At 31.6% G+C, this 72089-nt stretch overlaps 1 protein-coding gene across 1 annotated transcript; it reads left to right on the forward strand.

Annotated features, from left to right (window-relative positions):
- The first annotated feature begins 31995 nt into the window (after window positions 1-31995).
- On the forward strand, window positions 31996-39163 carry LOC128996233 (procathepsin L-like). Its single transcript, XM_054421391.1, has 6 exons — window positions 31996-32090; window positions 32794-32948; window positions 33517-33702; window positions 33791-33982; window positions 34604-34769; window positions 38121-39163. Exons 1-6 carry the CDS (start codon window positions 31997-31999, stop codon window positions 38327-38329), a joined length of 1002 nt encoding a protein of 333 aa, XP_054277366.1. The 5' UTR covers window position 31996; the 3' UTR covers window positions 38330-39163.
- The last annotated feature ends 32926 nt before the right edge of the window (window positions 39164-72089 follow it).

The following is a 72089-nucleotide window of genomic DNA, read 5'->3' on the forward strand; positions in this document are numbered from 1 at the left end:
TACGATGATGGAGGGTGAGGACAATTGGACTTGTGTGTCACTTTACATCCAGGGTGTTCTCCGTGCCAAGAAGCTTGACCTCGACCGGGATGCGGTGTAGTTCAACAAAATAAATAATGCCAGAAACGGTGCGAGCCCTGTGGGCTTAGGTCACATGTTGGCCTGACTTGAAGTAATGTGACAAACAATTCCAGATCTGTGTCCAACAGAGTAGAGGGGGTTTTTTAGTGAGTAGTCTGTGATGACTTAGGAGTCTCACACTACAGGCTGGCTACCTGTGTGCGTAAAAGCCTTTTCCCTCATCACCCTAAAAAAAAAAAAAAAAAAAAAATACTTTAAGTGTAGAGTGTTTTGAAACTCTCTCCCGAAAATCTGTGATCATGTTCCTTAGGTTTAAACAAACAAAAAATAGCATGTAAACATATTCCCTATCTAGCTTCGTTTTTCTGTCTGAGGCACCCCTACAGGTACGGGTAGTGGTCTGCTGAGGCAGTCCCCAACCCGTAACTGCTTCTCTCTGCCAGTCAGGAAGCTGTGGAACCAACTGAGCGCCACACCTCTAATACGAATAATGCCTCAAGCTTAAATAGAGGCAATACATACAGGGTGTTTTTTTTTAAACTTGCATCTTTATTTATGTAAAAACCGCAATAGATAGAAATATGCAGTTGACGGGAATCGTCTATTGACGTAGAGGCACAATTTTTTGGAATTCAACGTTACATTCACATTCCCCCCCTTTCCCCCCCTGCCACCAACTTAATTTTTTTCATTTGATATGTCACAAGGGGTACCTTGCTATTAAAAAAAAATGAGTTCCGGGGAACGGGGGAGGGGGGAAACCTTGCTATTTAAAAAAAATAAGTTGGGGGCAGGGGGGGGGAAAGGGGGGAATGTGAATGTAACGTTGAATTCAAAACAATTGGCCCCCTACGTCAATAGATGATTCCCGCAAACTGCATATTTCTATCTATTTCGGTTTTTACATAAATAAAGATGCAGTAAAAAAAAAAAAAAAAAAAACATTCTGTATATGGTTAACCAGGTCAAAGGCCTTCATAAAGTCAACAAAAAGTCCTGACTTTTCATATCACCGTTAAAACTTGAATATATTTAATAAAAAAAATCAACATAGCAACTTCTGTATATTTTCCTCGCTAAAATCCAAACGGCCACTGAGAAAAAAAGTTATTTGATTAAAATACTTTACTAATCTATTAAAATGCTCTAGTCTATTAATCTGCTTATCTAATATTTTAGAATAAATTGAAATCAGACTAATCGGTCTTATGTTTTTCAATTTTATTAAGTTTGGCTTTTTGGAAATTGGTATTATGACATTTAACTTTAAATTAGTAGGGAAAATACCTTATCTAAAGCCAATAAACAAGCTTTACTGGACAATTTTTAATTTAAGGATCAAATTGTTTAAAATTACCGAAAAATCTAATAGTAATCATTATTTACACTTCAATTTAAAGACTTTGTATACAGGGCTAGTAACAAGTGTGGAGACTCCCTGTTATTTATTTAACGGCCCATACTAGAAATACTAAACTCGGCACACCTTTATGGCATGTTATGAAGTACTTTTTGGACATAACCGCCACTTGGTGTACATCCCCAAAATGGGGGATTTTGGGGAAAACTCAAAAATTTCAAATTGAAAGACCAATCAAATGGGAACCCTCATTTTAAAGGCCCTGGTAAAAGAAAACCAACAATGCAAATTATAGGTCTCTATCTCAATCCAGTAAAAAATGGCAGCCAATTGAAATTCTCAGAAGTTAAATTTAACTTACAGCTTTCCAAGTCTGGAGACCCCCTGTAAATTTTGTAACGGCTCACACTAGGAAAACTAAGCCCTACACACCTTTTTGGCATATTATGAAGTACTTTTTAAGCCTAATAGCCACTTGGTTCCCAAACCCGAAATGGGGGATTTTGGGGAAAACTAAAAAATTTTAAACGATAAGCCCCATCATGTGACCCCTCATTTTGAAGTACATAACAAAAGAAAACTAAAAACGCAAACTAGAGGTCTCTCTATCTTAACACATTAAGATATGGCAGCCAATTAAATATAAAAGTATATGACCATAAAGTTATTTATGATTTCTAAAAATTTCAATCAGCATCCATTAGGTTTGCGTTGTTAGTTTTCTTTTACCAGGACCTTCAAAATGAGGTGTCACTCGATGGGGCTTATTATTTAAAACTTTTGAGTTTCCCCCAAAATCCCCCATTTTGGGTTTGGGAACCAAGTGGCTATTAGGCTTAAAAGGTACTTCATAGCATGCCAAAAAGGTGTGTAGAGTTTAGTTTTCCTAGTGTGAGCCGTTAAAAAAACTAGCACAGGGGGTCTCCAGACTTTGGAAGCTGTAAGTTACATTTAACTTCTGAGAATTTCAATTGGCTGCCATTTTTTACTGAATTGAGATAGAGACCTCTAATTTGCGTTTTTTGTTTTCTTTTACCAGGACATTCAAAACGAAGGGCCACTTGATAGGTCTTTGTATTTGAAATTTTTGAGTTTTCTCAAAAATCCCCCATTTTGGGGATGTACACCAAGTGGCGGTTATGCCCAAAAAGTACTTAATAACATGCCATAAAGGTGTGCCGAGTTTAGTTTTTCTAGTATGAGCCGTTAAAAAAATAACAGGGGTCTCCACACTTTTTACTTACCCTGTATAATGCAGGTTTAATGAGTTTCGCTTGTATTTCACTATGCAAGTAATTATTAATGATTAGATTTAAATTTCAATGTTATCAAAACAATGTAGATTCACCTTGTATCATATTGATATAACTTGTTGAATTTGTTTGTCTTCTTGTCTGTGATGATGAAGCTCGACCATTTAATCACTTCTGATCTTGAGACGTCAGCTTCTTTACCAAGGTACAGATTGCTACAAGAAGCACCAAGCTTTGGCTAACTTTAGGTTTGACAGTGTTTGATAAGCTGTATCTTTGGCCCCAAAGAAGCTTTGACCAAAGCTTATCTGAAGTACTTTGTCTCTTTAAGTTTTAGGTTCCCACCAAGTTTCTCTTTGGTTTTTATAATATAACCAGGACAAAAAAGGAAAACATACACGAAAGATAGATGAACACGATTTAAAGCTATTGGTGTAACAAATTAGTGTTCTGTCTTAATGTAAACTTTAAAGTTTTTTGCATTCTCAGTCACTACATTACTTACATGTTTGATTCACACAACTTTTAAGCGGAAGAAAGAAACAATCAAAATGAAAAAATTTGTTAGTTATATTTAAAGAATCTACATAAATTCAAATATTCTAGTTGTAGGTTGAAAAAATCCTATAAATAATGCCTTATAATATTTTAAAACAAATCTGCAAAATACTTTAAGTTACCCTTCGTTGTGCACATAATTTCCCATGATAATAGAAGAATAAAGTTTCAGAAAAATGTAAAACTCAGCAGTCATAAACTAAAATGTTTCAAGACATGATAAAACTCTTAGAGGTAAAAGTAAGAATATTTATGCCTCTACGGGGAAATAGTAAGAAGTGAATTAGAAGTTTCGATGGGAATTTTTCCTTATTATGTTTCAGTTAAGGGGTTTCCTCTATTGTACAGCACATTTAAAACATAAATGTAAAAATTATTAGTAAAATTTTAATATATTTCTTGATGGATGCATAAACTAAACATAACACCAAACCGCTGTAAAAGTAAGGCAGGTAAATAGAACAAAATACCATCAATGATTCTACTATAAAGGTTTTTGATTGTTAAAAGTAAATAATGCATGGTTTTTGTGAAAGATTTTGACGCACAAGTACGAAAAACTTGTAAAGTGTATTTAAACTGTCCAAGTTAAAAAAAATGAACTAAATATAATGAAGTATAAAAAAATATATTATTTAAAGTTACTTCGGTCAAAGTTTAGGTGTTTTTCTCTTTAATTTCTTAGCTAGTGTCCCTTTTAGCAGTATCGCTAACTACTGTAGTACTGAGAGTGTTTGTAGGAAAGCACATTTCGCTAAAAGTACGTATTTTCACCCTGATAACTATTATATAATAACCCTTTTGCAAAGACAAAAAAGTTTAATATAGAGCTGCAAATAAAGTTTAAAATTTCTACAAAGAGTGTGTATTTAATAAAGGGTGATTGTAAATTATCGTTACACTTTTGAAACTATATAAATGAAAAACGATACAACCTATTGTCACAGGGTGAGAATCAATTAAAAGAGGAAAATCTTAAGTTTTGTTTGACACCAATTTGGTAAACATAGTTGCAAAATTGGCCTCTACCTACATTTTTAGATTTTAACAACGATTTTAAATAAATTACACTTTTACATCTCTAAATCACAAACATTCATTTTCTATGTTGAATTGTAAAAAGTTTTAAGGAATACTGTAGGGATCATTTATTTCTGTAATTTATCGCTCAGTTATTGTTGTAAGCTACGAGGAACCTTTAAAAAAACAAAAAGTGTTCTTTGTTTTAGAGTTTCAGACGACTTCAATCATCGAATGGATGTGTGCTGTGCAGCCAGAGGGGAGCACATAGACCATGTATTGTATTTTTAGCCACTGTCTTGTTTTGTTTTTACTAACACGGCGATCGCATATTAGCTCACGCGGCCGGGTGAGTACTGATCCACACTGCAGTGCATTAATCTGTTGCTCAGTCAGTGTGAGCCTAGCGTCGGCCGAAGGTGGACCTATACCACGTTTGCGTGTAGTGTGTGACTTGCTTTGTTCACCGTTGAGTTGGTTCCCGCGTCTCGCTCACGCCGTGGCGGCTGGGTCGGTACTGACCTACGTTACTGTGAACGCCCCTCGCTGTGCTACTTGTGTGTGCTTTATGACGTCATATTTAATTTCAATTAACCTTTAAACTATTTTATTTGAATAATATTAACATTTCAAATCTTTTATATCTTATATCTTTGTAAAATATTTCAATTTTTTTTACTCCTTTTCTTGATGGGTCAGCACTGACCCATGTATATGACGTCACATTATGAAGTCATAATCAATTGCAATCAATTGATATACTATTTTAAGTTGATTGTTTTATAACAATGACTACATATATCTTTAGAACATTATTTGTAGTGACATATATAATGTATTCAGTGACATTTCAATTTTTTTTCTGACTCTGGCTCCTGATAGGTCAGTACTGACCAATTAGTATGACGTAACTTTTTGACATCATAATCACTTCCGATTGTATTATATAATATTTTATTTCCATAAGGACACAAAAAGGAATGTTATACAACAATAAAGTTTTTTTAGCAATATGATTCGATTTTATAATTTCCTTCAGCAGTGAACGTGTTAAATCACCTTCTGTTGTATATATATTTTTCAAATATTAAAATGGTATAAAATTACCCGAATCCGTCTGGAACCCTTATTTTTTTGTGAGCAGCTACCGGTTTTGAGGTTGTAACCTCATCCTCAGGCTCTTGTTGTCACTCTTGCGAGATCGTCAAGTTTTAAGAACACACAAAGAAACTAACATTTAAATAAATAAAAGAAGAAACATACTGACAGAAGATTAACATCAATTCAGGAACTAGTTCCACACACGATGCGACAAGGGCAGACGTTTTGTCATGGAAAATGGTAAAAAAATACCTGATTCCGTCTCGGATACAATTTTGTTTGTGAGCAGCTACCGGTTTCGAGGTTATAATCTCATCATCAGGCTCACGACACGGCAAGGGCAGACTAGCAGGGAAGAGGCTAATTTTGCAACTATGTTTACCAAATTAGTGTCCGACTAAACTTAAATCTCCACACCCCGTGAGAAACTTAAAAAATCTCACCCCGTGATGACAGGTTGTATAGTTTTTAATTTATAGAGTTTCAAAAGTGTAACAATAAATTTAGAATCACGTTGTATTTTTATATTGAGTTTTCTATTGTATGAATTTGTATGTGTGACTCAATAAAGCCCGTAGTTTTAATATATCGTTTAAAGTTTTAGTTACACGCAAACTAACTCAATTGAGGTTAGCTTTAATAATTAAATATTAACCTTTAATAAGACTTTAATAGTTGCCGATGTATTTTTTAGGTACTTGTATATATTTATACGTTTTTATCATCTGTGGTTTAGACTTATTTGCAGTGTTTTCCCGTATAAATTGCTTGTAAGGGAACAATGCAATTGCTGGCCCTGCTTCTTTAATAGCATAATTGTTGATTGATAGACCAGTGACAAATTAGTGCCATCTGGGTAAAATCTTAATCTTGTTACTTATCTCTCCATAGTGTAAGGAGTAAATATTGCTATCGTAAAAGTTTTAGAGTTTGAGTTTTGGATAGAAATACTGTATACACTTAAGAAAACAAATAAAAAAACTAATTTAAAACACATTTTTGATGGGAGGGAGAAATGTAGCCACAAATGTAAAAAACCTAACTCAGCCTACAATGGCTGTTACATCAACTTTACAAAACTGTACATTCTAAACATATCAATTATAAGTTATGAAATGAATTGTCTTATATAAATCATATAAATAAATTGGTATTTTATAGGATTTATCTTAAGGTTTGTAATAAAAATGTAAAACAAATAACAGATCGAAAAATCTGCTAAAGAATAACTAAAGTCATGAAGCCAAAATGAGGGGAATAAGCCAAGAATATTATAGAAGACATTTGAATACAAGAGACCTTAATTATTTCTTACTGTTCCTCGTGCATTTTCTGATTTTCTTTGTAGATTTTCTCAAATGATAATCATATTGTGTTTTATAATTATTACATTATGAACTGTCACTTTTGTTAAAATTACTTTTAAATTATATTACATAATTTAAAAATAAGTTGGTGGATAACAATCCAAGATCTAAAATTAATTAGAATGTTTATTTTTTACTTTTTGGATGCAAGTAAAAACATTTGTCAAAACTTTTTAGACGTTTTTTTTTATTTAAAAACGTTTTAGAAATTTACCAGGAAAAAGTTAATAAGCCTTGCGGGTTCGCGTTTACATTGTAGGGCATTGTTGAATTTATACTCCATAGTTAGTTTTACTTGTTTCATCTACCAAAGCTGCTTCTAATCTCCTAGGGTTTTAGCATGTGGTTTTAGTAAGCCTGTGATAAAATGATATTTGATCTTTTTTAAATTTATTAAGATTTTTATTACGTTGAAACACCAAAGTATATTATAAAAGCTAAGATGAGTTGTGCGTGATTATGAATTAAAAATATGTTAGTTTTTTAATTTTTTGTAAGACCATTTTCCAATTTAGGTAGCTTAATTTAACCTAAATATGAGTAAAGGGTGAGTGTAGAATGGAGTAAAATGCCTTGTGTAGCTTTGTTACTGACTAAGACCAATTGTTTTATTAGTCATTGTCATTTGTTAAAAGCTCAAAGACACAGAAGAAACAGCTAGTTTCAGTTTTGAACCATTAAACCTACACACTGTTCTGAGGTTTGAAACCGGTTACCTTATTACCAGGCGAGCACTATAGCCACTATTCCACCCAGCTGTTTGAATATAGATACCTGAATACCTTACTCAGAAATGTTAAGTGCAATATGGCTCTATGACCAAAATGTTCGTATTAATTATATTTATTCAACTGCATTTTTTAAGACTACGGCAACTTGACGAAGGGTTTTAATGGTCAAAGTTAGCTTTTTCAGAACGTGTCCCTGAAAGAAAAAAGGCTATTGGCATATTAAAAAAAAAATAACTATTAATTTACCTTATGATTGGACCAGTTAATAACATTTCAGTTACAGGTGTCACGACTACACGTCACTCTGACATTGATTAAAACTCAATTTATTTTGTAAAATTAATATTATCTTACAAACATTTTCAATTGGAATTACTGGTAATAGTAGGTGGTTTAAAAACCTCAATGTTTTAACAAATATAGTTCTGTTGGAATAAATTAAATTACAGATAAAACAAAAATGTCACTAGCTACATTTTTACAGTGTTCTTGTAGGCAAATTTGTGGAGTAAATTGAGCTGGCCTTGGAACAAACAAGCTGAATGTAAATATAAGATAATGATAACGACAAATTGCTTTAGGCGCCGGTAAATATCCAAATTGTACTGTACTGGGTTTTAGGGATAATTTTATCATACGAATGTATTTTTTTGCTTGTTGTTCTACAGTTACAGGACCAACCAGGCCCAGTTTGCAATATTATCAAGGCTGGATATAGGGCTGAATCATACATTACTTTGTATAGTTGACTTTATGGACTTTACATCATAGAATTGGCTGATATAAATTATTACTTTTTCATCCTAATCTTGTTGTAGGGAACGGAATAAGCTTTCCCATCTACAATTATTTTTAACGTTATTTTATACGTTATTTTTATTTTTACATTATTCAGTTTCCCCTTGTAATATGAAACTTAAGAACGCCCCAGAGAAAGGTGCGATTTTACAGAGAAGATAGAGTTTGTAGTGTTTGTTAAAAGATTTAATTAAACGCTCCTGGGTTTGAAATTACGTTGCATTTAGAAGGAAGACTTAATTTATGCCCAGAGTTGATGTTTGGATACAATAGGTAGTTAGGGGAGAGAAGATCTTGACTTTTTCATTATCTGAAAACTTTGTTAAAAATAACAATTTGTATGCCTTCATTCTCGTTTAAGCTATATCAATGCTGCTGCTGAAATTCTACAACATCTTAAAAAACAATTACACTTCCTATGCTTTTCACAACAGCTAATACTAATTGGTTTAATTAACTTTGATAAGTTTAAATAAAACGGTGATCATAATAAGCCAAGATAAGAAACTTTTAAACGTTTAAAAGTGGAAATTCGTTTATAGATCGAGGTATTCAACACTAAGTATTTATCAGCCCCACTAAGGTTATAACCAATAGATTTTGTTATAAGTGATGACTTTTGTATGATAGTCAATATGAAATAAAATATTCTATTGTTTAAAACAAGTTAGTAGATTACATCAGGACACTATTGGAAGCTCAATTTAACTTTGTGGATTTTACTCTAAAACAATTTATGAGCTTGAAATGCGAATTGTATATCAATTACTATGGCAATTAGTTGAAGCTGTTATGAAGAGAATACTATGGTTAATTAAGACAGTTAATAGCATAATGATGTATGCATTTTAAAATTGAGATAAAATAAAATAAAAAATATATAAACATTTTAGTTCACACTAATTAATTAGTAGATCACCGGTTATGTTATGAGAAAGGTAACTTTTTTATGGTTCGAAGCCTAACCCAACTGTCCTTGGTCATTCAGCTCTTGAATGATGATGATAAAACAGCTGGTGTTATTCAGTATTAAAGCCACACATATAATTTCACTCCATTCTACACTCGCTTTGCATTCATATTGAGTTTAAAATACTCACATAAGAGGTTGTCGCTGACGCAAAGTATCGATCATTATTGATCATTGAATTGAAAAGAATTTGAACAGTATTTTTGTTGTAATATAGAAATGAAAAAGTGGACAAGATAAAGATTTGATAGAAAGAAAAGAACAACCCGTTGATAAGAGCAAACATAGCTTAAAGCGAGTGAACCCCATAGCTACCACGAACATCAGAACTTCATGATAACTTTTATATTTCCTTTTACAAATCTCTGACGTACTTTAAATTTAGTTTTCAAAGAACTCTCTCCAAAGGACAAGTTAAATTCATCAGTATTTTTAGTTCGTATTAATTTTATAGACTGTTTTATTTTTGTTAATTGAAAAAGTGAATACCAAGTTAAAGTTGTGGTTTAAGGGTTGGACGAAACATACACTTGGCGTTATCAAACGTACAAACTAACCTACAGGATATAAACCTGCAGGATGGCTGAAAAGTAGCTAGCTCCACCCTTAACTTATTAACTATTTGAGATATTTGAAATAAGTTTGCGGCAACCACCTTACATATTAAAGGTACAAAACAGGTGTTTAATTTGATAAATTTCACCCTAGAGGTAGTGGTGGTAGGGTAGGGCTCAAATTCTTTTAACAGGAAGTATAGCAAAATTTGGTTTAATTTTACAGGTATTGATGAAACCAAAGGATTGTCATAAAGAATATAAATACCCTCACCACAGCAAACCTGCCGACTAAGCTAATTTCAATTCGTCAGAATTGATTCTCAATTAAATCTATTTCAATAACATTAGGCTTAACGAGTACCTAGGTTTGCTGCCTCAAGCAAACTAATAAAGTGTGCATTTTAGTTATAATAATAGCTTAGTATAAAATAAATAAATTTGCCGAGTTTGATTAAAATCTATATATATAAAAGGCAAAGCCCTCACTGACTGACTGACTGACTGACTGACTCACTCACTCATCACTAATTCTCCCACTTCCCACTTACCTAGGAGGCTGAAATTTGGTACACTGATTCTTTAGGCATTAAATAGGAAAACTAAGTGGTTTTTATTCTGATCGGACTCTCGGGCTCCACCCCAGTGGCTCTGGAGTTTCCCATGTTAACCTAATGAGTACTCATATTTAAATGGAATTAATGAATCATAACAGCTGTTTCAATTAAACAAGTTGGTTCTGTTCTATGATGTTCAATAGCATTAAAGTTACAAGGATTACCAACAGAGTGCAGCGCTATTATTATTTTTTTAATATTTGACAACAGCTAATTTGAAACCAAAAGGTGAGTGAGCGTAGCGAACGAACTTCAACCCGGAGGCGAGGTAGCGTAGCGAACGAGCTAACCTGAAGGCAAGTGAGCGCAGCGAACGATTACCAACAGGGTGCAGCACACTATTATTTTTTTAAATTTATGACTACAGACATCTAATTTGCAACCAAAAGGTGAGTGAGCGTAGCGAACGAACTTCAATCCGGAGGCGAAGTAGCGTAGCGAACGAGCTAACCTGAAGGCAAGTGAGCGCAGCGAACGAGCTCCAACCGTAAAGGTGAGTAAGCGTAGCGAACGAACTTCAACCAGGACGTGATTGAGCCATGCGAACGAGCTCACATATGAAGTTAAACGGGGCAAAGCCCGCGGGTACAGCTAGTATATCCATAAACAAGCAAACTACAACATTTTACAATATTCTCTATTAGAATAATATAGAAATTTTTAATTTACATTATTTTTTAATTTTCTCCGTTACCAATAACCGTACAAAACACTTTGAAGTACTAAATTGTTTGCTTTTTTAAACACCTTTAAAAAATTTCTTGAGAAAAATTGGGAAATAGTGTGTTTTGAGGGTCAAAAATGAGAAAAACCAATTTTTACCCCGTAAAACCCCGTTCCCATGGTCCGATCATGCTGGTTCACGAACATTATTAAGTGTATCCCGCCTTACCCCTCTGAAAAAAATTACATCAAATCGGACAAAGATTACTTGAGTTATCACGTTCGCGGACACATATATATTCATATATACATATCATCGATAACATTATTGCCCTCTGGGATATCAACATTAAAAAGTAAATCGGTCCCGTGTCTAGGTCTTACCATGCAACCTACGGTAATAGCTACTTCCCTATAGGGAAACTCGCTAAAATCTAACTACTGATGACAAAATAGCAGCTAGAAATGACTTTTATTAACCTGCCTTAAACATCATTCTATTTTGGTAGTAAAAAACTACTATTTGCCTATTTCTTTTGTAGGATTGCAAATGTTTTCCTCGTTCATGTCATAAGATCTGCTTGGTTAGTAAATAGTGCATGGAAAATCCCCACCTCCCTATAATTGCTGTTATCAGTAATCTCTGTACATTTTAAGGCGAGTTATATTAGTGTGCATTTTGTTATTAGTGGTCCAATTTTCATTTTCGTTGGTTCAATTAATGGCTTAGTTTAAATTTCATCTATTTTTTTGGAAACATCCTCTTATTATCCGTTATAGTATATGTCAATTGATTAAATTTAACAGTTATGTAAATTTTAATAAGATGAGATTTGTGAACAAAATGATTTAATGACAAATTTTTTTTTTAATTATATTTATATTTTAAAAGTTTTCAATAAGTAAAAATTTGTTTATAATATATATTTTAATATACCTCGTATACATGTAAGATCTGTATGCAACGTAAATAAGTTTATATGCATAAATTATACCCACTACAAAAATGTTTTTGCTTAAACGTTTCTTTGTTTTTATTACAACACTGAATCGTCCCCTAAACATAGACGTGTTTTTTAACTTGGTTCTTAAGACTTTTACAGTCTCCGGAAAATATTCCTTTGACAAGAGCACGATTTACTCAACATTAGCATTCATAAAATTACATTGATTGGAAAAAGTTGTAAGTTTAATCCTGAAATACTATCGTGCCATATCTGTGAAGGGCAGAACTCCAAAAGAGTGTTCGAAAAAACAAAATACAACAACTCTATACTAAGTTCATAAATTTGGACGCCAAATGACCGGAATATATTATTATTTTCTATAAACAATAGCACTAAGATGTGAGCAGTGCTATGTACAAAATTTTCTCTTTCTCAGTAAAACACGTTTTATTAAATTCCTCTTTCCAATCGAACATCCTGTAGACCCAAACGGTCGTCAGGTCATTACCTTTTACCTTTGTTATTGACCAATTTCTTTTTCAAAGCGTCTGATTTTCCTCTGTAATATCAACACCTCTTTGCATTTTCTTCTAGTTAAGTATTCTAATGAGGCTTAAAATTTGAATACGTAGTATGAAGACCTTTTGAAGTTACCTACCCAAATTTCATATTTTAGAATAAATTAAAAACAGACTAATCGGTCTTATGTTTTTCAATTTTATTAAGTTTGGCTTTTTGTAAATTGGTATTATGACATTTAACTTTAAATTAGTAGGAAAATGATTTATTTACGGGCCAAACTAGAAAAACTAAACTCGGCACACCTTTATGGCATGTTATGAAGTACTTTTTGGACATAACCGCCACTTGGTGTACATCCCCAAAATGGGGGATTTTGGGGAAAACTCAAAAATTTCAAATTGAAAGACACATCAATTGGGACCCCTCATTTTGAACATTTTAAAGGTCCTGGTAAAAGAAAACCAACAATGCAAATTAGAGGTCTCTATCTTAATTCAGTAAAAAGTGGCAGCCAATTGAAATTCTCAGAAGTTAATTTTTAACTTACAGCTTTCCAAGTCTGGAGACTCCCTGTAAATTTTTTTACAGCTCACACTAGGAAAACTAAACTCTACACACCTTTTTGGCATGTTATGGAGTACTTTTTAAGCCTAATAGCCACTTGGTTCCCAAACCCAAAATCGGGGATTTTGGAGAAAACTAAAAAATTGTAAACGATAAGCCCCATCATGTGACCCCTCATTTTGAATGTCATAATAAAAGAAAACTAAAAACGTAAACTAGAGGTCTCTCTATCTTAACACATTAAGATATGGCAGCCAATTAAATATAAAATTATATAAATATAAAGTTATTTATGATTTCTAAATATTTCAATCAGCTTCCATTTTGTACTGGATTGAGATAGAAACCTCTAGTTTGCGTTGTTAGTATTCTTTTACCAGGACCTTCAAAATGAGGTGTCACTCGATGAAAACTCATTTAAAATTATTATTATATTTAAAACTTTTGAGTTTCCCCCAAAATCCCCCATTTTGGGTTTGGGAACCAAGTGGCTATTAGGCTTAAAAGGTACTTCATAGCATGCCAAAAAGGTGTGTAGAGTTTAGTTTTCCTAGTGTGAGCCGTTGAAAAAACTACAGGGGGTCTCCAGACTTGGGAAGCTGTAAGTTACATTTAACTTCTGAGAATTTCAATTGGCTGCCATTTTTTACTGGCTTGAGATAAAGACCTCTAGTTTGCGTTTTTGGTTTTCTTTTACCAGGACATTCAAAACAAAGGGCCACTTGATAGGTCTTTGTATTTGAAATTTTTGAGTTTTCTCAAAAATCCCCCATTTTGGGGATGTACACCAAGTGGCGGTTATGCCCAAAAAGTACTTAATAACATGCCATAAAGGTGTGCCGGGTTTAGTTTTTCTAGTATGAACCGTTAAAAAAATAACAGGGGTCTCCACACTTTTTACTTACCCTTTATAATGCAGGTTTAATGAGTTTCGCTTGTATTTCACTATGGAAGTCTCAGTAATTATTAATGATTGGATTTTTATTTCAATGATATCAAAACAATGTAGGTTTACCTTGTATCATATTGATATAACTTGTTGAAATTGTTTTTCTTCTTGTCTGTGATGATGAAGCTCGACCATTTAATCACTTCTGATCTTGAGACGTCAGCTTCTTTACCAAGGTACAGATTGCTACAAGAAGCACCAAGCTTTGACTAACTTTAGGTTTGACAGTGTTTGATAAGCTAAGGATCTTTGGCCCCAAAGAAGCTTGACCAAAGCTTATTTGAAGTACTTTGTCTCTTTAAGTTTAGATTCCCACCAAGTTTCTCTTCGGTTTTTATAAAATAACCAGGACAAAAAGGAAAGCATTTACGAAAGATAGATGACGATTTAAATTTATTGGTGTAACAAATTAGTGTTCTTTCTTAGTGTAAACTTTAAAGTTTTTTGCATTCTCAGTCATTACATTAGTTACATTTTTGATTCACACAACTTTTAAGCGGAAGAAAGAAACAATCAAAATGGTAAAATTTGTTAGTTATACTGTATTTAAAGAATATACATAAATTCAAATATTCTAGTTGTAGGTTGAAACAATCCTATAAATAATGCCTTATAATATTTTAAAACAAATCTGCAAATTATTTAAAGTTACCCTTCGTTGTGCACATCATTTCCCATGATAATACAAGAATAAAGTTTCGGCAAAATGTAAAACTCAGCAGTCATAAACTAAAATGTTTCAAGACATGATCAAACTCTTAGAGGTAAAAGTAAGAATATTTATGCCTCTACGGGGAAATAGTAAGAAGTGAATTAGAAGTTTCGATGGGAATTTTTCCATTTTATGTTTCAGTTAAGGGGTTTCCTCTATTGTACAGCACATTCAAAACAAGTAAAATTTAAAAATATTTCTTGATGGATACATTAATTAAACATAACACCAAACCGCTGTAAAAGTAAGGCAGGTAAATTAAACAAAATACCATCAATGATTCTACTATAAAGGTGTTTGAATGTAAAAGTAAAAAATGCATGGTTTTTGTGAAAGACGCAAAAGTACGAAAAACTTGCAAAATGTATATAAACTGTCCAAGTTAAAAAATGAACTAAATGTAATGAAGTATATAAACAATTTATTATTTAAAGTTACTTCGGTCAAAGTTAAGGTGTTTTACTCTTTAACTGTCTTTCTTTTTACTCTCTCTTAGCTAATGTCCTTTTTAGCCGTATCGCTAACTACTGTACAACTACTGTAGTATTGAGAGTGTTTGAAAGGAAAGCACATTTCGCTAAAATTACGTATTTTTACCCTGATAACTCTTATATATATATACCCTTTTGCAAAGACAAAAAAGTTTAATATAGAGCTTCAAGTAAATTTTCTAATTTCGACAAAGAGTGTGTATTTAATAAAGGGTGATTGTAAATTATCGTTACACTTTTGAAACTTATCAATGTAAAACTATACAACCTATTGTCACAGGGTGAGAATCAATTAAAAGGGGAGAATCTTAAGTTTTGTTTGACACCACTTTGGTATAAAAATAGTTACAAAATTGGCCTCTACCTACATTTTTAGATTTTAACAACGATTTTAAATAAATTACACTTTTACATCTCTAAATCTTAAACATGCATTTTCTATGTTGAATTGTAAACAGTTTTTAAGAATACCATAGGGATAATTTGTTTCTGTAATTTATCGCTCAGTTATTGTTGAAAGCTACAAGAAACCTTTGAAAAACAAAAAAGTGTACCTTGTTTTAGAGTTACAGACGACTTCAATCATCGAATGGATGTGTGCTGTGCAGCCAGAGGGGAGCACATAGACCATGTATAGTATTTTTGGTACTTTCCTGTTAAAGGGAATATTCATTATTATCGATAATTTTTAATCGATATATCGATATTTTTCTTTCCCTTTACGATCCGTTACAAATTGACAACTATCTTGTTTAGGCTAAAATCAAGTCTATTATGGATTAAAACTGTTCTAAGCTAACCTAACATAACCAACCAAACTTGCTGTACCATTTTAAAAATTCCGTTTGATTACAGAAAAGGCATGTGGGGAATATTAAACGGAATTTTTTAATGTTACAGCAAGTTTGGTTAGTTTTGTTAGGTTGGTTTGGAACAGTTTCATTTCAATATTTTTTAATACTGAACGATATTTATTTATCGTAGTTGTCAGCTGATAGGTTTCAATTCGTTAATATCGATATATCGATTGAAAATAATCTATAATAATGAATGGTCCCTATGACAGGAAAGTACCGTATTTTTTGCCACTATTTTGATAAGTTTTTATCAAATCACCTTTTGTTGTGTGTATATTTTTCGAATATTAAAATGGTATAAAATTACCCGACTCCGTCTGGAACCCTTAATTTTTTTGTGAGAAGCTACCGGTTTTGAGGTTGTAACCTCATCCTCAGGCTCTTGTTGTCACTCTTGCGAGATCGTCAAGTTTTCAGAACACACAACGAAACTAACATTTAAATAAATAAAAGAAGAAACATACTGACAGAAGATTAACATAAATTCAGGAACTAGTTCCACACACGACGCGACAAGGGCAGACGTTTTATCATGGAAAATAGTAAAAAATTACCTGATTCCGTCTCTGATACAAATTTTTTTGTGAACAGCTACCGGTTTCGAGGTTATAATCTCATCATCAGGCTCATGACGCGGCAAGGGCAGACTAGCAGGGTAGAGGATAATTTTGCAACTTTGTTTACCAAATTAGTGTCAGACTAAACTTAAATCTCCTCACCCCGTGGAAAACTTAAAAAATCTCACCCCGTGATGACAGGTTGTATAGTTTATAATTTATAGAGTTTCAAAAGTGTAACAATAAATTTAGAATCACCTTGTATTTTTATATTGAGTTTTCTATTGTATGGATTTGTATGTGTGACTCAATAAAACCCGTAGTTTTAATATATGGTTTAACGTTTTAGTTACACGCAAACTAACTCTAATGAGGTTAGCTTTAATAATTAAATATTAACCTTTAATAAGACTTTAATAGTTGCCAATGTATTTTTTAGGTACTTGTATATATTTAAACGTTTTTATCATCTGTGGTTTAGACTTATTTGCAGTGTTTTCCCGTATAAATTGCTTGTAAGGGAACAATGCAATTGCTAGCTCTGCTTCTTTGATAGAATAATTGTTTGATAGACCAGTGACAAATTAGTGCCATCTGGGTAAAATCTTAATCTTGTTACTTTTCTCTCCATAGTGTGAGGAGTAAATATTGCTTAAAAATTTTAGAGTTTGAGTTTTGGATAGAAATACTGTATACACTTAATAAAACAAATAAAAAACTACTTTAAAACATATTTTTGATGGGAGGGGAAAATGTAGCCACAAATGTAAAAAAGATAGCTCAGCCTACAATGGCTGTTACATGAACTATACAAAACTGTACACTCTAAACATATCAATTATCAGTTATGAAATGAATTGTCTTATATAAATCATGTAAATAAATTTTTATTTTATAGGATTTATCTTAAGGTTTGTAATAAAAATGTAAAACAAATAACAGATCGAAACATCTGCTAAAGAATAACCAAAGTCATGAAGCCAAAATGAGGTGAATAAGCCAAGAATATTATAGAAGACATTTGAATACAAGAGACCTTAATTATTTCTTACTGTTCCTGCAGAATATCTCGTGCATTTTCAGATTTTCTTTGTAGATTTTCTCTAATGATAATCATACAGGTTATTTTGTTTTATAATTATTACATTATGAGCTTTCACTTTTGTTAAAATTACTTTAAATTATATTACATAATTCAATTAATTTCAAAACAAGTTAGTGGATAACAATCCTAGATCTGAAATTAATTATAATGTTTTTTTTTTTTTACTTTTTGGATGCAAGTAAAAACATTTGTCAAAACTTTTTAGATTTTTTTAGTTAAAAACGTTTTAGAAATTTACCAGGAAAAAGTTAATTAGCCTTGCGGGTTCGCGTTTACATTGTAGGGCATGGTTGAATTTATACTCCATAGTTAGTTTTACTTGATTAATCTACCAAAGCTGCTTCTAATCTCCTAGGGTTTTAGCATGTGGTTTTAGTAAGCCTGTGATATAATGATATTTGATCTTTTTAAATTTATTTAGATTTTTATTACGTTGAAACACTAATAGGCTAGGCATCTTAGGAAAATTAACGGAAAGTTTAGGTACAGTCCTAATCACACCTTTTCTTTATATTTTTTGGGTCGCTGAACACGAATATGAGGTTTGCTGACAGATATTATGCCCGGAACATTGTTTTTTTGACGAAAAAAGTCAAAATTCAGGTATTTTTTTTAGGTTTTTGGGCTAAATCTTGGTGTAAATGGGTTTTCTGAAAATACCCGGGTTTGTAAAATTAAAGAGCATAAAATTTACTAAAAGTTTCATGCATAACACTTGTTTCTACGACAAACCGTTACGTCACTAGAGCACACTAAAAATAGGTAAAAATACCAAAAATGTAAATAAACGCTAAATTGTGCCGTTTTACATTTAGTCAGAGAAATATAGGATATGACCTTAAAAAAATTGCAAGAAAACGTTTTATGGTTTTTGTTTTGTAGTGTTGGGTCTGCAGAGTGACATACTAAAAGTTGCCAAAAATCGGTCCACAGGAAACCACCTAAAATCACGATAAAAAATGGCGGCTTTTCCCAACATTGGTCAAGTTTGAAAAAAAGATACCTAATGCATTCTTTGTTTAAAATTCTTTGAGATATTGAATTGGGACGGCCACCGATGTTTATTGGGTGGTTAGTACTTCATTTCAATAGCAAACTCATTTTTGGCCGCCATCTTGGATCCACCATATTGGATATAAATAAAAATATGTAAAAGTAATGATAACGTTGTGACACATCATTACCAACTAGATTTTCACGCTGATGTCAATGCCGAAATCCGTTTTTGAATATCTTTTTACGTTTTGAAGATATATTCAAACTAAAAATCTTCCCCATACATTTCTTATGGACGTTTCGTACTTCCGTAGATTTTTTGAGATAATTTTTCTTACATCTCCAGTTCTGATCAACGCTTGCAGTTCAGTCTAGCCTTTAAACATTCTGTGATGTAAGGGCTTTCATTTGACCTATTGATCATTCAAATTGAACGAGTTAGAGACGAGCTACAATCCTCAAAACAATATTAAATTTAACTTTTTTTATTAAAAGATTTATATCTTGAGTTGATTTTGAATTACTTAGTAAATGTTTGGCTTTAATTTTATTAATCACTATATAAAACCTAACAAATCTAAAATGAGTCGTGGACTTTCATTTAACATTAAATTATTTTTATTTATAAATGTGTCAATAGTTTAAGACATATATACCCAATTATAAATAACAATCACTAAGTAATCTTTAGCTAAAATAAAACTCAATACTTTGACGAATTATTTAAGATCATAAAGAGTTTTGGAAGTTATTTATAATTGGGGATATATGTATTTAACTATAGACAAATTTTAAAGTTGTCAGATTTTATTAAATGATTAATCAAATTAAAGCCAATCATTAAATGAGTAATTTGAGACCACAAATAACTTGGTGACGTATTAACAATCCGAGATATAAATCTTTGAATAAAAAAAGATTTATAAAAAGTTAAATTTAATATTGTTTTGAGGATCGTAGCTCGTCTCTAACTCGTTCAATTTGAATGATCAATAGGTCAAATGAAAGCCCTTACATCACAGAATATTTAAAGGCTAGACTGAACTGCAAGCGTTGATCAGAACTGGAGATGTAAGAAAAATTATCTCAAAAAATCTACGGAAGTACGAAACGTCCATAAGAAATGTATGGGGAAGATTTTTAGTTTGAATATATCTTCAAAACGTAAAAAGATATTTAAAAACGGATTTCGGCATTGACATCAGCGTGAAAAGCTAGTTTGTAATGATGTGTCACAACGTTATCATTACTTTTACATATTTTTATTTATATCCAATATGGTGGATCCAAGATGGCGGCCAAAAATGAGTTTGCTATTGAAATGAAGTACTAACCACCCAATAAACATCGGTGGCCGTCCCAATTCAATATCTCAAAGAATTTTAAACAAAGAATGCATTAGGTATCTTTTTTTCAAACTTGACCAATGTTGGGAAAAGCCGCCATTTTTTATCGTGATTTTAGGTGGTTTCCTGTGGACCGATTTTTGGCAACTTTGACAGTATTGATTCTCAATTAAATCTATTTCAATAACATTAGGCTTAACGAGTTGCTAGGTTTGCTGCCCAAAGCAAACTAATAAAGTGTGGATTTTAGTAAAATATTAATAGCTTAGTATAAAATAAATGAATTTGCCAAGTTTGATTAAAATATATCTATAAAGAAGCAAACTACAACATTTTACAATATTCTCTATTAAAATAACATAGAAATTTTTAATTGACAATTTTTTTTAATTTTCTCTGTTACCAATAACCGTACAAAACACATTGAAGTACTAAATTGTTTGCTTTTTTAAACTCTTTAAACATGTCTTGAGAAAAGTTGGGAAATCATGTGTTTCGAGGGTCAAAAATGAGAAAAACCCATTTTTTACCCCGTAAAACCCCGTTCCCATGGTCCGGTCATGGTGGTCATTAAGTTTATCCCGCCTTACACCTTCACTTGAGTTATCACGTTCGCGGACACATATATATTCATATATATATATAGATATATATACATATCATCGTATAGCATTATTGCCCTCTGGGGATATCAAAATTAAAAAGGAAATCGGTCCCGTGTCTAGGTCTTACCATGCTACCTACGGTAATAGCTACTTCCCTATAGGGAAACTCGCTAAAATCTAACCAATAATGGCAAAGTAGCAACTAGAAATTTCTTTTAATAACCTGCCTTAAACAGCATTCTATTAAACTCGTAAAAAACTATTATTTGCCTATTTTTATTGTATGATTGCAAACTTTTTCCTCGTTCATGTCATAAGATCTGCTTGGTTACTAAATAGTGCATGGAAAATCCCCACCTCCCTATAATTGCTGTTATCAGTAATATCTGTACATTTGAAGGCGATTTATATTAGTGTGTCATTTCTCATTAGTGGTCCGATTTTTTTTCGTTGGTTCAATTAATTGCTTAGTTTAAGTCTCATCTATTTTTTGGAGACATGGTCTTATCATACGTTATAGTTTATGTCAGTTGATTAAATTTAATAGATATGCAAATTGTACTAAGATAAGTTTCTGAGAACAAAATAATTCATTGACGAATTTTCTTTCTAGTTATATTTAGTTTTTAAAAGTTGTTATTAAGTATAAATTTGTTTATAATATATATTTTAATATACCTCGTATACATGTAAGATCTGTATGCAACGTAAATAAGTTTATATGCGTAAATTATACCCATTACTAAAATGTTTTTGCTTAAACGTTTCTTTGTTTTGATTACAACACTGAATCGTCCCCTAAACATAGACGTGTTTTTTAACTTGGTTCTTAAGACTTTTACAGTCTCCGGAAAATCTTCCTTTGACAGGAGCACAATTTACTCAACATTAGCATTGATTAAATGACAGTGATTGGAAAAAGTTATACGTTTAGTCCTGGAATACTATTGTGACATATCTGTAAAGGGCAAAACTTAAAAAGACTGTTCGAAAAAAACAAAATACAACAACCCTATACTAAGTTCATTAATTTAGACGCCTATGACCGGAATATATTATTATTTTTATATAAACAATAGCACTAAGATGTGAGCAGTGCTATGTACTAAATTTTCTTTTTCTCAGTAAAACACGTTTTATTAAACTCCTCTTTCCTATCGAACATCCTGTAGTGTAGACCCAAACGGTCGTCAGGTCATTACCTTTTACCTTTGTTATTGACCAATTTCTTTTTCAAAGCGTCTGATTTTTCTCTGTAATATCAAAACCTCTTTGTATTTTCTTCTAGTTAAGTATTCTAATGAGGCTTAAAATTTGAATACGAAGTATGAAGGCCTTTTGAAGTTACCTACCAGAATTTCACTTCTATAAAAACTGTATAAATATCACCGCTGCATCAATACTGAAATATCGCATTTCAATCTGCCTTATTGTCTGATAAAATAATTAAAAATGTCATCAAAATAAATCATCAAAATATGTCATCCCGATATCATCATAATATGCTTTCATGGCGTCATCACCATATACCATCACAACATGCCGTCACAATATCACATCAAAATATGTCATCACAATATGCCAACACAATACGTCATCACAATACGTCATCACAATCTGCCAAAACAAAATGTCAACACAATAGGTTATCACAATATGTCAGCACAATTTGTCAACACAATATGTCATCACAATATGTCATCACTATATGTGATCACAATATGTCCTTGCAATATGTTAATACAATATGCCAGCACAATATGTCATAAAATATGTCATCACATTATTTTAACACAATGTATCATCTCAATATGTCCTTACAATGTGTGAACACAATATGTCACCTCAAAATCTCACCATAATGTCATCATGATGTCATCAAAATATGTCTCACAATATATCATCACAATACGTAATCACAGTAAGTCATCTCATTGTTATCACACTATGTCATCCCATTATGTAATCATGATTAAATCACCATTATGTTGTTTTGACGTCATTGCTATAATGTCTAAATATTCTTGAACTTCGAACTTTGTACAAACATTTCTTTACTCTGTCACTGGTAACCGATGTACGTCAATAATCAGATGTAATTTATTTTGGAAATAATGGATTTTCTGAACTATGAAAATATACCCAAAATTTCACGATACGCAACCAATTATCTATTGGTAATTTCTATTCTTATATGCAACATATTGCAGTAGATCTAGTCTTGGATAAGATTACTAACCGTCTCTATAAGTTTGTCTTTAGATGATACAATTGTGCGGCTTGGGCTTCTTGATACTTTACTACAGAGCTAACACCTCATCTTCCATTTTATTTCAAAAACCTCATTTTACATCATTGTGATTCCCTCCAATACGCAACTGTTTACTGATTGTTAGCAAAATAGTAATATGTTTAATTGTTTAAACAATTAATTTTACATAGATTTGCACAAAATAACTCGTGTATGTTTTATTAGTTTGTAAAGGAGTAAACTAATTTAGGTTTTCTTGTTTCGAGGAGTTTGCCAAAATAAGGAGGTGAATAATTTGGAAATGAAACAATGATAAATTGTGCGTTGTTGTTTGCTGTTTCAAAATCTGATTTGCTAATAAATATGATATTTACCTGCAAAAAACGGATTTGAGTGAAGTTCCAGATGGTAGATTTAAAATATTTTTACTGAACAATCAACGCAGTTTATTCAACTTCATCCAACAGAATATAACAGACAGCTACTAAAATTTATCAGGTATCTGCTCGTAGTCAGTTGTGTAGGTTATGTATTATGTGCTATGTATGAATTAGATAGTATTATGTGCTACCTAAGAGTGAAGGGGTAGAAATGAAAAAAAAACATTAAATTACAGTTTAAGCTCGTTTATTTATTTAAAAATGTATTCCTGGAAATGGTATTCTTTTAAGATTTGCAAATATTTTGCATTTCGAAACAGTGTTTCCTCTATGTGAAATCTAACCCCATATCAAGTAAAAGATTAGTACAAAACCACACCTAAAGCATGACAATTACCATATCTGTTGCTAAGTATATCCGTCAGCCAAGGAAACAGAACGTTTTCATCAACCTAATATTTCCTTTACATTCAAGGTTGTAATGAACTCTAAATTTAATATAATTTGACAGTAAAACTGTCAAACTGTCAGTACTGATATTCCTGTATACAAACTGTCAGTAAAACTGAGTTCAAAGATTTAGCAGTTAAAAGCGGATCTTATCAATATAATTTTCATATTGCATTGAAAAAATAATATATAGGAGTAAACTAATTTAGGTTTCTTGTTTCGAGGGGTGTCCAAAAAGATTCGCTAATTACCAAATAAGGAGATGAATATTTTGGAAAGAGAACAATGGTTAATTGTGCGTTGTTGTTTGCTGCTTTCAAATCTGATTTGCTAATTAATATGATATTTACCTGCAAAAAACCGATTTGAACGAAATTCCAGATGGTATTCAAATTTCAAATATTTTCACTGAACAATCAACGCAGTTCATTCAACTTCATCCAACAGAATATAACAGACAGCTACTATAATTTATCAAATATCTGCTCAATGTCAGTTGTGTAGGTTATGTGCAATAGATGTATTAAGTTATGTATTTTGTGCTACCTAAGGGTGAAGGGATAGAAAAAAAATTAAATTACAGTTTTAGCTCCTTTAAGGTCAATATATTCTCTTCGTTTTTCAATCAGACCACAGGGGGAGCTGCAACAGACGTTTTATAAAACCACTACAACCGAAATGTTAAAAAAAATCGGTGCCCAAACATTGTATGCCTTATCAGTTACACATACAGCTGTATATATTTTGTAGGGGGGGGGGCTTAACATAGGATTGGTTACTCTTTTACTTTTATGATGATCGCATATGACCAAATTGAAACCGTATTTATACTTATTTGCCATTTAAAGTGACGGTTTTGGCCGCAACAAGCGTTTAACAAAAGTCCTTTTTTGCGGTCACTTTTCTTAGGGGTTCAAATTTTAAAATGTCACTTATGTAAGTGCCCCTCAAAGTTAAGAGCATTAAGAGTACAAAAATATATGTCCAAAAAGTAATTTTATAATTTAGAAACACTTCGAAAATCCGATAAATTTTAAATATTGAAACAGTAGGGTGTTTTTATGGGTGAAGGGGTGCGATTTTAAGAAAACGCCAATGAGTGTTTTGTAAAAAAATTAATTCCTGACTATGACAATTCTTTTAAATTTTTACTATCTCTTACCGTTTCTGAGTTATAGCAGTAAAAAAACGTGGTTTTCCCATAAAAGGTGGGCTTTTGGAAATTTTGTAAGGGGGCTTCCAGTTGGAAAGTGAAACATTTACACGTTTTCTGAGTGGTTTAGGACCGAGACCTATATGCGTACCAAATTTCAAATGCCTAGCTCTTCTAGAAGTATGTTAGAATTTGTATACCTGATCAGTCAGTCAGTCAGTGAGTCAGTGAGTTACACATGCGGCTGTATTATTTAGATAAGGATTTCTTTTAAAAGTCAAAAGAATGATCCTCATAATATTCTTATAGAAAAAATAATGCCCAAAGTGACTTCATATTCTTTTCTTCCCTCTAACCAATAAGACCATTCCACCAAAGGGGGTTAAAAATATTTAATCTGACAATGGAAAATAATTTGTTTATTGAACATTTTACCAAACTAATGGAAACATAAAATATTAATCACTATCACACTTTTTATACAACTAAGGCTGCAATTGTGGAAAGGTTCCAGAGAATTTTAAAGAATTGGTTGTATAGAGCTTGACATTTTCGAATGTAGAAGTAAAATTTACATATTAGGCCACTGAATATAGCTAAGTAGTTGATTGCATTTCAAAACTTAATCAGAAATATTAGTGATCCTTCTGTTATATAGTGTTTGATCAAACATTCTTTTATATAAGCTGGTGTTAAATATGAAATGAAGGGCTAAATGTCTATATTAGAACAGCAAACTGTTTTACTGTTGGAAAATGAAGTTGTAAAGTGCTTCTTTCAGCTTTGTAAGTTTGTTTGTAAAGCTTAAAAAAATACATTTATCTTTGAATACAAAATGAAGCCTGATTTTGTACACGACAAGACATGATGAATTAGTAAAAAAGAGAGTTCCCTCTTCAATACGACTAGGTTTTGAGACAAAACACCAGGCAGATTTTGTTGAGGTTCTCTAAAAGCCAAGATGTTAAGAGTTTGATATAACCTCTGAATGAAAGCGGATTTTACAAGTTAAATAAGTAAATTTCAAGACGTCAATATTTTAAATATATATTTCTATGTTGCTGGCGGGGTGCTACATAGCGTGTAAAAGTGTTGCTTTACGCCCTAATTGAATTAAACCCTGACCTATCCACATGGATTCTATTGAAATTTGTTTATATTCAAATCAAATCATCTTTATTCATTATTAGTATTTACATGAATGCATTGAACAGAGTCAAATATTATAACTAATGTCCTGAATTAAAATATCATAGCTACAAATACAACTGTTTTTTGTTGTTGTATAACACAAACAAATGTTTTATTTTACATTCCTTGAATTAAAAAAAAAAAAATTAATTGAAAAGTTAGGATGAGTCAATTGGTATTCTTCTGGCGGGGTTTGAAATTGTCATTTTTTCTTCTCAAAGAATATTCTTAGGCAGATTGTATACCCCTACCATGTAGCCAATTAGGTAGTATACTTCAATTTAGGATGAATCTAATTCAAGCTGGTAGTAGAAGTGAGATAAATTAAAAGACAAGGTAGGCCAAATACATATATATTTTACGGTTCTCAAATTACACCAAATACACTTTCCAAATAAAATCCATTATGGTCTTATTACTCCCAAATCTTGTACTAAATAATAAAATAGTGGAAAGATCTTACTTTAATCAGAGACTCTGGTTTAATGGTCAGAACTGGCACTAGCAGATACCATGCAAAGCAACTAGAAGTGGTGCAAAAGCTACTGGACCAATCATAAGAAGGTGAACAAGAAGTCAATCTCAATATCAATGTGGTTGATTTCTGTCTGAAAACATCACACAAACCCAATAAAAACTATTCTCTACAAATTCTAATAATTAAAAGTGAATTTAAGATCCTTGCAACTCCTTGTGAAAATGCGCTTCTCCTAGAACAAAACTCGACAGGTCTGTATAAACTTTACTTGTTATCTTTTCTTGTAAAATGCATTAAAAATTGATTTGAAAACTTTTCTTTACTTTACATCTTTTCCCAAAAATGATTTTTACAAATGCAGTATACAATAAATCTCCTAAAATCTTATTACTGAACAATATTAAAACTACTTACAATTTCTACAGCAACCACATATTTGTAGACCATATTTCCAGTGAACTTAACTGACAAAACTTGAAATGGGTTATCAATTGCCACTACCAACCCTACAAACTAAATCTTTTAAACTCCTGGACACTCTTTCTTAATCTTAGTCTAGCCAATGGTTAAATAATATGATTTAGTTTTTTTGTTAATTTCAATTTAAACTAACTACCAACGGTACAATTGTAAAGAAATTTAGTATAGTACCAATAATAGTTGTTTTCTTAAAAAAGAATATGTAATTTATGTGGATCTACATATCTGTTATTTATGAAGTTGTATGTATTTGAATTTTTTCTTTATTTTTGCGGGTTTGATTTTTTTAATGTAAAATGGATTCAAATGTAACATACAGGACATAATCAGACATGATGCCTAATTGAAAAAAAACATGATTTTGTAGATTGTCTATTTTTTTTATTACAAATAAATCGTAATGCTTTCTTATGCTGTTTCAGAATTTTTTAGGTTTTTATTGTTAGTTCTGCCATATATAGCAATACCGTACGCCATATTATGCGAGTTGATCAGAGAAAAATAGATTGATTTTAGAATGTCAATATTCCATACATGAGACATTTGTCTTAAAGAGTATATACCAATTGTCATTTTATTTACTATATGATGAACATGCTTATCCCACCTAAAATTCTCGTCCAGTATGAATCCAAGGGATTTTGTATGGTTTTTTAATTTTTTTTTCATCCATCCAGCTGATCGTTTGTTTGAAATTTTAATTCAGCCTGTTTTGTATTTAATGATAGAACATTTGTTTGGTTTTAAATTAATTAAAAAAACATTTTTACTGTTTTTAAACTCACTGACTGATACAAGATTTAAAAATGTTTTGATTAAATTACCATGTATAATAATAATTATTATAATATATTGTATAGAGTAATAAAACTCACACAGGCTTGAGCAGAACTAATCCCTGGTAGTTTAGAGAAAGGTTTTAATACAATTCAAACTCTTTATTACAATTCATTTCGTTAGTTATTTGAATCTTAAACAGTATAATTTGTTATACAACCTTATAATAGACATAACACGTTATTGTGGAGAAGGTAATTGAGGTTGGTAGATCGTTGTCCGTCTCAAGATGACAGATTTGACGTCAAGTTAGATCTTGCCTTAACTGTAATGGACATTCTACCTACACAACTGACATTGAGCAGATGCCTGATAAATTTTAGTAGCTGTCTGTTATATTCTGTTGGATGAAGTTGAATAAACTGAGTTGATGGTTTAGTGAAAATATTTCAAATTTACCATCTGGAATTTCGTTCAAATCCGTTGTTTGCAGGTAAATATCATATTAATTGGCAAATAAAATTTGAAAGCAGCAATCAACAACGCACTATTAATCATGGTTTAATTTCGAAGTATTAACCTCCTTATTTTGGTAATAAGCGAATCTTTTTGCACGACCTCTTGAAACAAGAAAACCTAAATTAGTTATCTCCGATATTAAATAATAAGTCTGCATATTTTGTAATTTACTATTGTTCTTCGCGTATTTTTTTTCAATCCATCATCAAAATTATTTTGATAAGATCCGCTTTCTGCTAAATCTTTAAACTAGTAGTTTTACTGTCAAATTAGATTAAATTTAGAGTTCATTTTAACCTTGAATATAAAGAGAAGATTAGGTTGATAATAATGATGCGTTTCCTTAGCTGACGGATATATTTAGCTACAGATATGGTGATTTACATGCTTCCTTTCAGGAGCTTTTGAGTAAATCAAAACATCCTCAACACAGTTAATCAACAATCTTCAGTAATGTATTTTGAAAATTAGTGTCATATTACAAAACCTGTACCTATAAAAGAACAGTAAATAGGTGAAGTGCTTGTTTCCGGTTGTTAATACATAGATAGTAAAACAAGCTGTAGAAAGTTGAAGATTTATAGTTTAGATGTTCAAAAATCTTTCCCTTCTACTTAATATGTATGAAGAACAAAGTTGTAAGTTCTTTTCTTGTATTTAAAACAGTACTCTAACTTTGGCGCAATCTCTTTCATGCATTAACTGCAACTGGTCAGTAAGTTTCAAACGAAAATGTTATATTTAGATTAATGATTTTTTTAGATGAAACCGAAACACCTCTCGTTATCTAGCCACAATGAGAAAATTAATTTCAATTAATGGAAGTGTCCAAACAATCAGTTTTTATCAAGCAAATTGATTTTTAAATTGACACTTTTATCAGTCAACTGTTCCACTCAACACTACTATAAATAGGTAGAAATCAAAAAGATTAGCTATGTTGTTTTTGTTGGACAACTAAGGTAAGTTGTTACATAGTCTTATCGTTATCTGTTTGTTACAAAGTAGGCTTTTGGTGGAATTTCCTATACTTAAAATAGTAGTATGATTGTTAGGATATTAAAATAATTGCCCTTGTAATGAAACCTTTTTAACACAATGCACTGAGCAAATGTTTTCGTAAATTTTAAATTTTGAAAATCGAAAAAAGATTCCCAAATTCGTAAAAGCCGCTACGTATTGACTTAACTAATCTGGAATAAGAGTGGACCTATGGTCTACATCAGGTCAGAATAAATAAATAAATTGATGAGTAGTCATTAGTGTTACATTATTTATCGTTTTTCGTGGAATCGTATTTATGTTTGCATAGTTTTTTTTTTATACATCTAACTTTTGCATGGAAAAATCAAACAATGCAACAGTCATGTATACCAGTCAATTGTGATTGAAGATTATTTCAAAGAGGAAATTTTAGAATATTATCCAATTTAAGGTAACGCTAAAATCGTGCAGCTAAAATAATTATAATTTTGCTTAAATGATTTGTTTTATTTAGATATAATTATTCTATAATTTTTGTCATCATACAAGGTTATTTTGGTTATTTTTTATCATTGAAGAACAATATAGATATAAGATATAAATCATGTTTAGTGGATTTTCCACGTAGGGAATCAACTATCACCGTAGGTCTCATGGTAAGACCTGACTTAAGGACTGAATTTTTTTTAGGATCTTAAAGTCTAAAACACCAGTCTTTTAAATGCTATATAGATTTTTATGAAATTTGGTATATAAATGTAGGGTAAACCAATATTTATTCGAACGAGTTTGGAAACCAGGATGATCAGACTATGGGGACAGGGTCTTATGGGGAGTTTTATAAATATTAGTTTTATCATTTTTTTCCCTTAAAAAATTGCTTTAGCCATTTTGTAGAACTTAAAAAACAAATAATTTAGCATATTGAAGTGTTGTTATGCATCTAATTGTGAAGCAGAAAATTCCAAAAATTTTTAAAACTAAAATCCTCATGTTATTTTTAGGGACAGTAAGTAAAATTGTTGTTTGTTTGTTTCAAGCATATTGAGATCAAATTTGGAAAATTTATTTATTTCATTTTTAAATTTTAACATTTCACTAAGGAAGATTTTACTACCTTCCCTGTAGCAGCAAACCAATGCACCCGTTATACTAATAATATTTAAATAAATTAATATGACATTTAAAGATGGTGTTTTAGGAAAAATCTAGTAAGGCAAATGGAAATTCGCTTACCCCGCAAGTTTGCCACGGCGGAGGTATTTTTGGTAATGCAACAAATATGTCATTACGCATTGATTTTTGAATACTAAAAAAGACACACACATCTATATGGACAGGCCGTTGCAAATTTTTGTTAATAAAAGAACATAGTTTTATGAAACTGTGAGCCAGTTACAGATTGTGCTAGTTGCCAAAACTCGTTTTCCTACCTTAATATTTACTAATGGTATAGATGACAAGACAAAAATGTGCTATAACCTTTATTAAGTCATCCTTTAAGCTTGACTTAGTTAACAAGTTTGCATATTCAGCAGAGATAAATAATTCGCATCAGTGCAATCTGTCAGTGACTTACATAAACTATGTCCATTTTAGCGAATGTCCCTATAGGGAAGTAGCTTACCGTAGGTGGCATGGTAAGACCTAGGCCCGGGACCGATTTAATTTTTCATTTTGATATCTCCAGAGCTAAAAACACCATTCGTTCAAATTTATATATATATATATATATATAGTGTATATTTATATATATGTCCGTGAACGTGATAACTTAAATAATTTTAGTCCGATTTTGAAAAAAATTGGTTTAAAGGTGTAAGGCGGGATAAAATTTAATGAGTTCGCGAACCAGCATAATCGGATATGGGAACGGGGTTTTACGGGGGGTTTTATGGGGTAAAAATTGGGTTTTTTTTCATTTTTGGCCCTCAAACACAACATTTTCCGATTTCTCTCTAGCCCTTTTTAAAGAGTAAAAAAAAAAAAAATATGATTTAGTATATCAAAGTGTTTTTGTACATTATTGGTAACAGAGAAAATAAAAAAAGGAAATTTAAAATTCGCATGTTATTCTTATGGAGAAGATTGTAAAATGTAGTTTGTTTGTTATGGATATATTTTGATCAAACTTGGCAAATTTTTTATTTTAAACCAAGCTCTTAAATTTTACAAAAAAACACACTTTATTATTTTCCTTGTAGCAGCAAGCCTATGTACTCACTAAAACTTATGATATTTAAATACCCTAGATTTAATTGAAAATCAATTCAGACAAATGGAAATTCGCTTAGTCGGCAGGTTTGCTGCGGCGTGGGTATTTATTAAAAAAATTCTAACAACTTTAACAAAGGGATGATTGTAATGTCTAGTCCTATTATTGGTCAAAGTATGAGGTAATTGGGAACGTAAACGATAGAAATGTAAACTTCATCTGATAGATGTGTAAATTATGAATCAGTTTAAAAATACTTTTTTTACAATGCTGCTGGTATCATTCAGGTTTATCCAGGCTAAACAAATTATTTCCCAAAATTAGATAATGACTCATGAGTGCTTTCATACAGTATAACATTTGTTGATTATTCCAATGTTACTTTCCAGCCAAGATGAAGCTGTTACTGTTGTTCGCCCTTGTAGCTTTGGGCTACTCCCATCACATCCCCTTCCCCGAAGAGGACGAAGCCCAATGGGAGCTCTTCAAGTTAAGACATCTTCATATTTCTTGACCAAAAGAAGTTGTTCGGCTTTAAAACATTTTTACGGCCTTCAGAACAAAATCTAATATAGTATTTACCCGTTAAGGTGATTTTCTGATGGTAATACATGGTCCCAAAATGACTAACCTTAACATCAATTATCTTAACATAAAATAGATTTTATTGTTTTATTAGTGATCATATGTCAGAACCAAAATATTTGCGAAATTTTTTTAGGTAAATTATGAATGGAATCTTATTCAAAGTTAATCTATACGTACCGCTTTAAGCTATTTCAACTATCACCTAATAAATATATCCAGTTTAATAAGATGATTAACAAGCTTGATCGAAAGTTAAATAACACCTTTAATATATATATATATATATCTTTAACAAACCAACAAAACCTCGTTTGGTAAAAATCACCTGGTTTATGTTACAACTAAGTACTAAATGTAGTATTACAATGATACACCCTTCTAAATTAATTTTTCTCTGAACAGTTGCACCCAGTTTTACGTTTAATACGTCAATTGGCATTATAACTTAAATATACCTATTTTGAAACCTAATTCATAATATGATTCCAATAATGAAAACTTTAATATCTTTTACTTTCAATGACATTTTATGGCAACATTTACCTTTCAATAAATCAATGTAAGAATATTTATAAATCGGTAACATTGATAATGTTCCATTTCAGATCGAACATGAGCGAATGTACGGAGATGACAAGGAGGAGTACACTAGAAAGGAAATCTTCATGAGCAACCTCAACTTCATCCGTGAACACAACAAGAAATACGAAAAAGGAGAAGTTACCTTCACCGTAGGAGTCAACCAGTTCGCTGACATGGTGAGATGTAAAAATATCTTAAGGTTAAATTATCAACGCCCATTATTTGTTATACCATAATACAAACAATTTAAAGTACTATTTAACTCTACTGTTGTATCTATAAACATGTAATATTTGTAAATGGTGTATCTTGCATTGAATAAAAAAATAGGGAACTTCACGTACTTTTCTCAAACATTGATTTAAGATTTTTTTAGATTTTACCATGTTTAAACATGAAATGGGTTGTAACATTTCTAATTCAACAATGATTTTTGAATGGAACCAAATACACACACACCCCAATCACTGTAAATTCACTTTTTTTGGAGGGTTGAGGGGGACGTAAGATAGATATTTCTACCCAAAACCTCAAACTCGAAAATCTTAACGTAAACAATACTTTCTCCAGGCCTACTATGTTAGAGTGTTGGAGAGTGGAAAGAAAAAAAAATATTCGGGGCTGTAAAACCTCTAAGGGATTCTCATTCAAAGATTTTCCATAGAAAATCACATCAGCTAGGCCATAATTGACTTCACTATTCAAAATCCAATGGCGTTTTATACATGACTAAATTGCTTTTAGACCAATGAGGAGTTCCGCCAGAGGATGAATGGATTCAGACTGCCCAAGGACTACCAGAGTAGTGGAGCTAAGTTCGAGATCGACGAGTACCTGGAAACTCCCAAGACTGTTGACTGGAGGAAGAAGGGAGCCGTAACCCCAATCAAGGACCAAGGACAGTGTGGATCTTGCTGGGCCTTCAGTGCGGTAAGTGGTCTAACCTGGGGGGCTCTAGAATTATATTCATGTAATAAAGATGATTCATGAAAGAAGTAATACATTCTACCTATTTCAGACTGGTAGTTTGGAAGGACTCAGCTACCTGAAGACCAAGAAGCTGGTGTCTTTGAGTGAGCAGAACCTGGTTGACTGCAGCAGCAAACAAGGTAACGCAGGATGTGAAGGAGGTTGGATGGATAATGCGTTCAAGTACGTCAAGGAAAACAATGGAATTGATACCGAGGCCTCCTATCCCTACGAGAATGAGGTAAAATGATGTAAGAGTCAGATGTTTGGTGGGTGCAGTAATAGTTAATGGTCGACAAGATAGTATTTATGTCCTGTTTTCACTCCAAGGACGCAAGTGTTTAGCTAGAGACCGTTTTATAATTACATTTAGGCTAGTCATAGTTCTTGGCACTATACCATTGCGAAATGTCATTGTTAGTTCGAAGGACTTAAACCTGAAACTCCGGAAACAGACGTCTATAGCTCTACCACTGGACCAGCTCACCCTTTGTCTCTAGTTTCTGGGTGAATTTTTCTTGCCTTAAGACTCGTTTTAAATAATAATACATGATTTTTTAGAATATAAATTTTTCAAACCATACCGAGACTAGTTCGATTTATTTAGATTAGGCTTATATTGTATCCCTTTGGACCAAAGTTTTTTTTTTCTGCACAAGATCTAGATAAACATTAAATGATGCTGAAAAACAACTCTTGTCTCATGCGTTAAACAATATTTTAAGCAATTTTACACCATTTTTATCCTTACTATTTCAACAATTTCCTACATTGGTCAACCTTATTGTTGGCTCCTGATTCGAAACAACATACTTGCAGGACTTTGGTCATTAGTAATAGTATTCTAACTTTTAATTTACAGGACGACATATGCAGATACAAGGCCAAGAACAAGGGAGCCACTTGCTCTGGCTACGTGGATGTGACTACAGGAAGTGAGATTGCTTTGCAGCAGGCCGTGGCCAGGATTGGACCAGTCTCTGTGGCCATCGACGCCGCACACAGCTCCTTCCAGCTGTACAAGAGCGGTAATGTCAATCATAACTACACACATCAATTATTCCTTTTAATTCGTACAACGTGTGTTATTGGGCGGAACAAAGCGCAGCTCTTAAACTACACTCCTGTTTTCTTTTACAAATACTTTCCTGAACGGCTGGAGCGATCTGCACGAAATTTAGCACAATCATAGTAAACCAGCCATGGGAATGTATAAATCTGAAAAAAGTACAAATCGGACTACAGGGCTTTTCCCTGCGTGAATTTAAGCTGTTTGAAATTTAACATGGGCCTTACGGGTTGCCATGAAATTAATTGCGAGATAACAATAAAAACGTAAACAAAAGTCACAACATATGTTAGTCAACGAATCATCTAAATAGCACATTACAAATACCTTAAAAAGAAAAAGACAATAACAATCGGATTAATATTATTATGAGCATAGTTTACTACAAAATGAATAACCAAATATTATGGACGCCGGGATAAGGCTGATGCATTATTGACTTTATATAATCCAAATAGCCCTTCCATTTACGTGAACCAAATATAGGCCAAATATCGAGTTTAGATACTACAAATAGACTTTCTATTTATGCGAACTAAACTTACCATTCAATACTGCAGACTTTGGTATTGCAATTAGGAATTCAATTAATGTTAATCAAAGATACCGAGTTTGGATACTGATACTGAGTTATAAGATACTGAGTTTGGATACTGCAAGTAGACATTCCAGTGACGTGAACCAGACGTACCATTGACTTTGGATACTGCAAATAGACACTCCATTTATGTGAATCAACTAAATGATTGAATTGGATCCTGCAAGTATATATCTCGTTTACGAGAAACATATGAACATTGACTTTAGAAAAGTATTGGATTAATATACTAGCTCCTGCAAGTAGACAATTAACTTTCGTGAACAAAATGAAGAATTGAGTTTGTGTACTGCAAGTAAACAATTCATTTACGTTAATTAAATGTGCCATTGAGTTTGGATACTACAAATAGATGGTCCATTTAAGTGAACCAGAAGTAAGCCTCCCATTGACTTTGGATACTGCAAATATGCATCTTATTTATGTTAACTAAATGAACCAGGACCATTGAATTTGGATACTGCAAGTAGATTTCTCTTTTTTGTGAAGCAGGTGTACTATTGATTTTTCCTACAGTTTCCTAACAATGTAAATGTTCTCTCGCTGATTTGAGAAAGCAAAGTGGCTAATTCGCTCATCAGTGAGACAATGTTAACATTGTCCCCCCCCAACAAAGGAGTCAACAAAGGAGGAGGACAATGTTAACATTGTCTCACTCTAATTACTTTGTCTCACTCCAGATTTGCAACGTGAAGAAACGAAATAGTAAGCGCGTAACATGCAGGCAACGTCGTATCCGTGCGAAATACGTTGGCAGCACTGGCTGTAAATCAGCTGGTCAGCTGTTGTACTGTTGTATTTGTCACTTCACATTAAACGTTATATTAAAAGTTCACTTCTGTGTAAAAATAGGTTATGTTTCTTCACAAATTTATTTGTTTTATGGTAACTGGAGGAAAGTATAATGTGCAACTCGAGTTCAAAGTACAATTGCCTCACTCGAGAAACCATTCCTCACTCGCCTACGGCTCGTGAGTAAGGATTTCTCTCGAGTGAGTCAATTGCTCACTTTTCTCGCTAGTTGCACAAATAACTATAGGATACTTCAAGTAGACAATTTATTTATGTAAACCAAATGAACTATTAAGTTTGGATTCTGCAAGTAAACAATTCGTTTACGTAAACCAGACGTACCATTGACTTTGGATAATGCAAATAGGCATTTTATTTATGAGAACCAAATGTATCATTGACATTGGAAACTGCAAGTATTTAATCTCATTTACGAGAAACAGATGTAACAAGGACTGCATAAAAGTATTGGATTAATATGCTAGCTCCTCTTAATATTGTAAGCAGACAACTCCTTTGTACACTTAGTGTAGTTCTTAAGCCATGAGTTTCTTGCTCAGTGCTTTGCCAAAATATAGCAGCGAGAATCATGCTAACACATGCTATTATTAAATAGATTACGATTAACGTAAAGTAAAGGAATTTTTAATGCTGAATCCAAAGCTTTAATTCATACAATTTCTGCCCAACTTGTGTTGTACATTCCACCCAATCGTTCGAGGAAAAATGCGGACAGCGATCAACCCTCTGATGCAATCTGGTCGAGCTTCTGAGGGTGTATACGTTAGGAGTCACTTTTATATTGCTTGGAGGTATGTAAGTTAGCTGAAGACGATTTTTTTTAAGGGAGAGGAGGGAAAATGCTTTTACGCACACAGGTAGCCAGCCTGTAGTGTGAGACTCCTGAATCTATCACAGACTACTCACTTAAAAAAACCCTCTACTCTGTTGGGCACAGACTTGGAATTGTTTGTCACGTTACTTCAAGTCAGGCCAACATGTGACCTAAGCCCTCAGGGCTCTCACCATTTTTGGCGTTTAGATACTTTATGACCTACACCGCTCCCGGTCAAGGTCGATCTTCTTGGCGCGGAGAATACCCTGGATGTAATGTGAGACACAGGTCCAATTGTCCTCACCCTCCGTCATCATCGGTATGACCGTGTCCACTGACAGCAGTCCTACTAACTGTTGAGCCTCCAGGCGGGGCCTTTCCCAACGCTGGCAGTGGAAAAAGGTATGTTCTACGTCATCGGGAATGCCTGGGCAGTATATGCAATCGGGTGACACGGCTTTGCCCATCCTGAACAGGTACGACCGGAAAAAGCCGTGACCCGTCAGAAATTGGGTGAGGTAGAAGTCCACCTCTCCGCACCGCCGATTAACCCAAGGTTGGACTTGCTGTATCAGTCGCCTGGTCCAGCGTCCCCAAGTCTCCTGTTCCCAGCTCTCCTGCCACAGCTGGTAGGTGCGGGTGCGTTCCTCTGTTCGTGCCTGGTCCTCATCCCCACGGCACTGATAAATTGCCTTTCTCTCCGCCGCCAAAAGTTTGACGGGGATGACTCCAGCAACCACCAGGACGGCGGGTTCGGACACTGTTCGGTAGGCGGATGCAACTCTTAGTGCTGCCTGACGCAGCACTCGTGCGAGCCGCATCCTATATACTTCCTTATTGAGAGCGTCTGCCCGCACCTCAGCACCGTACAAGAGTACGGACTGGACAGAAGACATTAACAGCCTTCTACGGAATAGAGATAATTCTCTATGATACGCGTGAGGTACGCCGGAACGTGGAAGGTGTTCTCCAGAGCTGAAGACGATAGTACCTAGCTATTTGCTAACTTCTAGTTGTAGCTAGTTGTGATAACTTCTAGTTGTAGTGCACAGTTGAATGTGTGATGTGTGGTGTTGTGGTTCCAGGAGTGTACAAGGAGCCTGCCTGCTCCACCACGAACCTGGACCACGGAGTGTTGGCTATCGGATACGGCACTGCCAAGAAGGGAGGAGACTACTGGTTGGTGAAGAACTCCTGGGGAACCTCCTGGGGAATGAAGGGATACATCATGATGGCCAGGTACCACAACAACATGTGTGGTATTGCCTCCAAGGCCAGCTACCCCATAGTCTAGACCATAATCTCCATATTATGGGCAATGGCCAGCTCAACGTCTTCACTTTGTTATAGATTTAATCTGTTAGTAAATTGTATTGCCTGTTATGCTGAACTGCTGTTACTTTGGTTCGCCAATATAGTTAATATCTGATAACTCTATTAAAAAGACGAAATAAGAAATTTGTTGTAAAAATTGTTATAGTTTATTTTAGTGTGAATCGGAATGTTTATCCATTTTTAACATATTATTAAATGTTTATCATAAGTTTACAAGCTCTCTAAATAATTGAGAAAATATTTTCATAACTACCTATATTTCAAAGTAATACGTTATCTTTTCGATCGTAATGTAGGGCGTTATGAATAAAAAAAAAAGAATTATGTAGTTTGAAGAAGCTCTAAGAATTACCCTAGATCTACTCTGTGGTTCTAATTTAATGTTACCAACGAAAATTTGACACTTTCTTGTAAAAAAATATCTATTGGATCGCCACTATCGAAACACATGCAAGTTTATCGTACTTAGTTTTTTTTTATTCTCATATAACAATGTGTATTTTACATTTATTTACAATTTAACCATAATTACTAAATAGTATGAATGAAAAAAATACATTTGTTAGCATACAGAGTTAAGAAGATGCACTTTGATTCTCTGCCCTAAAATAGTTTTATGACTTTTTAACAATTAAAACTAAGATCATCGTTTCAGTCGCATAGGGAGCCAAAACTTTGTTTGTAGCTGAATTAATGGATGGATCTTAAATTTGAACTGAGATATGAACAAGTTTGTAGATTGTTCGCAGGGGAGATCATAGATATTAAATCAGGATCCAAACAATAGTGAGGTCTTAACATCGTTTTAACGTGAGTTTTTATTTGTCATTTCCTAATCCTTCATATTGTATGTCAATGTAATTTACGTGACTGTCTTAAATCATTTTATTCATCTATGTATATATATAATACGCTAAGCGAATTTTTGTGAACAGAACCCCTCCTTCATTTTTGGACCGATTTCGATGATTAAAGTGTCAAAAAATGGCCCTAATTTGAAGTTTTGCAAAGTTTTTTTTTTCATTTTTTAAGATTAACTCATAAGATTAACATGGGGGAATCTAAATATTTAATTGGAAAGTTTGTCTCCACCATTTTCTTCTAATTTTATAATTTATTTTCTTCTGTATCATGTCATGTTCTGCAAAACGTTACAAAATCAGTGGAAAATCCTTTTATCACAGTTCTTCTTAAAATTATTTCTTGTTGAACTATCTTATATCTGTTTTACAGGTTGGTGCCTGCCTTTTTCACCCCTTTTGCCTAAATTTTATCATATTACTCTAGACAGATCATCATAGGTTCATGAGATTGTTGTCATACATGTTTTCAATCGTTGCAAAAATCTTCGATTGTGTAATACAACAAAATAATACAAGTGCAGAAGAGCACGGTGCCCATATTTAAGCCGTGTCCATATTTTGTTAAATTAATAGTAGTTTACAGCAACAGAATAAAACATTTTACAATATTTATGTAGAAATACGTGCATGATTTAGAAAGTCATTAAGCTGGAAAGGTGCAATATACATTTCAGAGAGGTTACTTCGATGTATTCATTCAGCTTAGTGAAAACGTAATATAGATATGTATATAAACAAGAACTTGAACTCTTAGAGAGTCTTTGAATGTTATTAGACTAACGAAAATGGTTGTGCATGTTTACTAGCTCTACTCAGCAACAAAAACCATTTAATTTATCTCTAAAATATATATTCTTAAAGTGCACTGAGCAGCAGCCTAAAAAAATCTATGTAACTTACCCATATAATATAGTTACAAAATGCTCAAACTCGCATTGTGACATTTATTATTCGGCTTATATTTCTCCAACAGGTAATTCATCTGCAGAAGTTTATTGTGCTCTTCTTACCTTGTCTAATAACATCCAAACACAGAAACCATGCCTGAAATGGTACCTATCTTCACAAATTATTTGCAGTGGCTTATATTGTGGACCGTAGCATATGTAGCCCACGGGGTTGGTAACATTATTAAAAATAACACTACATTTTGGCTGTAAAAATGGCCCAGTTAGCAAATATAATCTAAGCAGATACTGTCATAACAGAAAGGCCATATTACTTTTAAACTAGACCACATCATCCTTTATAAGATATGTTGATTAAAAATGCAAGTAAACGTCAATATATACGTAACAGCCAATTTACAGTATTTTTTTCCTTTTTGGAAACGCCACATTGCTATGTCATTTGCATTATTTCTTGCCAATGAAGCCGCAAGACCTTAAAAACGAGGAGGCCCCTAACAGTTGAAGAATAAAAGCCAACTTCACTTCAAGTATATTCCACAACACCTAACATTCAACCGTAGAGAGATTATATTGACAACTTTATGTAATTGATAAGGCTGAGACAACTAAATGACATCCCCCATGTCAAGGGATTCCAGCTTTAACAGTAACCCCACAACCAATTTCTCAAAACTATGATAGAGGGTTATTCATTGGGACAGAAGTACGATATGAACTGACGCGACGTGACAAAGGAAAAATCAAACTTACACTGTAACGGATATACCTCCCTCTGAAGTTAGAACGTGTCTTCCCAACAAACAGATAGGCCTATTATTTAAAGAAAATCATAGATTAATCTGCATTACACTGATGAAATTACGGAAGTGTTTAACTACAAAAGATCCGCCAATACGGTTTTCATACTATTTAAGGATTCTTCCAAAGGAAGAGATACCAGATAGCCTACTATTAATAACTCTGATGACGGACGGTATGGGGAATATTTTATTCATTGAATTATCAACCATATTTGGTAACTAAGGCATTTAATATAATTATTGTTTTTACACTTATTAATCAATGCGAAATGATCAAAATATGTATAATTTCACTCAATTTGTCGCAGTTAGATGAATTAGCGTAAGCCTTGAAAGTAACCGTCGATTACGACGGGTTTCACCTAGTCTATAAGTATAAATGTCTAGAATGGTTTTGTTATGTTCTCCTTTGCAAGTACGATATTTTGATTTCAAAGACGGGAAAAAGTAATAATGAAGCAAAAAATGGAATCAGCTTGGTATGAAATATTGAAACAACCACTAAACCCGGTAAATCCGCTTTCCAGCTATAAACATTTTGCTTTAGGGGAAGTACACAGTACATTAAGTAGCTTGGTGTTTCGTTTGGAAACCACTCATAAAGTACGATAAATTACAGTAAGATATTTATGTTGCACGTGTTATTGAGCAGTTTACTTAACATATTATTTTCGTTACTAGCTAACTGCTATTTCATCATTATACAAATACAATTTTGCATAGGTTGAAACCAATCAAAGGACTTAAATTTATTGCTTTAAAAATTGTTACTTGGAATTGAACTTTACAATATTTGACAACATTAGTTTAACTTGAATTATAATTCAGGTAATTATTTTGAAAAAGAATAAACACTTTTTAATATAAATGCTCTTTTAGATTCATAGCAACTATTTACAGGGTGACAATATAATCTTAGGACTACATTATAACTTTAAAACGAAAAGAGAAATCAAAACCGAATTTACCATATCATTACTGTTAATGGTAAACAACTTTTAGCGAATTTCCCTATAGGGAAGTAGCTATTACCGTAGGTGGCACGGTAAGACCTAGACCCGGGACCGATATACTTTTTCATTTTGATGTCCCTAGAGGCCAAAAACACTATTTGTTCAAATATATATATATATATGTATATATATATATATATATATACGTCCGTGAACGCGATAACTTGAGTAATTTTTGTCCGATTTTGATGAAATTTGGTTTGAAGGTGTAAAGCGGGATAAACTTGAATGAGTTCGCGAACCAGCACGATCGGACCATGGGAACGGGGCTTTACGGGGGGTTTTATGAGGTAAAAATTGGTTTTTCTCACTTTTGACCCTCAAAACACAAAATTTCCCAATTTCTCTTTAGACCTTTTTAAAGAGCTTAAAAAACAAATAATTTAGTATATAAAAGTATTTTTGTTCGATTATTAGTAACGGAGAAAATTAAAAAAAAATTTAAATTTAAAATTCCCATGTTATTCTTATGGAGAATATTGTCAAATGTTGTAGTTTGCTTGTTTATGAATATATTTTGATCAAACTTGGCAAATTTATTTATTTTGTACTAAGCTATCAATATTTTACTCAAAAACACACTTTATTGGTTTCCTTGTAGCAGCAAACCTAGGTACTCGTTAAACCTAATGTTATTAAAATATATTTAACTGAAAATCAATTCAGACAAATGGAAATTCGCTTAGTCGGCAGGTTTGCTGCGGCGGGGGTATTTTGTGTACATGGTGATAGGATACCACCTATGGGGGACAGCGTTAGTTGAACATCTTACCAAGCATAAGTCGATATGTACATTAAGTTATTAATCTTATTAATCTCGTTAAACTAAAAACAATGACACACATCGGAATTCAAATGGATAATCGAAACAAAAATGGCTTACAACAGTACAGTAACAAGTAATGGTTTAAGTACCTTATACTGTCAGAGTGATCCCTAGTAGTCCGCAGGCTACTGCAGTTTCGTTCCCAAAGAGAACTTCATCAGGCTGGTAAGGGCCTGAATTTCCTGGGGAAATTTCGTTTCAAAGGAAGTCGTTAAAACTAAAATCCATCGATGCCATACATTTAAATACATCACAAACAAAGGGAAGAACACTATAATAATTAAATAAATATATATATATAAATACACAAATAAATATTACAAAAACCTAGTACCGGGACCAATGATACGCACGGAGGGCAGGTAAAGTCTAATTGACTTCGGTGCCTGAGCTATTTCGGTCTTAATGAGCCAATAGGATTGGTAAATGAAATAACTAGCAATACCTAGCTTGTCCTAAGTCCTCATGATAATCAATCTGAACATATAAACAGTTTACTTGAGGTTAGGGTTACAACCTGGACATCCCCGTTGTTAGATGTGAAAAGAAACGCTTTCAGCTTTCGTTTAAGACCCTGTAGATATTTTTCTTAATAAGAATATATGAGTAATGATGAATGATAATGATAATGTTAAATCATTTGAAAAGTCCAATTTATCTTTTTGCTAGAATATTAATAGAATTCTCGTAAATAAAAAGTTTAATAGCAGCATAAAGGATATGTTGTCACAATTTAAGAGAGAAAAACTTTATTTTCTTCCTCTCTCCTCCCACGGGAGGCATTTCCTCCTGAATTCATTCGCTTACTGAACTTCCACGTGAATTACTGTCCACCTACCTACAGCTGTCTTGTCTGTCAGGTAAAACCCATTTTCGTAGATGTTAGGTCAACTAAATACTAGTATTTTAAATAATCCAACAGTAAAATACAAGATTTTGAAATGTAGAAGCTTGGTCTATTTTGCAAGGTTGGTCCACATTCTTTGTTTGAGACGTGAGTTTCAAAGTTGATGGGTTGACTTTCAAGATGTATTTACAGTACAATGTTCTGCATATCCTTGTCCTGACCAATTACAAGCTGTGCTACATGTTTCACGGTAATCTGTGGTCAGTAGTTACATCACTAGTTACATGTTAACTACAACACCGCAATTACCTACCTTGTACCTTGTACAGTAATCTCGTGTTTACATATACACTGAATCATCAGTAGGTTATAAAACACGTCAAATAATGTTGAAAATAAAAACACTGTGGTATTTTTGTTACACAGTTAAACAAGTTACTAAAGAGTAGCTTATATTTGCCAAGATTATGATTGTAAAAATGTCATCTTCTCAATTAAAAACACGAAGACCTATTATAATATTGCCCTATGTTGTTGTATTTTATGACAACTGAGCATAATATACAAGATGGGGATTAAAATGGGGTATTGCTAACTTTACGAGTTCGCACTTATTTAGTTATTGAACATTATGAAATACTATAACGACTCACATGTAAAACACTATCACGCCCCGAATTGGGACTTTTTATCACGATAAAAAAAACGACTTCATCAAACTTAAAGAAATTATCTGATATTTCATCATCTATCCACTTTTCTCATCTAAACACAACACGGCAATTAATTATTTTACAATTAATTTTAGCCTAAAATTCTGCTGATTGAACATCAGCAAACTGACAAAGCGAACAAATAAGAAAAAAATTGTTGGTGTCAGGCAAAGTATTGTTTGTGTATGGAAAGTAATGTTTATGTCAGGAAAAGTCAGCTGATAGACTACCTATTTGTTTTTTTTTTTTGTATGTAAATTGACGATTTTATAAGATCTCCACTAAATCAAAATTATTTTGGATGGACTATTTTATGAATACAGAGTGATGAAAAGTATTTTGTCAATGCCCATATAATTAATTTTCAATTTTTTTTACTAAGGAGTCTCCCTAAACGTTTAGGCTGAATTTACCCCTGTTTAATTCAATGCTGCAGGATGATTTAAAATTGGTATAATAATTTTATTTTACAAGTGTTGTTATGATTAACTAATAACTAAGCTAACAGAAATGTTTAATAGTGGGAAAAAGTTATATCAGTTGGTTAATGATCAATTTTACGTTACACAAAAACCTACCACTGATAGGTTTATATTGGCGCCCAAAAGACAAAATGAATCAATGCTGGCAAATTGTGGATCTTTGATTTTGTAGTTATATTGGGAAGCAAAGTCCAAGGAGCTTTGAAAAAAAATATAAAGTCCATGTCAACTTTTTTACCGATAACAACATGATAGCTAATATGTAAAGGGAATTCAAAATCTATGTTCATTTGATTGGTAAACTGCAATCGGACTACGATTACAATTGCAACTAAATTACTCCTCTAACCGTAACATAAATGTGAATATAGGTTATTCCCTGAGTTGTAATTACTATATAGCTTATAGAAAACAACACATTGTTGTCCACCTTCTTTGTTCTTAAACATTATTTTTTGTTTTTTTATTAAAAAGATCTAATACTACACCTAAAGAAAATTTTACCATATTTCGTTCATTAAAAGGCTGAAGTTTAAATGCTCATCAACAACAAACAGCGTTGAAAATAGAAAAAATACAAACATAGGTGTTTTAAAAATCTACTATTTTTATAATGATTATTTTACCGACTTCAATACAAATAATTTAGTCGACTAACGAATAGACATAACAGTCATTATACGTGTATTTGTTTTAACTAATTGACCGTTAAACAATAGAACGTTCAACGATGTTGTCAACCAAACGACAGTAATGCCCATTCTAGTGATTTGTTGAGTCGCGATTGTCTTTAAAAGCCAACAACTAACGATTGTTGATAACTACAGTAACCAGGCTGTGAAATTAACTCATGAATCATTGTTAAACATTAACTAGTGCTACTGACCTTCCATTATCTTGTTTCGATAAATTTTCTTTACCTACGCGGACTAAAAACGCATAAAAAACATGCACCACGACCTGTGTACAAGCGTAAACTACGATTCCCCTCATGAATGCTTGCTTGATTCAGATCTTATTGCTTCTATATACAAGTGCAGGTTACCTTTAGCCCCCGATTAATTGTGTTATACTTAGCACAAAGTTTGTTTCTAATTTTGTTATCCTACGGCCTCACACCATATAGTAAATAACATCATAGATTAACGTTATTTTTGTGTATGGCTCTTTCTTTGTTGGTTAGTTGTAATGTGCCACTGTTTCAGTTCCTTCTTTACCAGTCTGAGGATACATTCAACATGAGAAGACCCAGCTCACAAGGATTCTTGATATTTTGTCTGACATTGATCAAATTAAACTAGTTTTTAAGATCTTGCATTTTAAGAACAATGGTGTACTCTATTAATACGAAAGACATTGGTTTAAAAGTATTATTTTTTTGTAAATAAAGATCTATAATTAGTCATTATATTCATAGAAGCGATTGAAAATTTATAGGGAATTGGAAATAGAAATATTGACCTTTGTAAAATGTGAAGCAAACTAACAACAAACAGTTTATTACTTAAGAATATATTTTTTGTTTACCGTCAAAATTTATGAATACAAACAAATACGTAAATATTAGAGAAATCTATGCAATAAAAAATAAAATATAAATACAATTTTAAATCAATAAATTATTCCTAAATAGTATTCTCCAACCGAGAATTTTCTAAGTTATATATGATGAATTACTTAATTAATGCTGTAATAATTAGTAATATAAGTATAACTCTGATTTTAACTTTAATGTCCTGAAACAGTGTAAGATCTTTAAAGAATTTCCATTAAAATACTATTTGTGTAATTTATCAATTTGAGGAGTTGATCAGAAAATAATAACCAGTAACTTCTAAAACTTTTGTAGGTTCCTTATAACAGACCCTACCTAGTTCTCAATAGAAACTATTATGTAATATAAATGAATAGAATTTTCACTTTATACACACAAGATAAACCAGAATACTTAAGGGTAAATAATTAAGGGTAAAGGCATTGATAATAATGACATTTTCCCAATAGTCTATGCACGATGTTGAACTAAACAACTTAAGAACAGAATATAAATATAACATCGGTTTAAATGACCTGATTTATCCTAGTCATGCACTTCCTCCACTTCCCAACGGAGTAACAATATTTCAACTTTATATCAAAGTGTCTTATCATGTCTAGGACTAAAGAATATTTATTTATGATCAAGCTAATAATAAATAAAGATTCCCTTTATGTGCTTTGTCACCTAAGGAATAATGTCGTTTTACAAGTTCAATTCTTTTGGGAAAATATAAAACACTTTATTTGTAAAGTTAAAATAGAAATCCTTGTAGACTATTATATTTTAATTCTATGTGTAAATAAGGTTTGTCTGATGAACCATTAACGATTGTAAAACACATATTAAAAAAAGTGTTGTTGCCAACAAACAATCCGTACAGTATTCATGCAATGAAATTAAAATATAATTCATAGGGGTGGATAGAATATCAATTGACTACGATGCGCTTTTAAAACTCAAAGAATTTTATATACTATCTAAACGTTAAACTTTACACATTTACTTGTGCTAAAACAAAATAAAAGACTAAGTCAAAATACATTTGAGGTGAAAAATCACACAAGTTACCGGAATGGTTTTTAAGAGGAGAAAAGAACTAGAGAAAATATATTACTATTTAAAACCCATACATACTATACACAATTTTTAAAGTAGCAATAGTAATTTAAAGACGTTAGTGAGCAAAGCTTTCATACCACACTTCTTCTTTTGATTAAAAATATTCTTCTTGAAAAGCTGAATCCATCAGAACGAAATTATACACAGTCAAAATAAGTAATATGAGATGGCATGAATCTAAACTGGTACAAATTGGACTTCAGGGCTCTGTCATACGTGAATATAAACTTTAGGAATTTGTTCATGGGCCTTAAGGTTTGACTGGTTACTATATTGGGTTTGGCTTATTGAATATATATATATAAATTCAAATTAAAGTGAAAATTATACTGAAGTTTTAAAACGTACCAAACCAATAATATACCTCAGATATTAAAATAAATTATTTAATACAAAATTCTTAAAGATGCAGATTTTAAACGTGCATGTAAACCCTTCAAAACGAGATGATGACTTTCGAAAAAAACTTGAAGCACAATATAAAACGATGTTTCATAGAAACAACTGACATCCCCTGTGTGAGAAGTTTTGTTTCATGTGGTTTGGCAGCTGTCACTTGGAATAAGAAGAGTCAAGTTACAACTTGTAAAAAAACCCATTCTTCTAACCCACATACAAAGCCTTTCTCTTTCGCTGACAGCTTTTATCACACGTTACATCGATACCTATATTGAAAATATATGCTATTTCCATAAAGACATTGACATGTATACAAATGTTGTCCTACTTAACTAAAAGCTACTATTGATAGCAGATTTACCATAGCTTTTACGATTGCTTTTGAAATATAATTCATTATTTGAAGGGAAAATAGTTTTTAATAGCAAAATTTTATACTATCTGCTTAAACATTTATTTATGCTATTTATATATGCTTAGCGCTAGGATATAAAAATATTACAGAACTTCTGAATGACTGTGGAAAAACAAATTTAAGAAGGAGGTTTGATTAAATCCTTGCACAGACATTTCGTTGTTGTAAGCTTAATGTATGATTCAAGTTGATGTTTGAATACAATGGAACGCTGAATCCAAGGCGAACTTTCCTTTCATCACATTCAGGTCAGGTACATTGAGCGATGTATTGTATTGTTATACATTCTAAATGGGACTTGTAAACTACGCTCATTTGGGGGTTATTAATGTATTATTGTTGAAATGATGAACAATTCTACGGTGGATAATATATTCATTTCAAGTATATAACTTGAGAATTCAAATCGAATCTCGACCGTAATGAATGAAGCAAATCGGTTTAAATCTAAATATTCTCACAATAATTCCTAGTATAGTTGGTTAATATAAATTGACTGCATCACAAAAGGGATTTGTTCAGTTCAAATGAAGTTTACCTTCACTTGGCGAAAGTCATCTTTATGTCTCATGTTGTACCTGTGAATTTGAATAGTTTTACTCTTGTTCTTTATACAATTTTTGTACACTACAAAATTACATTGAGGGGCAAGTTCATATTAACTATTTTTCAAAAGCATCGGGGAAAAATCACCCAATCCACAAGATACATTTTTATTGGTCCTTAGAGCTACCCTAAAATGGGTTACAAAGAAATTACCAAACAATAGTCTCTAACAAGACCACAAGATCGCGCTATTCATCCTACACTCATCACCATTCATACTTGGCTTAAAATACACCTACATTCGTATGGTTGCCATTTCTGCCATAAACCTGACATGATCTTTGGACTTCGAGACAAAAAACCTCAGTAGTGTAGAGTCGCTTTGGTAGAAGCTTCCTTAGCATCAAAGATTTCAGCTTATCAAACCCTCTCAAAGCTTAAGTTTGTCAAAGCTTGCCCCTTCTTGTAGTGATCTGTACTCCAGTAAAATCTCTTTGACGAGAACAGATATTTAGAACTGAAAGTGGATTATTTTTGTTTATACTTTTAAAAATGGTCCTGAGAATAAATAAATAATAATCAATCAAATACTGTATATAGACTGATTGGTAATATTATAAACCGTTCATTGTTAGTTATTTACTTGAATTACAACTATATAAAAGTAAAACAATAAATTATAAGATGAAATAACCAAAATGGAAAAAAAAACTTATAACTTAGAGATAAAAATAATAATAATTACCATATTCGCTAAAGAGAAACTCAAACGAGTCGTTGAATTTTATTAATTCTATCCGGCTTATGACGTGAAGTGCTTCCCTTTGAAGAGACTACTTCGGATTATTATTTCTGGAAATGGATTGATGTCAAGTACCAAATAAAAAAAAATTAGATGCATTTGCTTTTTCTTACTCGACCACTCACCCCTAATTGACGTAGCACCGTTTGAAACACTCATAGACAAACGCAAACATTCCTGGATTAAATGTTTGTCACCATTTAGTATAAAAAAGTATAAATCAAATAATTACTTTATTCAAAGAGTTGAGAAATTTCAGGAGTCTGGTGGAGACTACTATGATGTCAAGTTTCATAGTGATCTTGAATTTGTTTAGGTAAATGAATATCGTAGGGTATTTTATATGTTTAACTAAATAACTTGTATGTTCCTTAGAAAATAAAAGTGTTTGTCTAATAATTCATACGTATGAATCTTAATTGCTCATAATTTGGAAATTGCTTAGTTTTATGTGGAATAGTTTGAATGCACAAAGAATAATGCTGTTCATATTCCAAAAATTAGTTGAACATTAAAATAAACTAGAGGTCGTCTAGTGATCGAAACTCGACCAAAAATATTTAATGTACTGACTTCTCTATATCCACCCCAGTCTGCAAATAAAACATGCGATTGGATTTTCTTCCAGTTGTTTTGATTTTTTGTTTATATTTCGCTGTTATTTCGTCACAAGCTTGGCAACTCATTAAATCCATGTTAATTTTTCAAAATTTTAAATTCATTTAAAATTTGCTTATTTTTGAGCCTATTTTAATTTATAAAGGGATTTTGCACATCCACAGGAAAATATCTTTCCAACGGTATGCGTAGATTTTACCTGCGATGCACTCGAGCTGAGAAAAATGGTTTTAAAGAATCATGCTTGCCTATTAATATATAGACGGTTTAATAGGTTAATAAAAAGTCATTAAATTGTATCTTAGGGTAAAGTAGCACTAGCTGGAGTAAGTTAGTCAGATTTGTCACATTTTCATTGCAAATTGACAAAGACATGTTACTTCACAGTTAATTGTAACTAAGTAGTAACTGGTAAAGAGACGCTCCGAGAATAACAGAGTTTCAGTTACTTCAACACAAGCATCCAATGTAGTCTAATACTGTTGAATATATAGTTGAACAAACTTACGTGAATCATATTTGAAAATTCTTTGAGACACATTAAAATAGTTTATCAATCTTATTTAACTAACGCTAATTTAAAAGTGTACCCTATTAGAGTAATAATTTGGCCAGTGTAGAATATATGGGTGCAATACACAATAACAAATAAAAACTAAGCGAAGACCATTGTACCATGGTTTAGTACCTTTAAAATCATCCCGTAGTGTTACCAAATGTAAACATTATAATCAAGTGTATGTTTGGGTTGTATTCACTCCCTACTGATTTGTAATCATAGAGCATAGTTTAGTTTTATGGCCACAACAAAACAACTTAGAGAATATGTCTTTAATATATTTGGTTTTCGTTTTGAAGAAAAGATAATACAATGGACGCCAACTCGAATGCTCATTTGTCTTCCGTTTACATCAAATGCATGGATTCAACTTAAGAAACTAAATACTTCTCATAACTTATACGATGGAAGATGTTTGCTAATTGACCTGTTATGCCACACTCTCGGTTGAAATTTATTTATCTAACTTTTCGCTTTTGACGTTAGAAATTATAAGTGGGTTTCTCACTTAATGTAATAGTTTTATGAAAAATAAATATTATTAATTTAAATTAAATGAAAAAAGGAAATACTTGTTATTAGTTTATACATTTAAATGTCTTTCATTAGCTGGTAACGTGGGTGACAGAGGCAGTCCAACTAATGGGCACTACACCTTGACTTTCGGTGAACAATGATATATTTCAATGATACTCCTAACAAACTACGACTTTTTATCTGTATTAAACAATATATGTTTATAACAGTCAAAAAGCGTACAAAGTATTAGGTATTAGTCTCATGGAAAGTTTAAAGTTTTTTTTCACAGACTTAATAGTGATTTTATACAAAGGTACAACTGTACAGTACATCATATTTTAAATTTATAGTTTTTCAATCTTTAATTAGCCGGGGATAATTTCTGTTATCAAGGCTAACTAGACGTTTGTAAATAGCAACGCTAAATTTTTGGTTGTAAATAACAGATTGCCACGCAATGAAGGTGTATTGGTATTGGTATCACTAGCTAAAAAAAAGGAAAAAGTAAGTGAATGATACGTTATTTTCCCCCGATATACAGGGTTTTTATAAAATAATGGTGCTGTTTTAACATCCTGTAAAACTGTTATAAGACAAATTAAATAACTTCTGTTGGTATCCCTGTATCCAGTAGCTCAAACAGTTTTGTCCACATTAGTTAAAACTGCTGTTTTGATTGTTGTGCTACTCAAAACACTTCTTATTCAATAAGTTGAGTTTTATTTTACCAACATGTTTTCAGATCAGGAAAAAGCTATGTGTGTATTGTTATTAAGTGAGTTCAAGTCAGGGACTTTAGTGCAACGGGCATTTCGAAGAGCATTCAATAAAGCTCCGCCTCAAAAAAACAACATTAATCGTTGGAGTAAGCAATTCATAAACACTGGGTCAGTTAAAAAGCTAAGTAGACCTGGTAGACCACCAGTATCTAACCAGACAATTGAAGACATCAGACTATCTTGTGTTAGAAGTCCAAAGAAATCCCTCCCTCCCCGTAGTCTTGAATTAGGAATCGGAATACCTGTAAGTACTCTTCACAAAGTTTTACATAAAAGACTCCATCTTCATGCAGAAGAATTATTCATGCAGTTTCAACGGTGACAAAAAAAATGTTGCAAAAGGTGTGGGCTGAAGTCGATTAACGTTTGGATGACTGCAGGGCAAGGAATAGTGGCCATGTTGAGCTTTATTAGATATGTATAAAATATTCTTAATGTAAGGAATTTAATAACATTAATAGTTTGTTTGTACCTCTTCTCGTTATCTTTTTATTTCACAATTAAACCGCACCATTATTTTGTGGAAACACTGTATATCTGAAGAATGTTTTCTGACACAAAAAGATTACTTAATTATTGAAACAAATAAGACAGTTCTTTAAATATTGAACTAGCCATAGCCGTGCTTTATACTTGACTCCTGTAAAACCTGACTTGTTATTAATTTGGCACTCGTCTACAAATTAATAATATCCCCTTGTTACAACAAACCGTTTTTAGTGGTTTTCAGTGTCGTTATTGATTTTTTATTCAAGCAGATTACAAATTAAAGTAGGCATATTTTTATTCACGTGTTCAAAATAGAATTTGGTTTAGTGAGTACTTAACATTATACCAGTTTAATAAGTCAATACATGTGTATTTAGGGTTTTTTACATTTTAAATTATAAACAAATATATTCTATCGGTAACTAATAGGTAGAAACAATAATTTAAACCATACTCTTTTTACATGCATTTTAATTCTAAAAACAGCCCTTAGGTGATAGACCGTTGGTTGTGATCCTTAACTATTTTTATTGAATCAATTTTCAAAGCAGTATAAAATCATATTCCAATATTAATTTGATATTATTGCAAACACCGATATAAACAATGAAACTACTGTATATCCAAGTCACTGAATAAAACGCTTCTCAAATTTCTAACCATGCTCTCTCTAAGGGGCTCAGTTCACGGTCAAAGGCTCATTTATATTGGTGATTTGTTTGTTAATATCTAATGTTGGTGAGCATAGTAATTGTCAACAATGATTGTGGTTTCAAATGACCGATACAACTCTACAAACCATTGACATCAAAGATACTTTTTTGTGATGGTTAACAGAGCTAAATATTCTATTGTAAATTTGCCTACCCAACCACCAAACTTCATCACCTATACGCATGTTTGTGGTTCAATAAAATTAGCAGAGTTGTAATGAAACAGAAAAAAAAATCGTTATGGTTGTTCTTTTTTATTAGCTCGTTAATGAAGTTTATTTTTGACTGTAGGCTTGGTGGTATTTTAACAAGCATGAAAACCAGACTATATTAAGTAACAAAATTGTCGAGTAAAAACATATTTGCTGTATTACACCAATTACATGTTTTTGTGCTTGTACAAACAAAACAACTATATCAAAGTGGTAAAATAAAGTGTTGTATAATCGTTAAAAAGGGTCTATAGTTCCAAAAAATACGTAGACCAAAAAATCTAAGAGTACTAAATTAGGAGGTATTAATTACATCAAACATATTAATAACATATTAATTATTGCCAAGTGTATCTCTTATATTATGAAAAATCAAACGCATAATAATGATTGACTTAAAACTGTAGAATGTAATTAAGTGGATTAATAAACATATTCAACATCGTAATTGTGTTAGTAAACATTGTTGGTATTGTTTGCATTAAGCTTAATTAGCTTTTCTCATGATGCCTTTCCACATGCAATTATTAAACTGTGCCAATTTTAGCCTAGCAAGTGTGTTGCAAAATGTTACTCGGTGATCATTGCTTAATGTATTTCTTAAGTTAAAAAAAAGATTTTGCTTAACTTTTACAAACAATATAATAGTTGGTTAGTAAAACGTTATGGTCATCTAAAATTCAATATAACGTGAACATTGACAATACATATAAATGTATATCTGTAAGAGTTAGGGTGGCCTTAAGTTCTTACCCTGGGAAGTAAAATGAAATCAAACAAAACATTCAAATACCTGTCTAGCGAGAGAGAATTTGTGATCTTTTTTCCCGTAATAATGTAAAAATAGCCCTACATATCCCACATTGTATACATTTTAATGGCTAATCCTGCAGTATAATGTGAAAATCTTCTAAAAACTAAATTCCAAGTAAAGTGTAAAGCGATGTTTTATGAAAGCAACTGATATCTCGAGCTTGAAAACTTTTGTTTCATGTGGTTTGGCAGCTGTCACTTGGAATAAGAAGTTTCCAGATATAAGAAGACCATTCTCCAGGCGAAACTACACTTAGCGTTTCGTTCATCTGTGACATTTACTATGTACCCATTTTAAGATTAAATCAATAAATAGATACCCAATCAACTTGGAAAATTGGGAGTTACTTCATTAAATGGAAACTTTAAAGCAATTGTAAAAAAAATTATAAAATGTCAGTAATAATTATAAAAAGTAGTAATAAAGTAAAAAATCCCCTATACTGTTATTGTAAGTTATGTTTTTTTCAAAGGTGTGGACCTTTAAGACTATATGTTGGACACTTCCCATTCGTTTAAACTGTCTGCACCACCATTTTATAGAATTGTTACTCGGAGAATTACGGCCATACTCTAAACGAAGCCTTCTTCTAACAGTAAATGCAGATCTGCTTTCATGAAAACGAAAAACACACTTTGCTTTTTATTGCACACTTATAATTTTGATACTAAGGTAAGTTTAATGTTTCATTCGTCAAATGTCATACACAGGTAGTGTTAGAAGGTTCACTGTTGGCCAGGTGACTATGTCACAACACAAGTCATTGAGAAGAAAAATGAACTCAAACTCACGGTTTTGGTTATTTTACAGACTCTTTATAACAACTTTTTTATAATTACTGACATTTTTATAATTATTTCTTGCAGTTACCATATAAAACCGCTTTAAATTTTCTATTTAATGAATCAATTTCCATGCATCTAAGTTGCATGGTTATTTACTTCAATCTTAAAATGTGTCCAATTATTTATGACCCTGTATTTTTTTAATACAAATAGCTGATACTTATATTTGTTAAAATTCAAACAATGGTATAGATAGTAATTTTAGTAGGCATAATGGAGTAAATAAATGGAGAAAATTGGTCATGCATTACAAAAAGAACAAATTTATCTGTTATTATTAATCCATTCTTAACAAACAAGGTTTCATTGAAAACTACATAAAATTTACTCACCGTTTTGTCTATTGCAAAGTTTACGGTTTTTGTGAATTCTGGCATCAACTATATGAAATAAACTCCATTTTGAAACAGTTTATGATTTTTTAGTATATTTTAAAATGAAAATAGGTCTTAATACGATGCAAATAAAAAAATATATAAACGCTATATCTCAAACCGTTTTGGAGGTATTAGTTTTTTGTAAAATACAGATAAATACAGGCGGACGGAAAACTAGGCACCACATACCCATAATCCTGTCGTGAAATGTGTTTGTCTTGACCTAAGCAATAACGCTATATACATGTGTCCAGAGAGTTACGGGACACCCTATAGATTAGGTAATAGAGGATGTAATAAATGTATGTCAAGAGCTATAAAAGAAAGTTTATTTGTGAATTTAGTTTTCATACACATCATTTTCGTAGTGATATTCCTTCTGAAAACGATAATCATTGATGACATACCAACATTTTATGACCTTTGTATTGGTAATGTTTAGTTTCATATATTTACTTATACATCACTGTAAACGCAATTAAAAATTAACCAATTTTAACATTGGTTAAAAAAGGATCTATGTTATGACATTATATTTACAACACAAATCCTTTGTAGTGAAAAATCTTTAAAACATCCAACAAAATTTTGCTATATTATTACAATATTAAAACTACATTCACAATTGAAATACTGAATCCACTGAAGGAGCATCAAAATGATTTAGGACACTTTTGGGAAAACATTCTCACAGGAAATACTCTTGAGACAGGATTGCCAACTCTCAGTCTATTTGTACCTGCTTCATATTTCACTCATATTTACATATAAAAGTGTTTCAGAAAGAAGTTGGATTTACTAGTGCTTCGACTTTAACTTAATGTGAATAAAAGCCTACATAGATAAAATTTAGGTGAGCTGAAATTGTTCTATTTAGAATACAACATGAGTACCAAACCTTAAAGCATGATTTGGCATTGTGATTTTGTAAGAGAAACTGAACTATAGCAAATTTTCTTTTAATTAACAAAAGATTTTTTTAATAGATATATTTTGTAATTTACAATGTACATATACTGTATACGACTATCATAATTATATTATAGCTGATAAATTAAAAGAAAACTAAGAAAACTTTTATTTTGGCTATTGATAATTATTACTGTAAAATATGGTAAAAGGAAAATCCACCCCAAACGAAGGGTCCTATAGAACTAAAATATTTTTTTAATAATTAGCAATAATGTTAGCTTGAATTGTGTAACAAACAGTGCACCCAGCTTCAAATTAAGAACAATTTCAGGTCTTGAAAATGCTCACTAATTTACTTTTAATTACAGGTTATTTGCATGCAATCACATCGCTTGAGTGTTAACAGAGTTCATAGTAGTTCTCCTGTCTGTTTACAACTGATTATGCGACAAGCAATTTATTACAATAACACATAGTTTCCTTTCTAATTAATCTTTTAAAACCAATTCATACACGGCTACATCAGTCGACGACGTTATCAATAGGCTTGCAAAGATTAATATTTCCCAAACAAAATTGAATCAAATTGTTAAAAATTGGTTTTTTATTAGCCTAAGTTTTTTATACCATATCGTCAATTATTTTTCTTATAAAATAAAGTTATGTAATTTGTTTTCATAGACACTGGCTAATCTCCACACACTTACTAAAAAATTACAACTTGATCCACCAGATAGACCATATTTGTACATTTATACATATAATATGAGGCCTTGACCTGTTAAACAGACACATTAATAGACTTGCCTTTATAGTTCCGATAAGTGTGAGCAACGTCATAAGCATTATACTGGAATTGTTAACAGAAACTATACAATTGTAGGCTACGATGGATGATTTAGACAAGCAATCAAATACTGAAATAGTTTGGCACTCAAACAGCCAGCACTATCAAAGGTCTGTGATAGACTGGTTAACTTTCTTTGCAAATTACTTTTGCTTAAGTGTAGGTGACATTTTAGATTGGTACATTGATGTGAATTCAATATTAAAAACTCAGGTGATGGAGGAATGTTTTATTTAATTGTTTTTCGGCTCTAACAATACAACAAAATCTGAAATATACGTTGTTTTATTTCAAGAATGCCAACTATTGTAATGTTAGCTTCATTAAATTTTAATAATTTTTCTTTTACCTTTGACCGTTTTCAGAACCAAACATAATATCAGTTTATATTATCTTTTAGTCTTGTTCGAGTTTATGGTTCTTTAATTTTTACCAATTTCTTTACGATTTTAGAATTCTCTTAATACTCATAATTTGATATAGATTATTGAATCACCTCTGACTATACTAAGAATGATATCTAAAGCAGTATATTATCCCGAAACTGTACCCCTTTTAAAACGTTCTTTAAAAAACTGGTGATATAGGTCTCAATAAATTTAAAAATAATCACTTCATCAATATTTTAGTTGTTTTCTTATGAGGCCTCTTGTCAGCTATGCACTGGCGTCGTGAAACACATCTCCAAAACTGAAGGTTATGTTTAAATACATGTTTAACACTAGGTTCAATATAAAACACAATGAATCTAAATTTGTTCGATTTTCCATATTTAATCATAACCTGCACATATGACGTAGTTATAATTATTAAGAAATTAATGTATGTTATTATTTTCGTTACAAAATATTTAAGTTACTCATATGTTTTAATAATTTTGGAAAAAACAAAACAAAATTTTAATATTAGTATAACAAAACCTGTTATATTGTATGGCAGTGATAAATAAGATAAATAAGTGGGAAGCAGCAAAAGCCTTAATAGCAAGCTGAGTTAATGTGTAACACATTGTTGTAAAGTTATGACAAGAAAGTCATGTAGTCAGACGTGACATTATTTCGTGATGTGAATATTAACACACACACACACACACACACACACACACACACATATTATTATCGTGTGTGTAGGTCTCTGAGGCTACAATTAAAAATAATCGATGGAGTTAAGAAAGGACGTATTCAATAAATTAACTACCAATAGGTTTAGGTTTAAATGTTCTAATTATCAACTAGTCATGTTCAGGTATTGGTTGTTTTAGGTTAAGGTAGAAACGAAATATGATCTAAATTTAAATTTTGTATTGTTACATACAATTTATACAGGTGGAAAAAAGTCCCAGGATAGTTAAATATTTAAAATAATGTAATGTAATACTAAATGTTAAGGTACGAGATACACAAAACAAATACTTGACATATTTTGAGACGAGGAACATTTTGTCCAACTCCTTTTACAGACAAGTAAAATGAAGAAATCCTCGAATATGCAGTATTATAGCAATAACATAGTTGGCAATCCTCTTGATATTTACATTGTAAATTAAATTACTAATCTTAAAAACGCGTAACCCTAGAAACCAACATTTGTTTCTAGAATGATTTATTGTCAAGTCAGCGTTTTCGTTTGGCTTTTTCTGTTGTAATGCGTTTTTGCAGCCATATTAAGCTCATGGCTTATATCATTGAAGTCAATGCTTATATTCAGTTGGTTGATGTGATAGTATTCCATTACGACAGTAATTTTGTGACCATGTTTAATAAATGCGAAAATGTATTACATTGAAGTTTTGACTTTAATTCAATCAAGCAACCGGCAAGTTAAAACTACTCAACTTAATGTTTACGATTTGTGCAACAGTTTTATAGCAAAAAATAATAATAGCTTCAATGTAAAAACTTAAACAACAAACTTGTCTACATTTCTTAGTGATTACTACCCTTATTTTCTACTTACAATGTCTTCATGTTACAATCATGTTATATCTTGTATTTCTGCCTTGGATGAGATTACACGTTATCCTATGTAAGACCCTCCTCTGACAATACAATTAGCTTAACAGTTATTAATTTACATTTGACGATTATCAATTAAAATATTTATATAATCTTTAATTAATTCGTGCAAATTACGTAGGTATTAATTAAAAATCTTCCTTTATCCTAATTTATCACACAAGTCAATAAAACAACCTTTTGAAATGTATTCAAGTAGTAATATTGTTTAATTAAATTACATTTATCCGTATCAACAAATACGATCCATTTTTCTAAGCAACAATGCATACATACACGAAATTGTAAAACAAAAATCTTGAATATATTGTATTATGTAATATTGTTTTTAATATTTTAATAATTAAAATTAAATAATTTAATAATTAATAATTTAATAATAATAATTTAATTTATAATAAATGAAATTAAATAATTTATAATAAATTAATAATAATTTAATTTTTAATAATTTAATAATTAATTATGTAATATTGTTTTTTTGTTTTGTAAGTCTATAATAGACAATCAAAGATTATGGTTTATAGACGTTAATATACATAATGCGATGTTATAGACAGCGTATTTAAAATAATATTTGTTTAGCTTATGAAAAAACAATCATTACTAATAAACAATTATTACATTAAGTTAAACTAACACAAATAAACAATAATATAGTTTAATTGCGTGAATATAGTATGATTATATGGAAAGCTGTTCAGTTGGAGATTGGCGTGTTCAAATCCCACCATTCTCCAATGGATTTTATGTAGGTAATATCACCTCGACCCTCTAGGCCAAGCTTGAAGCATAGAATAAATCATCTATGCTTGAAGTAAAGTGAAAACTATACTAGGCTAGGATGTGAATGCGGAGAAGATAAAATACAGTTATCAAAACGTATTATAAACAGTATTACGATGATAAACAGACTCTTCCAAAAAATGATCGATAGCTCTAGGGCTCTTGACCCAAACATACGTTAAGTCCGCAACAAGAAGTTAAGATAAGTATTATTGTGTTCATAATGTTCTAACTGTCCCGAGGTAACGGTTATAGCCACAACTTCATACGTATAATCGTCATATACTGTGTAGATTAGTCGGTGTTATCGCAGCCTTTCTAAATGATCCATAAATGTAACTGCCACTTGTCGGTTATCAAGCCTTATAAACGCACAACGCTGTTTAAAGTTCATCGTGGACATGCATTCACGGATTAAAGATAAGTGCGACTGCTACAATCAAAGTAGTTATTATTTGACTGATTTATAACACATAGCTGATTCCTGTATGATTCTAATTTGTCAATTTCCATAAATACATTATAAAACAAAACTAAGTTAATTAATCATGTGGACATAGAGAGAAAGTTCCGTACTGTACCGGCTCACCCGTTGCTTTGCTGGATACGTTCCACGCACAGATCTGTAGTCTATGTGGACGGGCAAATGGAAGGTTAAAAGAGGCCGCCAACCTCTAAAAAAGAAGGAATTAACAGCTGAACATAATGGTAGTTGTATGGTAAAATAAAATAGTGTAGTAATATATAAAAATAAAATAGTAATATGTTAACGTACAGTAAAGTTAACGCTATTTTCATTCAATATACCTGTTATACACTAATAACGTTTACTATTCGTCATTCCTCCTTTTTGTTTGAAATAAATTTTAATCGGAGTTTTTATAATACCATTTGTATTTGTATAACAAGCAAATTTGTTTTGTACGGTATCTTATCCCGTCATTCCCGTGGACATTCACTCTTTAAATATTATAACACTTTTGGTCGTATGAATCGTTTGCATATTTCATCAATTTTAATTCAAAAAGCTAATCTTAATTTAGTAAATACCCTGGTACAATTTGTTTTCTTGAATGACATTGTTAATGTTCCTGGTATAAGCATAACAATCTGGGTCAATAAGATAATCTCCACTTCACATGGTTTTATGCATTAGGTTGAGAAAGGGAATGCTTGTAGGATATGATAAAACAAGCCTTTCTCTACCATCACTATATTACCAAGCTATTGAACTATTAGATGACACTGTAACTAAGAGGTAGGGTTAATATCTGATTGATGTAAAACAATGAAATATATAAGTTAGGTGCTTCAACAGAAGACTGCCTCAGCTAGTTTGATAAGATTAATCAGCGATAAACTGTTTAACTTACCTTCAGCTTGATTGTAAGTGATGTTTTGGATAGTTATAACTGATTACTTTTTTGATACCTCTATCAAAAAGTAAATTTAACGTGACCGAAAATTCACCATTCTATCGCTGTAAGTCGTGTATAAGATCGTACACAGAAACGGAAATTTAATAGTGCAATGATTTCACAAGTATTAAATTATTATAATATCAAAATACTTTATTAAGGAAAATGAAAGTATTTTTCTTCAACTTTTTAACCAGTAGTAACACGTTGGCTTTCAATACTAAGGGATTTATCTTGTGACATTGTAATATATGGGTAAAGTGGCCCCTACGAGGAATGGAAAAATAACATGTACTTATCTAATCATGTCTTAGTATCCTTTGAGTGCATTGGTTTGAACAAATTGTAAAAATATTTTAAATGGCACAGTAAATATTTCAAAGTAAAATATTTTTGGATTAATTTCTTACTTGTTAGTGAAATATTTCCCAAATAAATTTAACACTATTAGTAAGTGAATTTACGGATAAGAATCTTCCATCATTTACAGTTATAATTTAAGAACATCAGTAAAAATTAATTTTATATACCATTTACTTATTTTTTTTTATTATGTCATTTAACTAATTAAATATTGCATAATGTTTACTGTGTAAAATTAATCTAAATAACTTCACATAAACATAAATAAAATCAACAACAAATAATCAATTGATCAGCTGGATTAAAAATAGGGACAGTCTTTGTAAATATGTATCATATTTCGAGTCATAAACTATACAAATAAATAGTTACACAATATTTTTAATAACTCAACGAACTATCATTTAAACGCATCGATAAAATAAGTTTGAAAGTGTTTTTAGTTGACATTTATTATTAAATTAATCAAGGCAAAAAAATATAAAATAATATATAGTTATTATACATAGTTGTTATATATAATTTTAAATTTTTACTCAGAATAATGTTAACATGATAATTGTGGTCTGTTGTCATTGTCTCAATAGTATACAACGTTCAAGCCTGAATACAGTATTGCCTAGTTAAATAAAAAATCTGCTAAAAATCCTAAAAAAAAACACCTTTACCAGATGTGTACATGTTACTCCGCGTGCTTCGGATCTGGCCTTTGAGCATTGGAGATAACATAAAACGAAACCAACGTTGTGAGAAGTGCTACGTGATGCACAGTGCTTCAGCCTAGACAAGCTTTGATTTAAAATACTTACAATTTTACCATACATATTGTTGTAAGACAAAACAAAGACGTCCAAGGACTACCTCAGGAGATGATTTGTCTTGCTCTTACCTCTAAAGCCTGGCTTTACCTCAAGACATGGCAAGCCTTGGTGATGGATCTCTTTGGTTTTGGCGTTCCTTACTCCATGCCGAGATAAAGGTGGCATGTATGGCTAGTTATATGTATAATCTTTATAATCAGCGTCTATTTGAAGCTAATTGTTTGAATGAAAAGAATAGTCTTTCAAGTAGCTGTAAAGTAGTGTGAAATTTTAGTTAAATTCTTGAACGGAAAGTGATTTTGAAATTGTATGTATTTTTTGTCACAGGAAATGGGGTGCAAAGAGAAAACCAGTGGATATTTCAGAGCTTTAGTAAAAACCCCATTTTTGCTGGTTTTTTGTGATTTTTATGGCATTATTTTTTAACTAAACCTTTTTTAAATATTTGAAATTTGAATTATGGAATACAATATTGAATTTTTACTAGTTGCAGCAGTTTCCTGCATCTTACTTCATAAATATAACACAGATTTGTTCCGATTTATTATACATAGGTTTATATTTGTATATAACAGGTAGATCACTAATTGTTCATTACAGTAGATTTATAACATAAAACATAACACATAACATTTGGTAACGTTGTTTTCAATGATATGTAAAATCCCTGCTATAATTTAAACAAAATAAGCTCTCTTTTAAACTGATGATATTGTCATTCAGTTGCTTTTAAATTCCAAAATAAAAGGCTATTTAAAACATCATATGTGATATGAGATGTGTAAAATCAAGACCAGAGTTTTTATCTAAAACGCCATCTTGATTTTTAGGTATTACTTTTAATTATAAATATGTATTTAACTCACTTAAAGGAAATATTTATCTTTAAACGCAATTTTACTACAGTAAATATAATTGTACTGCGTTGTAGGTAATTAAACAGTTTAGCTTAATGCAGGAACTATTCAGATGTAAGATTCCTATGAGACTGCGGAATAGTTGCATGGATTGGAGTTGATTAAATATTCTATCATCTCGTTGAAAGTCCTTTGTTCAAGTCATAATACAGCTCTCTAAATACACTTTTTGTTCTGCAAAATCACTATTATATTTTTTAAACAGCATTATTTATTTATTCCTCATATTTTACTTTACAAAGTATTTCAAAAGTAAGCGTATTTTATGAATATAATAATTTAAATTTGACCCTAGGTCCCATGTCAAAAATTACAAAAGTATCTTGCAATCTACATATACAATCTATGCCTACAATATGTACCATATTTGATTGTATTACTATTGTAAACTCAGGTTACTTAAAAAATTTCTTCCTTCAAAATCATGCTATTTATTAAAAAATTAAAAATCACTTCATCTTTACATCTCATTCTTCAATTTTATGGTACATTATAAATTTAGTAGTATTTAAGTTTTAATTCCAAATCGTGAAACCCCTAAAATAAAAATAAAACATTAGTTAACTATAAAAATTAATCATTTAGTTCAACCTGTAAAACAGTTTCAAAGTTTTAACTTTAATAAAATCAGAAAAAAATACTGTTTCAATTATACTAGTGTTATAGGATTTGCAAAAATCTATCTAATTATTACTGTTCTAAAACTTACCCTTAAAAGGGGGAACAAACACTAAAAAACTTCACTTTGAAATCGACAAAACACTGTTAACTCACAAAACTACTAGACTGCATTATGGTCAGAAGCAAACAAGGACGGTTTGAGCAAGAAGTGACTTTAAATAGGTGGTCAGTAGGTATCTCTTGATTGGCTTACAACTTGAATCTTCTAGAACATTCTGACCAATCAGAAGACACCTACCCTACATGATACTTGCAAATCCTGTACAAACTGAAGTTTAAATGAAAACGGTTATTTTCTTGTTGAATTTAAGTACATTTTAAAATTGATCTGAATATTTGACTTTAAAATCATTATTTATTGGAATGACATTTTTTTTATATTATTATTTACTACTACTTTGTCTTAAAACGGTACAAATTTCCTCCCTCAGAAAATAAAAAAAATGGCATTTCTCATGAGACGTTACTCAAAATCAAAAAATAAAATCTTTTTATACAATAGAACAAAAGTTTACACAATAAAAAAATGTATCAAAGTTATCAAAGTTCAATATTGTTGCTGGGTCATCTAACAGTTGAGCAGGTGTAGTAGCTGGGCATTGTTGGGAGTCCATCCTTTAACGAGAGGAGTGTAGCTCTTATCTTGAACTGACCCATGAGTAGATAACGATCACCTCACATTCCTTGATCCAAAAAAGGATTCATACATGCAAGTTTTGTTGTTTGACATGAAACAGGATTAACAATATGATTAATAAACATTTCCTTGGTAGCGAGTAAATCCACAAATAGTGAAGTATGTTGTAGTAAAGTGAGAAGTAAAGAGTGTTTGAGTTTTGTGTGTTTTAGTTAAGTGTGTGTGATTGAAGTCATTTGCGCGCATAGTCAAAGTGTGATTGTCAAAGAAGTTAAGTAAAAGTAAAAAGTGTGCATTGTAAGTAGTGTAGTGTTGTGTTGAGTGTCTGGATATAACTCTTTACAAAGGTATGAACATTTGAACATTTCATGAGCATTTCTTTGATTGTAACCTGTGTTCTCCATCAAACAAGTAAAAAAACTTGTCAACAAATTCAACAATGTCCAAAAGCAATTCTTTGATTTAATCAAACCTTAAAGCTCAAGTTAAAACACTTCTATAAGCTTTTCTTATTATTGATTGATACAACTTTACGGTTAAGTTACAACAATATTCATCCCTCTTTAAATACTCATTTTTCTTTAAATATAAAAACATAATCTGTCTCTTTCATTATACATTTCATCATAATCTCTCTCAAATCAATACGGTTAAGTACATTTTACTCAAAAACAACCTGTAAGTAAATCAAACAACATTATAGAAATAAAATGTCTACAACCTAAACAATTCATTGAATACCCAGTAAATTTCATTTACTTTGTCGTAACCTTTCATTTTGAAAGCAATATTTACAAACAAACATCTTTAAAAATTTTTTACAACAACAAAAATATTCATTTTTTTACAAACAAAATATTTACTCTCTCTGTTACCTATAATTGCAACAATGACTTAATAAGTAAGACTTACATACCTTTACCTTCATACCATTATACTCACATACTTTGACTTTTCATCTTTAATTGTGAAATATGGCATCTTTTTACAATACTCAAATCATTTACTTTCTGGATTAGACAAGTTACATCGGTTAAGAAGTAGATAATCTTGTAAGGTCCATCATATCTGAGTGCCATCTTCTGCATAAATTTCTTACTCTTGTCACTTAAATTATAGGTCTTCATAAATACAATGCTTCTTTTTTAAATGGATGCTGTGAATTTTCTTCATTGTACATACATCTTGCATTATTTTTACTTATAGCCTTTTTTTGATTAGTCACAACTCGAGAAAGCTTGATAGCAATGTCTTTTGATACAACTTTGTCATTTAAAAGTTCATTTAAATTCCACAAGTTAGTTAATACTAAGTTTGGCTTCCTTCGGAACATAACTTCAAAAGGTGAACAGTTTATTGATTCATTAACTGCAGAATTCATAGCTGTTTGTATTTCACTCAGTTTAGTGTCCCAGCTAGTTTGATTGTCATGGAAATACATTTGAAAAATTGACTTCAAATTTCGTAAATACCGCTTTGACTTATTACTTCTAGGTACATAGGGAGTTATTGTTTTATGTAAAATTCCCTTGCTAAATAAAAAGTTTTTAAATTGCACACTTGTAAAACATTTGGCATTGTCACTTACTACCTCTTTACATAAAGAAAAGTTTTTAAACACTACATTTTCAAGGGCTTTAATTATGTTAGAAGTAGTTGCATCTCTCATAGGAACAATCCAAACATATTTACTGTAATCATCCAAGATTATCAACAAATTATTGTTCATATGTTTTCCCCTGGTTAATGGTCCGAACACATCTATATATAGTTTGTCCATTACTTTTGTAGAGTAACCAGATACTAAAGGTCCATTATAAACTTTTGATGCTGGTTTACCCTGATAACAAAGGTCACAGTCCCTTACTCTTTGTTGAATTTCATTCACTAAATTTGGCCTATAAAAATATTGATTTATTCTTTGCACTGTTTTGTACATACCCATGTGACTTCCCGCCAAAGAATTATGAAAATATTTAAAGACCATGTCCATAAGACTGATTGGTAAATATATTTTCGGAGCACTGTTGTTACTCTTTTTATACATAAGAACACCTTTGTTTAGATAAAAACACAGTCTATTATTGTCAGATTTTACACTATTTATTATTTCTTGTATTTCATTATCGCTTTGCTGGTGAGTTTTAAAGTCACTAAAAGCTAATGGAAAGTCTGATATAGAGTTTATGCTCTTAAATACTCTCATCTGTTCGGTATTACAAGCACTGAGTTTATTTATACAAGGTTTACTATTTACAATATTTACAAAGTTACTTCCCTCCACTTGATCAGACTCATTCATTGTAGCAAAGATTCTTGATAAATAATCCGCAACTTTATTGTCACTACCTTTGACGTGTTCAATGGTAAAAGGTAAACTTGATATTATTTCACACCATCGACCAATTTTACCTAACTTTCTAAAGTTAGATAACACCCATGCAAGTGCGCTGTTATCAGTTTTTAAAACAAATGGCTGTACTTCTAAATAAGGTCTGAATTTATTTATTGATGAAACAATAGACAAAGCCTCCTTCTCATATACTGATAAACATTTCTCAGCTTCACTAAACTTTCTTGAGTAAAAAGCTACAGGTTTTAATTTCCCTTCAAAACTTTGCATTAAACAACTTCCACATGCTCTATTACTTGCATCACAATTTAAAACAAAAGGTTTATTATAATCTAGTACTACTAACACTGAAGGATTGATAATACAGTTTTTTAATTTGATAAAACTTGTTTGACATTCATCACTCCAGATAAACTTTTTGTTTTTCTTCCTCAGTTCATTGATAGGACTAGCAATTTCTGAAAAGTTAGGTATGAAATTTGAAAAATATGAAACCATACCGATAAAACGAGCAACTTCTTTGGGAGTTTGGGGAACAGGGCAATCTCTTATGGCTTGTGTTCTATCTGGATCGATGCAGATTTTATCCTTTGAAATTAAATAGCCTAAGTATTTGATTTCCTTAAAAACAAATTTAGCCTTTTGAGGATTGACAGTAAGATTATGTTTACTTAATCTACTTATCACTTCTCTTAGATCTTTGATGTGTTGGTCATAGGTTTTTGAAAATATAATTAAGTCGTCCACAAAATTTACAACACACTTAAACTTTAGGTCATCAAAAACTTTATTTAAATATGAGCTTAGTACTCCAGAACCAAAATGCAAACCATATGGAATTCTATTCCATTCATAACTAGCAAATGGTGTAGTGAATGCAGTTATGTGTTTACTTTTCTCGCTTAACTTTATTTGGTGAAAGCTATTACAAAGGTCCAATACTGTAAAATATTCACAGCCTTGCAAATATTGACAGACTTGATTACAATCACCTATTGGATAATTTATCTTTTCAATTTTACTGTTTAATTGAGTGTAATTAATTACCAGCCTAAATTTATCAGAGTTTGGTTTCTTGACAAGAAATGTGGGGCTTGCATATTCAGATAAGGAAGTTCTTATAATGTCTTGTGATAACAAATCATCTATAATGTCCTTCATTGCTGACATTCTAGGAGGGGACAATGGATATGTCTTTAAGCTCACAGGAGTTGGGTCTTTCAGTTTTAGATCAACTTGATAATCTAATGCCTCTCCTATCTTATCAGTAAACACACCAGGAAAGTCATCTATGATTTTAACCACATCACTTGTTGATTTATGTAAACCTACTTGGATGCTTTGATTTACATTACATAATATTATGTTACTTGCATTACACTCAAAATAAACTTTATTTCTTGTGTCAAAATTGAAATTGCAACAGTCATTATCCAAATCTATCACCATACCAGATTGTCTAATAAATTCACTACCCAAGATAACATTCCAAGATAAGCTTTTGGCTATGTGAAACTTCACATTCCAGGTGTAATTATGAATTTTTATTCTTAACACGCAATATCCTAGAATGTTTATACTAGTGTTGTTTGCTGATTTACATTCAACTGTTGATTCATGAACTTCATTTACAATTTTTCTTGATTTTAAATTACAAAACATGTCACAGCTAATTAAATTAATGGAACTGCCAGTATCTATTAAACTTCTCTCTGAATAATCAGCTGAAAAATTAACTTTCAAAGTTGGTAGTCCATTCATAAAATTTGTGTCTACTTTAAAATTTAGCCAATCAATATTATTTAGGTCTGGTTTACTTTGTCTTGATTTAATTTCACGCTTGAATCTTCTTTGTTCCTGCTTTTTTAATAAGCGTTTAGATATTTTGAGTGTATTTACATTTCCCTTTTTACTTTGGGGTGGGGTTAAACTTAAACATTTGGATGACCCACCCCTGGTCCTGCGTTTTTTGGTTGGTTGTTAATTGAAGTGCCTGTTATGAAAGTTTGTGGGCCTTCCACCTGATTGATTATTTACTGGTTGTCTACAGTGTCTAGCTATGTGGCCTACCTTATTACAATTATAACACTTGATTGGGGCATTGTGAGAAGCAATCTTACTAATATTATAAATCTGAAAGTTTGTGAATTTGTGTGTTGCTCAATCACGCATAAACTACTGGTTGGATTGGGCTGAAATTTGGCATGATGATAGCTCACATTCCCGATTAACATTTAGGCATATTCTTTTCTCAAAAATCCTTTCGGGCTCCGCCCCAGTGGCTCTGTAGTTTCCCATGTTAACCTTATGAGTATTCATATATTTAAAGGGAATTAAAGAATTTAGTCAGCTGTTTCAACTTTACAAGTTGGTTCTATAATATGCAATAGTATTAAAAAGTTATAAGGTTTCCCAACAGGGTACAGAACTGTTATTATTTTGTTTTTGAATATATGACAACAGCTAATTTGAACGAAGCAGCAACAAAAAGCTCTGATACACAATGAGAACAAACTGTCAAAGTAGGATATTTACAGGTAGGTTTGAGTTTTTAATTTAATGAATAATTTGTGATATTGTGCGAATGTTTAATAATTTATTTTTTTCTATTGTTTAGGTGCAGTGGTAGAACATTATGGCAATGGTAGATGTGTTATACTATATCATACCGTAAATTTATAAACCAAGTTTTATCAAACTGTGTCCTCCCCCCCTAGCAAACACAAAGCTTGATATAACTGCAATAAGCATTTTATACTTATATGTCAACTCCGTACGAAGGACGGGTGCTCTGCTAGTTTGAAATGAAGCTACTTTTGGTTTTATCACTCCCCTACGTGAATCCTCATATGCTACATTTTGTTCATGTACACATAACAATTCTAACTCTTCAAAACTTGTTGGTTCTTTTGTTAAAGCTAGCCGACATCTTGTTACTTGATTTAAACCCATTATAATTAGTTTCACTAATTCAGCTTCTGAATAGATACAATTTAATAGTTTTGCATTTTCCTTAACTGATATTATGTAACAGCTTAATGGTTCATGGTGTTTCTGAGGTCTGTTAACAAGATCTCGTTTTAAGTTCTCTCTTAGCCCTAATGGCACAAAGTAATTCAGCAACAAAATATGGACATCTCCCAGTGATTTTCCTAACTGCCTACATTCCACAAGTTTGTTATACAATGGTCCATTAGCATACCCTAAGACTACTTCTAGTATCTTATGGTCTGAAAGATGTGTTTCTTTGTTTAGTTTTAACATAACTTTTATAAAATCTAAAAGTTCATTTACACAAAGCCCGTTAGTTGGTTTTAGACACTTTAACGGGTTTTCAATTGGATTTGAAAGTTTAGCGAACATGTTTGATTCACTAGATCCTGAACTATCGTTTGACATGACTGACTCATTTAGTTTTGATTTTAAATTTAAATCTACTTCCTCTTCTTCCTCAACAGACTGACTTAATTTACGCTCAATACCAGATTCTAGATCTTTATCCACCTCAACTTGTTGAAGACTATTTTCACACTTCCCCAATGTAGATTTAAGCCCATCAATAAACTTTGTTACATCTTCAGGAACTTTAAAACTACTCAGAATATTAACTCTCAATTTATAATGACTAAGTTTAGTTTTACATTTCAAAAAATCTACAACTCTTTTATTCTTGATGCAATCTTGAATTTTTACTGTAAGTTCTTCCAAAGCAACTTGTATGGTATTTGTTTCCTCAGCTACCACAATTATTTTATTTATGTTATATGCACTGGGATCAATGTTTAGTTTTAAGACTGATCTCAACTGTTTTCTTAATGTATCAACATTTGTTGTAGAATCTACTTTAACTCCTCTAACATTTAATTCATAAATCAGCTCACTTTTAAGTAACAAATCTACATGAGACCCCATTTTATTTATTATTTGTCTTCCTTGATAATTATTTCTTCAACAAACACTTAAAATATTTACAGTTTTATAGTCTTTAGCATTTAGCTTTAGCAGAGTTGCGCAATTTTGTACCATATTTGATTGTATTACTATTGTAAACTCAGGTTACTTAAAAAATTTCTTCCTTCAAAATCATGCTATTTATTAAAAAATTAAAAATCACTTCATCTTTACATCTCATTCTTCAATTTTATGGTACATTATAAATTTAGTAGTATTTAAGTTTTAATTCCAAATCGTGAAACCCCTAAAATAAAAATAAAACATTAGTTAACTATAAAAATTAATCATTTAGTTCAACCTGTAAAACAGTTTCAAAGTTTTAACTTTAATAAAATCAGAAAAAAATACTGTTTCAATTATACTAGTGTTATAGGATTTGCAAAAATCTATCTAATTATTACTGTTCTAAAACTTACCCTTAAAAGGGGGAACAAACACTAAAAAACTTCACTTTGAAATCGACAAAACACTGTTAACTCACAAAACTACTAGACTGCATTATGGTCAGAAGCAAACAAGGACGGTTTGAGCAAGAAGTGACTTTAAATAGGTGGTCAGTAGGTATCTCCTGATTGGCTTACAACTTGAATCTTCTAGAACATTCTGACCAATCAGAAGACACCTACCCTACATGATACTTGCAAATCCTGTACAAACTGAAGTTTAAATGAAAACGGTTATTTTCTTGTTGAATTTAAGTACATTTTAAAATTGATCTGAATATTTGACTTTAAAATCATTATTTATTGGAATGACATTTTTTTTATATTATTATTTACTACTACTTTGTCTTAAAACGGTACAAATACAAATT

The sequence above is a fragment of the Macrosteles quadrilineatus genome, unplaced genomic scaffold, assembly GCF_028750875.1.
Source record: "Macrosteles quadrilineatus isolate MER2022 unplaced genomic scaffold, UCM_ALF_1.0 Scaffold_6__1_contigs__length_79288215, whole genome shotgun sequence".
Lineage (NCBI taxonomy): Eukaryota > Metazoa > Arthropoda > Insecta > Hemiptera > Cicadellidae > Macrosteles > Macrosteles quadrilineatus.

What these genes read in the sequence shown, in the direction of transcription:
- LOC128996233 (XM_054421391.1), top strand. Translation starts at nt 31,997, where the DNA reads ATGAAGCTGTTACTGTTGTTCGCCCTTGTAGCTTTGGGCTACTCCCAT. An exon ending in AGCCCAATGGGAGCTCTTCA is followed by an intron (nt 32,091 to 32,793) that starts AGTTAAGACATC and finishes ATGTTCCATTTC; the next exon opens with AGATCGAACATGAGCGAATG. An exon ending in CTTGCTGGGCCTTCAGTGCG is followed by an intron (nt 33,703 to 33,790) that starts GTAAGTGGTCTA and finishes TACCTATTTCAG; the next exon opens with ACTGGTAGTTTGGAAGGACT.